Raw genomic sequence first — 72,089 nt, 5'->3', positions numbered from 1 at the left:
TGGTTAGAAAATAGAACATGATTTTTTGGTAAAATTGGACAGTGTATAGTCCATTATTTTCATGAAAAATTGATCAGAAAATAGAACATGATTTTTTGGTAAAATTGGACAGTGTATAAGTCCATTATTTTCATGAAAAATTGGTCAGAAAATAGAACATGATTTTTTGGTAAAATTGGACAGTGTATAAGTCCATTATTTTCATGAAAAATTGGTCAGAAAATAGAACATGATTTTTTGGTAAAATTGGACAGTGTATAAGTCCATTATTTTCATGAAAAATTGGTCAGAAAATAAAACGTGATTTTTTGGTAAAATTGTACAGTGTATAGTCCTTTATTTTTATAAAAATTTGGTCAGAAAGGAACATGATTTTTTGGTAAAATAGGACAGTGTATAGTCCATTGTTTTTATGAAAAATTGTTCAGAAAGTAGAACATGATTTTTTGGTAAAATTGGACAGTGTATATTCCATTGTTTTTATGAAAAATTGGTCAAAAAATAGAACATGATTTTTTGGTAAAATTGGACAGTGTATATATAGTCCATGGTTTTTATGAAAAATTGGTCAGAAAATAGATTATGATTTTTTGGTAAAATAGGAGAGTGTATAGTCCATTGTTGGGGGCCACCGTGGTGCAATGGTTAGCACGTCCGCCTTGCACTCAGAAGGTCTGCGGTTCGAATCCCAGGCCAAGCAACATCAAATTTTCAACGGTGGCAAAATTCCCCCTCAGTAATGCTGGCGACATTTCCTGAGTATTTAAGCCATGAAAAACTTCTCTACAAGTGGTGTCGTAAGACACGCCGTTCGGACTCGGCAATAAAAAGTAGGTCCCATATCATTGAGCCAATATGAATCGGCGTGCACTCATTGATATGAGAGAAGTCTCCCTTGTCCCATCTGGGATGTTTGTGGAACAATTATTATTATTATTATAGTCCATTGTTTTTATGAAAAATTGGTCAGAAAGTAGAACATGATTTTTTGGTAAAATTGGACAGTGTATAGTCCTTTATTTTTATAAAAAATTGGTCAGAAAATAGTACATGATTTTTTGGTAAAATTGGACAGTGTATAGACCATTATTTTCATGAAAAATTGGTCAGAAAATAGAACATGATTTTTTGGTAAAATTGGACGGTGTATAGTCCATTATTTTCATGAAAAATTGGTCAGAAAATAGAACATGATTTTTTGGTAAAATTGGACAGTGTATAGTCCTTTATTTTTATGAAAAATTGGTCAGAAAATAGAACTTGATTTTTTGGTAAAATTGGACAGTGTATAGTCCATTATTTTCATGAAAAATTGGTCAGAAAATAGAACATGATTTTTTGGTAAAATTGGACAGTGTATAGTCCTTTATTTTTATGAAAAATTGGTCAGAAAATAGAACATGAGTTTTTGGTAAAATTGGACAGTGTATAGTCCATTATTTTCATGAAAAGTTGGTCAGAAAATAGAACATGATTTTTTGGTAAAATTGGACAGTGTATAGTCAATTATTTTCATGACAAAATTGGTCAGAAAATAGAACATGATTTTTTGGTAAAATTGGACAGTGTATAGTCCATTATTTTCATGAAAAATTGGTAAGAAAATAGAACATGATTTTTTGGTAAAATTGGACAGTGTATAGTCCATTATTTTCATGAAAAATTGGTCAGAAAATAGAACATGATTTTTTGGTAAAATTGGACAGTGTATAGTCAATTATTTTCATGAAAAATTGGTCAGAAAATAGAACATGATTTTTTGGTAAAATTGGTCAGTGTATAGTCCATTATTTTCATGAAAAATTGGTAAGAAAATAGAACATGATTTTTTGGTAAAATTGGACAGTGTATAGTCAATTATTTTCATGACAAAATTGGTCAGAAAATAGAACATGATTTTTTGGTAAAATTGGACAGTGTATAGTCAATTATTTTCATGAAAAATTGGTCAGAAAATAGAACATGAGTTTTTGGTAAAATTGGACAGTGTATAGTCCATTATTTTCATGAAAAGTTGGTCAGAAAATAGAACATGATTTTTTGGTAAAATTGGACAGTGTATAGTCAATTATTTTCATGACAAAATTGGTCAGAAAATAGAACATGATTTTTTGGTAAAATTGGACAGTGTATAGTCCATTATTTTCATGAAAAATTGGTAAGAAAATAGAACATGATTTTTTGGTAAAATTGGACAGTGTGGTAAAATTGGACAGTCTATAGTCCATTATTTTCATGAAAAATTGGTAAGAAAATAGAACATGATTTTTTTGTAAAATTGGACAGTGTATAGTCCATTATTTTCATGAAAAATTGGTAAGAAAATAGAACATGATTTTTTGGTAAAATTGGACAGTGTATAGTCAATTATTTTCATGAAAAATTGGTCAAAAAATAGAACATGATTTTTTGGTAAAATTGGTCAGTGTATAGTCCATTATTTTCATGAAAAATTGGTCAGAAAATAAAACATGAGTTTTTGGTAAAATTTTCATGAAAAATTGGTCAGAAAATAGAACATGAGTTTTTGGTAAAATTGGACAGCGTATAGTCCATTATTTTCAAGAAAAATTGGTCAGAAAGTAGAACATGATTTTTTTGTAAAATTGGACAGTGTATAGTTCATTGTGTTTATGCAAAATTGGTCAGAAAATAGAACATGATTTTTTGGTAGAATTGGATAGTGTATAGTCCATTATTTTTATGAAAAATTGGTCAGAAAATAGGACATGATTTTTTGGTAAAATTGGACAGTGTATAGTCCTTTATATATATGAAAAATTGAACAGTGTTATAGTCCAATACTTTCATGAAAAATTGGTCAGAAAGTAGAACGTGATTTTTTTTTTTGGTAAAATTGGATAGTGTATAGTCCATTATTTTCATGAAAAATTGGACAGTGTTATAGTCCAATACTTTCATGAAAAATTGGTCAGAAAATAGAACATGATTTTTTGGTAAAATTGGACAGTGTATATATAGTCCATTATTTTTAGGAAACAATTTTGAGAAAATAAAACATGATTTTTTGGTAAAATTAGACAGTGTATTTATTAATTGGTCAGAAAATATAACATGATTTGTGGTATAATATTATAAAAGTATATAGTCCATTATTTTTAAGAAAAATTGGTTACAAAATAGAACATCATTTTTTGGTGAAATTGGACAGTGTATAGTCCATTATTTTAGGAAAAAAAATTTGAGAAAATAAGACATGATTTTCTGGTAAAATTGGACAGTGTATTAATTGGTCAGAAAATAGAACATGATTTTTTGTATAGTCCTTTATTTTCTAAATATAACTTATGGGGATGGAACATATCTTCCAGGAATAAATATATAGTCATTATACTAAAAATTTCAACAATTTTTACACAAAAGTTTCGGTCCTATTAACCCGCTAATTATTATCTTATCATTATGTTAAATTGCAAGCTTCTTCTTTGTCGTAAACCCAAACCTTACTTAAAATTTCGAAATTCAAACCATCATTGCGACCTCCAGAGTCGATAAAAAAATTGTTTTTGGTCCGTTTCACATATCACGATCACCACCAACAAATAATGGGGCCTCTTCTGGGCGGAACTTGACCTTCCCACAAAATTTTGTGACGTTCGGTCCATAATTAGGGTCTGAAGTTTTTATTAACATTTTTAATGGACGGACTGACATACATAGTTAGTTCGCTTTATCTCGTCGAGATATGAAAAATGGCAAGGGGGGTCTTGACCAAACTTGACCAAACATCATAAAAATTTAAAATGTTGTGTAGCATTACGTAAAGCTATTTTAAAGGTTTTGTTCGTTGATTTTATATGAAATATTGACACAAAGCATATAAATTCAGCAGACAGAGCTCACAATATTCAGGATACAATTTTAAATGTTTACAGAGTATAAAAAATATAAATCCTAGGATATTTAGAATTGAGAGTAAATGATATCATGTACAGAGAGAATTGCAATTGTTTTTGCTATCGCAAGATGTTCAGTATTTATAGTTGGACCTAGAGCTGGCAAACAATCGATGGTACTATCGATAATATCGATACTTTATTTCGAATGTCACTATCGATTGATAGTTTTTTCAATCGATATTATCGGACAAAACTGAATTGGCTAAATTTCCAAGGTATTTTTGGGTATTTATCATTCCGCCAAGGTATTTAATTAGAATTCATGGAGTATCCATGATGTAAACCAAAATGTTAGTATACAATAATATAATATAAACATGCTATAAGACAACATCAGAATGCATATCAGTAGCTTTGTTCCAGAACTAAAAAGTTTTTAAAATTTTTACGACTTTTACACATTTTACCCGAAAACCCGTTCCCGTACACAAAAAAGTTGTAAAATGTTCTCTTTAAACAAAAATGGCGCTGAATGACGCTCTCTTTAAAAACGTTTTACTCGACAAATTTGAGCGTGTAAAAAATAGTAACATGGATGCCGGTGTCTGATTGGCTGGTACGCCGACTTTGACATTTGTTCCAGCTTTTTTGACGTTTTTTCCATTTTTGCGTTCCCGAACTTTTTGAAAAAACTTTTGTGTGACAAAAATTTTTCTCTCCTTCTCTCATTTACAAGTTTTACTATTAAAAAGTACGGGAACAAAGCTAGTGTTTTGAGATTCAGATTTTGTTTCAAAGTAGTAGAGCAGACGAGGAATGGGTAATTTTTGCTACGATAAAATTTTTGTTCTTTATAATTTGAAAAATAGTAAAAATTAATAGATTCTTGAATTTCTGGAACAGACATATTTTTAGAAAGTGCAAATGTGTCTAAACAGCTGAAAATACCCTATACGATGCGGAACCTTTATATTGGAACTATAACCAAAATCGGATCTTCAAAGTTGACTTTTGCGGTTTTAATGGGTTTTCTTCACCAGTAGTGGGATTCCCTAACGCATTTTTTGGTTACCGACAAAAATCGGTCAAATTAAAATGCTTGCAATTTCGATAATTAACGAAATTTGTCGGTAAGTTAGCAACCAAAACAAAATTGTCGCTAAGTCCTACCGATAACAACTGTGTTGCCAACTTTTATTCATACTTTTCATTCATTATTTTGCGTTTTAATTTTACCGATTTTTGTCGGTAATCAAAAAACGCGTTAGAGAATCCCACTACAGGAACCAATGCTGGAAATTTAAGATCTACAAATATTTGTGTCACTCTTTCCACTGTGTGTTGAAACGAAAGGGCGATAGTATCGATACTATCGATATTTTGAAATGGAAATATCGAAACTATCAAATGTTGCGAATATCGATAGTTTGCCAGCTCTAGTTGGACCCGAACATAACACATTTTTCGACTTCTATGAATAAAATACCTCCAAAAAAAGGAATAACTTGTATCCGCGAGTGCAGATTGAACTTCTATATCTAGATATTGTGTCAATATCCTAAGAATAAAATATTATTTTATGTCATAAAAATGCACAAATTTGATTCTTTACTAGAAGTGATAGAGTCTGTGCAAGACAATTAAAAACTTCAGAAATTTAAAATCGTCGATACAGACTACGACTCATACACTCCGAATCCTTCTCGCAGTACTATTTGAGACTACAAAAAGCATGTTTGAACAAATATCTCTGAAATCAATATCAGAAATAAATCGGCAACTATTAGCTTAATCGTGGCAAAATACTATAAGTCGAAAAAATTCCATGATTGTTGCTCCGGCTTTCGGTATAATGTTACAGAAAAAACATGTATTTTTTAATTGTAGGAGTGGAAGTTTTTAGACTCGATGATATTAAAAACATTGCTGGACGCAGTCTTGCAATTTATGGGATCTAGAATTTAAATATTCCTTAAATTAAATTTATTGCTTCAAATGTTACATAATTTTGACAAATAACAATTGATCCTTATAGAACCTCACATATTTTTTCGCTAACAATAAGCAAATTAATCAAGAAAGACTCTGTCCTTGTCGATTGACCACTTGTTTCCAAAAGAGTTTTATATTTGTTGGAAACGAACTAAAAATATTGTGAATTTTGATTTCTGAAAAATTAGTAAAAAGTATCAGTCGCCTTTGTCGAATGATATGTGCCTCAGCCTGCAGGAATTTGCGACAATGAACATCGAATGCGGGTAAACAATCCAAAATATTTTTCCCCAAAAATTATGTATTCAAGGAGTTTTTAAAAGGTTTTGGCCCCTTTGGACAAACAAAATTGCCAATAAAAATATCGACATTTTTGGAATATTGATCTTAACGACTGCGGACGTTCCTAATAAATGCATACGTTTTGCTAATAAATTTAATTTCAAAGCGCAGAAATGTTAAACTCTTGGTATAGAAATGGAGCGACATAGTCCATTTTGGAAACGAATCACCGTAGTATTTTGAGCTTTGTCAGGAAGCATGGACTTGCTTATTAAAAATAGGATATCGCTGTAAACAAGACTACAAGTGTCAACAAAAAAAATGTCCAAAGGATTCTCGAACAGACTTTAAACTGCACTTATGTTGAACTTTTGTGAGGGAATTAACTGAAGATATTCTCTTGGAACTTGATGTACATTTGGAAGTAATTTTACGATATTTGAGGAAGTGGACCGACATAACCCACATTAGGTTCGATCTATGTCAGGAAGAAATATTGCTGTGTAAAGTTTAGATTGTATTGATTACTCCCTTTGAGAGATATGGTATGCACCATTTTAGCAAACAATTTTGAAATTTTATGGCGGAGGTACCGATATGACTTAAATTTAATTTGGACAAAATATTACGACATCCAAAACTTGGACCAAATGGGTTGATCTGTTCGACAGTTATCATGCGCTCCAGCGTGCCAGAGAAACAGAGATACAGGCGAACGGGTTGCGCTAAGTAATTCCAACTTGTCTGAAACAAATTTTAGTCTATGTGGAGTCTAAAATCATTATTTGAAAAATTTTCTAGATACGCCGTGATAGAGACATTTGACAACAAAGGTATGCTCTAAAGAATTGTGTATCATATTCAAGAGAATATTTTACGACAAATTTGAACGTTTGGGAGATATGGTGCAAACTATATAAAAATTGTGGTATTTTTAGATATTTCATACATTTTATAGCGCTACTGCGGTTTTTGAGTTGATTATTTGTAAAAATATTTTCTACGTTTTCTTATCTCTTAAAAAGGTCACAACAAAATTCGAATGGGTTTCCCGATTTGTTCGAAAAATTCAATATTCAGCCATTTTTAGATGAGGACATAAAATCTTAGCTGGATCTAACAAAACAATACCCTATTAGTGTTTTTTGTCGTTTGGGTCTGTACTTTTATAAAATCCTCGGTAGAAGTTGTTTGCACACGACTACCTTAAAAATGTTGGACAGTGTTATACTTCGTTGATGATACGTAAAAAATTTCAGTGGGTTTCCAAACCCTGCGTTTATAAATGACAGGACAGTTAACTTCATGTATTGATTGTCAAAATCCTAAAACTTGCCTGTGTGACGTAGGCGTCCAGACAACTGCAAAAACAGTTGCAAAATTATAAATGAAAATCGTCGATTTCTTTTTGCTTTCCTTTCACATAAATTTGTTTTTGTACATATAATTTTGTTTTCAACACATTTGAGTTATCGTCTCACTTCTTTTTCACTAAAATGTCAAAAATTTGTTAACCCGACTGTCTGTGATAAAATGATGGACAGCTGGAAGACAGCCGACAAATGTATGTATGTGTTTGTAAATCAGAGTTGTATTTGAAGACAAACTGCCTGGTGTAAACCACTTGTAAATATAGCAGATTTTAACAGTTTTTGACGCACACAAATTAAATTTTCGTCAGTATTTTCTCCTACTGTTTAGCAACAAATTTGTCTAAAATATAAAACAAAATGTTGGTGAAGCCATTGAGACAAATTTGTTATTGGCTTTCAAGATATAGTCCACAAAAAACCCTTCATAAATTTTGTCCAACAGACATTTTTCTAGCACTTTCATTGAGTGTAATGCTTCGAGACCTCTATATAGCTCGAATATGACATAACAAACATGGAGTATATCCATTACGGAGCTTGTATTTAATAGTGGCATGATATGACATGAAGAAGTAATTAAAATTTCATTAGAAGTTTCTCTCAAAAAGAGTATAAGTACAATCAAAAAATTTTAAAGCATTTCTTACAAAACTTATAAATGATGCACATTTTCTGAACGGAATCTTCAGAAAAAGATAAGTTTTCATTTGAAATCTCCAATAATAGAAATGTTTATGAGAAAGAAAAAATGTATTAATTTGTTACAGTAGCTTAACAAATTTTGTTAAACCAACCCATATCGGGGGGGGCGCCGGACCCCGTGCCCCCCCCCCCCCCCCTGCGTACATCCCTGTCCTCAATTATGGAATGATACTTCTTTATTAATTCAATGAAGTGGTAAGAAGTTACAATTCTATTATTGCTATGTAACAATCACATTAATATTATGAACCAACTAGCGGACCCGGCGAACTTCGTCTCGCTATTAAGGAATAAAATTTCATACAAAAACTCAATTTTCGATTTTTCCCATTTTCCGGCTTTTCCAGAGAGATTTTCCAAAATTTTCTTCCGTAAAGACCTTCTCCTCGAAAATACGAATAACTGACAAAAAAATTTACAGAAATCGGCCGAGCCGTTCTCATTTTATGAATTACTATACATTTTTTACACCATTTTTATATATATGAACCAATAATGAAACTCAATGAAACTTCATCATTAATACAATGAAGTTATACGTTGGTTCAAAATCAACGACAAATTTCATTTATACAACGTAATTTTTTTTTTCAGTTGGTCAGAAAATACTACATGATCTTTTGGTGAAATTGCCCATAAAATATATTGTATAGTCCATGAAATGAACTGGGTATATTCCACGATATAGTGTAAAATTTCCAGTGAATAGTCCATGACATTTGTGTCATCTTTTACTATGATCGACGATTGATCCACTTACCCTATTTAACACTGTGTGATAGTTTGAACCCACAGCCCAATTCCATTTACTAATTTGTTTTCAATTACTCTTCGTTTGTTGATTAATATTATCGTTGATGAAATATTTTGAAAACATTTTGTTTCAAATTCTCACATAATAATGGCATATGCCACCCAAATTATGAATCTTGGTATTCTAATCGTTTTTATACATCACACATAAGTTCCCCTCCACTTCTCTGTATTTGCAGCGTTAACCACAATTATAAATGTGTGCATTGGTAAGCTGTAGCTCACAAACGATCGATCTTTAAAATATCAGCAATAACCACAGCAACAACAACAGCTATGACTGTTTGTTTGGTGGTCTTGTTATCTAAATTTACTCATCAATTATTTGTAGAATTGTGAACAACAACAATTAAAACAACACAAAAAATAACAATTTATTACCACTGCCGTCTCTTCGAAAATCACCCCATATTTCCCATATAGCACGCACTATTATCAGTAGTGGCAATATGATAGCATTCTGATGTCATGTTCACCCTGATCATCATCATCGATTCACAAGCAATAGCTAATGTGAATTCAGATAAAAAACACAACAAAAACTACTGCAATGCTACTTAATCTACAGTGTAGATTCTACACTACACCGAATAGAACATCTCTATTATGAAGGCAACCAGTAGCTGGCGAAACAAATGTCTGCCGTATGTTCACATCAAAGTCAAGTTCAAGATTTATTTCATTGATTTAAAAATGCATAAAAAATTCTAATGCCACCTCTCATTTTTACCAACATATTTTAAACATTTAAATTTGAATTTGAAATAAAAGGCTCTGTGAACATACCTGGTCGTGGTGGTATTTTTAGATAATTTTCCTTCATTTCTGTTTCAATTTCCGGGCAACAAAAACACGCAGAAGAAGCGTTGATGATGTTATTTTTAATATCATCCATCTATTGCTGTTCCTTATCCTCCTCCATCTTGTCATGTTCCGAATGTAAATATGCTGGAGATATAATTTCGGTGTATGTTGTGAAGTTTGAAAAAGAAACACCAGCAGCAGCAACAACAACAACACCGTGTTTTTGTTTATAAATGCGGGGCACAGTGGTGTGAAAAAGTAACATGTGTGAGACAAAAAAAAAACAAATATTTTATTTTATAATAAAGTTCGATAATTTTCTGAAAGTTTGTGCGCACGATAACTTGAAGGGAATAACCGATATGGTCCGTACTTTGCACATCGTGAAATTTATACCAGACTTAGATGAGGTTCTAATATGGACTCAATCCGTCCACTCCTTCGAGTACCTCCCACACAAAATTTCGGATAAGTTCAGTTTAGGGCCTGCTCTTGAATAGAATTGATTTTTGTTGTAACATAACACTCGAACGGATCTGCCGATCCGGTCCAAAATTTGTCCTTAGTTATATTTTGTCCAAACATAGTTTAAGTTCGAAGATAAGCCATATCGGTCTACTCCTTCAGGTATCTCCCTCACAAAAGTTCAAAAATGTTCGGAAAAGTTGTTCGCACGATAACACTTGAAGGGAGTGATCGATTTGGTCCATATTTTACACATCCTAATATATCGACGCCTCCAAACAATAGTATGCTAAGTCGACTTAGCATGTTTTCAAGTTCTTTACATTTTTATATTTAACGTCCTTTAACTTAAATTCTGTCAAATTTTGGTAATAATCGGACAATCCGAACAGAAGTTATAAACAAATATTTACTTAGCATAGTACCGAAGGTCAAAGAAATTTCCAAACTTTTAGAGTTTTTCCTGCAAAACTCACTGTTCAAAATTAGCAAACTATTACTTGGAGGTGTCGAACGTCCTTTAACTTAAATTCTGTCAAATTTTGGTAATGATTGGTCAATCCGAACAGAAGTTATAAACAAATGTTGACTTAGCATAGTACTGAAGTTCAAAAACATTTCCACACTTTGAGAGCTTCTCCTGCAAAACTCACTTTTTAGACTTAGCATACTATTATTTGGAGGTGTCGATATCTACCAGATATAGATCAGGTTCGAATATGGACTATATTTCGGATAAGTTCACTATAAGATCTGCTCTCGAATCACTTTTATTTTTGTTGAAGCAACTTGCATTCGCTCCCTCAATTACAACGCACAGTGGTTAAGAATCGTTTTTTCCTGGTCAAAATTCTGTAACTTTTGAACGGATAGAGATATTTTCACAATTCTTTTTTTGTTAGACAGATAACACAATCTGCTTTCCGGTGAATTATAAGCGGTCAAATTAGGTCTGGTAGTTGCAGAGGAATTCAATGTCAAAGTTGAACTTTTGATTTTGTTTACTATTTTTCATCAAAATATCAGTGTTTTTGTGTTTTTATATCTTCTTATATATTAAAAATGGTCAAACGCCAATAAATAAACTTTAAAAATACAAAAAAAAAAAAAACTAAAAAAATTTTTCGAAAAAAATATTAAAATTTTTTTTTCATAAATTTTTCACATAAAAAAATACAAAAAAATTAAATTTTTACAAAAATTAAAATAAAATGCTCCTTGGGTTTTCATAAAACTTATATAACTCATATGAAAACTCATATACTCCAAAAAATTTTAATTTGTGTAAAAAAGCTGTAATTCATATGGGAATTGGTATGGAAAAACACACATTTTTACCCATGTAATTTCAATAAATTTAAAAAAGTGTTAAACGGACGGAATGGGTCGGGAACAAAAGTATATATGGGCTGAAAGAGGAGACTCTCGGGCATATTTCTGTGGAAACAGAACATTGTTCCATGTTGTTCCACAAAAGTTCTAGTCCACTAAATTTGGAATTTCATAAAATTTAGTACCTGAGGAAAAATAAAATAGCTCATGTTGTGTAAACGCCACGGTAATTTGCTTAATTTATTTTTAAAGGCCACAATCCTACCTACCTAACAAAAAAACAGCGAACGCAATGTATGTTATAGTTTCCGAGAAATAGCTATTTCTTTTTCCAGAAGTTTTCAAAATTTATGTATTTCTAAAACATGGGAAAAATGTTCGTCTTCAGGGGCACCCCACGCCCCCGCACCTTCCAATATTTTGACCTAATTTTTTGGTTTCCTTAGTTTCAATATGTTTACTATCGAATCCCATATAGAAATTAAATATCTGTTACAAAACAAAATTTTGATTTTTGGCCAGTAAAATTGTTTCTTGAACCATTGTGCGACGGTAAAAGTTTTTTCAAGGGCAAGTCCATACAGCCCGAAAGTTGTAAAAACCCACGATAACTCTCGAACTGATCAACCAATTGGGTCTAAAATTTGGCCTTCGTCAGTATTTTTTCTTAGTTTCAGTTCGCAATACCGTTTGCAGTTTGCAATACCGGTCCACAACTTCCGGTACTTCCTCCGAATATTTAAAAAATTTCACTTAAATGGTAGGCATGCTATATCTTGAACCAATTTGTTCCAAAATTTATTTTTTAAAATGGTGCTACCTTAGGGTACCTCCCCCACAAAAATTCAACAATTGTGAGTAAGTGCAGTTTAAGGTCTGATATTATGTTTTCCGTGGACAAGTCCACGCTTCCTGGTCCAATGACTAGTGGGAGCGATATTTATCGAAAAGATATGACTTCCAAAATAGTACCAACTCGGTCCATTCTATAAGTACACCCTCTGCAACACTTCTGAACTTTAATCCTACTCCACATTTACGTCTGCCAGTTCAAATGTCCAAAAAAGGCCACAAAATACTGAAAAGACCCTAAATACATTCGATCTGACCGTAGATGAAAGTTTCAATTCACACCAGCTGAGAGTATATCTCTGTCGGCAAAGTCTGTCGACGGACAACACCTTCGGGTACCTCCTCCACAAAACCTGAAAATTGTCGCTTAAATGCAGCTTGAGGGCTGTTCGAAGATTCCTTTTAAATGTTTATAGAAGGTTGTCTATAATTACCTATTAGGCTACAAAATAATTGCTGATTCCCAAAATAACATTCAGTTCCAAGGTGGACTATGTTGGTGCATTTCTACAGGTGCATTTCTACATCTAAATTTTTGCGCTTTAATCCTCTGGTAGCTGAGAAAACTTTTCGGGACATCATCACTGCAGTAGCCGCTTGCTACATACCTGCTGGTCGAATATCGGAAATTAGACCAACATCGCAATTAGGACAACAAGTGAGTGTGATGAGCTTCGTCCTACGAACCGTGAATACGCACAAATTAGACAATTTATTCATGAAGTCAACAGGCTAGTAGGCGAGCATAAGCAGCATTATTACACGGTCAAGGGGGTATAACCATTTATTGAACACAAAACACATTTTTCATGATTTTTTTTTCACAAAATCTACCAAATTTTTTTAGAAGATTTTGTTTTCATCTGAAAGGCCACAACTATGTTCGGATTTTTTTTTTTTTTTTTTGAAAAATATTGCACAGTGTTCTGACAAATGACCGCCTGTGAAACACTGTGTTTACTACGGTTAAGGGGTTATGACCATTTATTGAGCACAAAAAAACATTTTTCATTATTTTTTTACACGAAATCTACCAAACTTTTTTAGAAGATTTTGTTTTCATCTGAAAGGTCACACCTTAAGCCACTTTCGATTTTTTTTTTTTGTTGAAAACTGAAAAATTGTTAATTTTTTGCTATATCCGTCAAAATTTTATTATTTTAAAGTCCCTCGCTTAAGGACGTTCGGATCATCCGTTTTCGAGCTACAATGGCACTAAGGTTATGACTTTTTTACAAATCACAATGATTTTCTCTATTCTAACGCTCATATTTTAGACAATTTTTGTCCAATCGACTCAAAATGTTTGCAAAAATGTTCTGTTCTACCTGTTCTGTTCTACCCCCATCCTAGTAGGTCGCACCGAAATTAACGGTGGGCGATGTCATCCGAAAGGCGAAATCATCCATAAATTGTACTGCTTGAGTAGCTGTATGAACCTGGATTTGAGTATTTAATAATATCCTCAATTTGTTGTTAGCCACCCATATTGTACCGGGTGCCACCGTGGTGCAATGGTATGCACTCCCGCCTTGCACGCTGAAGGTCGTGGGTTCGATTCCCCGGCCAAGCAACATCAAACAATTTTCAACGGTGGCAAAATACCCCTCACTAGTGTTGGCGACATTTGCTGAGTATTTAAGTCATGTACAACTTATCTACATGTGGTGTCTTAAGACACGCCGTTCGGACTCGGCGATAAACTGTAGGTCCCATATCATTGAGCCAATATGAATCGGGGTGCACTCATTGATATGAGAGAAGTCTCCCTTGTCTCATCTGGAATGTTTGTGGAACAATAATTACCCATATTGTACCAGAAGCCAGAAAAGTTGGCAGGGTGGTTCCGCTACTAAAGCCTGGCAAAGATGGCAGTATAAGCTGTTTTACAATTGCCCAACATCAACATAGACTCCGGAAAAATGCATAGTACTACAAAGCACTATACGCCGTATCCACACATATCAGTAAAGGATTGAACCAGAACAGGTCGTGTGAGAGAAGAGGCATGGTGGTCGAAGGGCTTCGATACAGCTAACCATGCCAAGCTGTTCGAGGATATGTAACGTGTTTGAAAATTCGTATAATCAACTACATATCGTCGGTGTCATGCTTAAGTGTTCCATACGCCATTTGCCTGTTTTGAGATAATCGCATTTTAATGTTTTGCGTTACAACTGTCTGGAGCTGGCTTAAGCAAATGTTTATATTTTTGACTTGAAATATTAATAATAGTATATAGAACATATTTGCAAAAATTTAGAGGAATATGTATTAGAATATAAAAGTTATAGCGATTTTTTTAAAAAAAGAATTTTTGTCGATTTGTTCCATATCCGCACTTATGACACAAATGTGAAATATTGTAAATCACATGGAACAAAGTGACAAAAAAATTTTCCATCTTTGCCTCAATAAATTAAAAACTTCTAAATCGAAAATTAAAATTCTGATTTTTGAAATGTGTTTTTAAACTTGTATGTTTTTAAAATATTAATTTTATAACTGAAAAAAGTTTATGTTTTCCCATCGAGGCGTGGAGAAAGCCGAATTCAGAAAGGGCATACCGGAAAACCCTAGAAACCACCTGTATCTCAAAAAGTCAAAAATGGCGTATGGAACACTTAAGCATGACACCGACGATATGTGGACACCAGTCATTTATGGAATTCAGAAACTAGAAGTTCAAAAAGCGTAGTGTGAAACAGGGAGTTCCTCAATGCGAGATTATATCTCCGGAACTGTTTAAATTCTACCTTTCTGAAATTCCACACATAACGATCGTAATGTATGCGGATGATTGTTCGATCTTAACGTCAGGTCCTATCGTCGATGACATAGTGTCGTTCTTCTATCTGAGGAATATGGAAATATACGTTGCCAAATCCACTGCCACACTATGCACCACTTGGATAGCTGAAATGAGGCTCCCACTGAACATATTGGTCGATGGTGTCTTGATTCCAATCACTAATTACCCTTAAATATTGGGTGTAACGTACGATAGCATGTTTAAGTTGTTCGCGCAAGCCACAGCTATTTGCGATAATATCAAGGAACAAGTTCCTGAAGTCGCTGGCCTGCAGCACTTGGGGTGCTAACAAATAAACCCTGTTGACCTCTTACAAAGCAACAGACCGGTCTGTGGTAGGCTATGCGGCGACAGCGGGGTATGCAAATGTTAGCACTACTCAGTAGAAGAATAGTCAAACCAGCCAGAATGCCGCCCTGAGGAATGCAACAGTGTGGTTCCTCATGACACCAGAGGAAAGGTGAGGAGATGAAGGTTTTACCGGTGCATCGTCACAGCAGGATGTTGTCGATGCAGTAGCTGTTTGAGTGTTATTGCAGTGAGCATCCCTGTCACGATTTAGCGGTCAGGTTTCTCCCACCCAGGCACGCCAGAACCTTGGGGTGCTGACAAAGAAACCCTGTTGACCTCTTACAAAGCAACAGGCCGGTCTGTGGTAAGCTATGCGGCGCCAGTGGGGTATGCAAATGTTAGCGCTACCCAGTGGAAGAATAGTCAAACCAGCCAGAATGCCGACCTGAGGAATACAACAGTGTGGCTCCTCATGACACCAGTGGAAAGATGAGGAGACGAAGGTTTTACCGGTACATCAGCACAACAGAAAGTTGTCGATGCAGTACCTGCATGACCGTTATCACAGTGAGCATCCCTGTCACGATTTAGCGGACAGGCTTCTCCCACCCAGGCACGCCACGACAGATCGTCATGATGTAGATAGAGAGAGGTCCAAAGGTACAAACGGGAACCTCTAGACCAACGAGTCTATCAGACAGGCTTGGATAGCATTCACACTGATGCAGTCTCGCAGGCAGTACGAAGATACAGTGTGAATGCCGTACTTTGAGACCATCCCCATTCATAGCAGCAGAAGATCGCCAACTGAAAAGGCAAGCATGAGTCGTTTTAGCCCAGTTAAGATCGGGACGATGTAGCCATCTCAGTTCATATTGGTTTCGAATTGAAGTCACTATGACCAACACATGCCCTGCATGTGGATTGGGACCACACGACACGCTGCATTTATTTAGCTGCTCAGCTAACCCCATTCAACTGTCTCATGATTCTGTATGGACGCAATCAGTCTATGTTGCAGAATCAGAATCTGGATATTGGATTGCTTTTGGTGAAAATTTGGAAGTTCGGTCTAGAAATAAATGCCCCAAATTATGTCGGAATCGGTTCAGATACAGCCGCATATATATTTTCGCCCGATTTCAAATATTTTCTGCACCAAACACGCTATGTATATCCGATTTCGTTGCAATTTGGAATATAAGACTGAGTTCATTCTAGAAATAAATGTGCCAAATTATATCGAAAGCGATCCAGATTTAGATATATGTAGCTTCCGTATATATTTTCGGCCGATTTCGCGTTTTTGCTGCACCAAACAAGCTATATGTGTCCGATTTCGAATAAAATTTGGAATGTGTGACGGAAATTGGTCTAGAAATAAATAACCTAAGTAGAAATCGGTTTATATTTGAATATAACTCTTATAAATATTTTCGGCCGATTTACGATGTTTAATACAAAAAACACTATATATATCTGTCCAATGTTGATGAAATTTGGAACTTGTATCGGAATTTGGTCTAGAAATAAATGTGCTATATTATATTAAAATCAGTAAAGATTTGGATATACCTAGCTCCATTGTATATTTATGGCCGACTTGCACCAAACACGATATATCTGTCCATTTTGATGAAATTTGGATGAAATCGGTCGAGATTCGGAGACAGCTCCTAAATATATTTGAGTTATTCACATTGGTCCCCACCCGACTTTGGTTCTTTCCATAGTCAAAGTCACACTAGAGTGGTTTCATTGAAACTTTTAGGGATTCTTAAATCGAGTTCCCCACTACAGCAACTACATGATTTTACTCTAGTATGGAAATCGACCTAGTAACCCTGGATTTCATGAAATTGTTTCAATGAAACCATCTAGTGTGAGCAAGGACGTACTGGTTTAACAAGGGAAATTCGCACCAAATAAGTAGATTCTAAGGTGATTCATCACTTATTGTCGGAGCGTATAAACGTTCAATCACACAAATTTTGACGTCTGTTCCCTAGATGAACAAGATGAGCACTCGCCCTTACGTTTTCCTACGATTTACCATACAACTTTTCTCCTCGTGTTCATCATTGGTTTGGTCCCACTTTATATGCAGACGGTTGGAACCTATAATTTCTTTGTACCCAATTAATAACCTCAGGCAGACAAACGAGTACTTTAAACAACTCTCCGAAAACACATTTTCCAAAAGTGGAATAGTGTGCCCGATTAGCACCATTTTAGTTGTTTTACAGTTAATTCTCCAAAAAATTCACAATTAAAATCTCTCTGGTGCCTGCCTACTCGCCGATCGACAACAACAACAGACAGCATCTTCGAAATACAATATCTACAAGAGTTTTTTTCTTTTTATCCACCTTTCTTTCAATCATTAACGCCTTCAACCTAAATTCACATAATAATAACAATAAAAACAACAACACGCTACTACAAAATAAACAATGGAATAATACTACACAATTGTAGTTCGGAGGGATTAAAATCTCCAAAAAACACCGATGTGTTTTTGTTTTATTTCATGTCACTGTGTTGTTGGTTGGTTAGTTGGCTGGTGGGTTTGCTGGTGACTTATCTATGACTGACTCCCTGCAAAAGAGAACAGCTGTCGAGGCAATGAATAACTAAAACTGATCCACAAGAGCAGCGGCAGCAGCAGTAAAACAATTAGTGTCAGTTAGACCGTCATTCAGACCAGCAACAGCTACAAGAAAAAGTCTGTCCGGCTGCCTGCCTGTTCATTCATTCATCTTTTCTTCTTCCCCCAACTGAATTCAAAATGTGCTCTGGTGTTTGGTATTCATTTTACAATTGAATTGGATTGGATTTTTGAATTTTTAAAGTAGTGGAGACTTTCTCATCATCCAACATCAATGGCGGAGTTCTTTTCAGTGTTGACAATGCGTTCAGCACCAGTACAATCAGTACGTTTCCGTCTATCGTTGCAGTGAGAACACGATTCAAGAGATTCGAAGAGAATCAAAGTGAACTACAAAAAAAAATGCAGTTGTATACAATTCTCATTAAAGGCGGGATGATTTGTTTATAGAAAAAATTAAAACGAAAATTTAAAATTCACAAACGGTTGTCGCTTGAGTGAAAAAACAACAATTGTTTTGAAATTTGTAAAAAAATGTGAAAAACATGCTAATGGATTATTTAAACAAATTTGCAATTTTCGCCATATAAGTGAAAAAACTGAAATAAACAATGACATATCTGTAGCTGAACAAAATTGAAAATTAAATTATAAAAAAAACAAATTCTTGGAAAAAAATATTAAGAAAGTTAAACAATGAAATTCTTTCATGTTTTGAAAAAATACATCCATACATTGTATATGCAAATTGCGTTTCAAAACTTCTAAATTGAATCGTTAATGAAATGAGTGATGCCCGTCAGTGAGATTATGAAAAAGATACATACAAAAGATATTAATTAAGTTAACAACTTTTTTTGTTGCTGCGCCGTCAATGTAATTATTATTACATATCACAAAATGAATTTTTAATCTATTTATAATAACAGATGTGACTTTTCAAAGTGTGTTTGTGTGAGTTTGCGGTCGTATTGTAAATTGCGGGAAAGTATTATTACTTTGTGAATCGTAATTAATATAAAACTTCTTCTAAGCAATATTAATCAGATACAGTATTGTTTTAAACTTGGGACCTTTAAGCAATATTGAATTACTGATATTAAAGGATTACACACTTTTCTAACACATAATGGATACCTTAGCACAACCCGAGGTGAGTAGTAATAACTTGAATGAAACTTGACAACAATGTTAGTTTCTTAAACATTTGTAATTTTTCGAATATTTCTGAATATTGAACATCAGTACATCAGTCAGATTTGCCAACAAAGATATAACGTCTTATAAATTAAATTTTTAGGCGTTTCATAAGCAGTGGGCCTAATTATTCTACTGACAGACCTAATCAACGTAGTCTACACAGCATAAAAGTATAGCCTTATAACAAATAAAGATATTGGCGCGAGAGATAAATGTTCGGATATTTCGGGGCCCAAATCTCAGGAAATATTGTTTATCCCTAGCAAAAAGTTATAGTGTTGTAGAGATATTTCTTTAAATTGGATTAAAGCACAAACGTGTTAAGTATCTGAAGGATTTCACTGTCATAGCCATACTCGGAACTGAACTTATGTCAAACAGCCGTTTATGTTAGTCACCGTAGGATTTTTTGAACTTTTGGACCAAGAAGCATGAACTTGCCCATATACAAGTAAGAAAGTATAAGTCGGCTTTGCCGACAGAGATCTGAAGGTATATCTCTGTGGATTGAAATACATTTTTTCCCAAAAAAAAAGACAAAAATATTGATAGGATTAAAGCGCAAAAATTTACAGGAATATCAATAGATTGGGCTTTTTTACCATACTATCCTACGAAAAAATAATATCTCTATAAACAGGAAGGATCTTCGAAAATAATCTTAACCACCCAAAAATGTTGAACATTTGTGTGGGTGGTACCCCAAAGATCGGACAGATAGGGCCCACATTTGACATAAACTAAGTTTCACTACATTCGGACTGTTTTCTCAAGAAGTATGGACTTGCCCCGGAAAAAACTATTACTGTCGTAATTGAGGCAGCGAATGCAAGTTGCTTCAACGAAAATCAAAGAGATACGAGAGCAAGTCTTAAACTGAATTTATCCAGAAATTTGTGTGGGAGGTACCCGCACAATTTGTCCGAACATTTTTGAACTTTTGTGGGTGAAGGAGTGGACCGATATGGTTTATCTTTGGACTTATACTATGTTTGAACAAAATATTACTTACTTACTTAGCTGGCCCATTACAGAACATTTGTTCTATAGGCCGAAATAAGAAAAGATCTCCAATTCTCTCTATTTGTTGCTTCGCTTTCTTTAATACCGCGCCTTTTCATCTCATCATCCACTTGTTTGCGCCATCTATTCCTTGGCCTGCCAATTCTGCGTGCACCGCCAAGCGGTCCGTGTTTATACACCTTTTTAGCGGGGTCATCATCGCTCATTCTTATGATATGGCCTAGCCAACGCAATCGCTGCATCTCGATACGTTTAACAATATTGATGTCGTTGTACAGCAGATACAGCTCGTGGTTGATGCGACGTCGATATTCACCGTCAACGCAGATTGGTCCGTAGATCTTTCGAAGAATTTTTCTCTCAAACACACCAAGCACTGCCATGTCTGCTTACGCAAGTACCCAGGCTTCGGAGCCATACATCAGCACTGGTAGTATCAGTGTTTTGTAGAGCGTTATCTTTGTTTGACGAGATGTGGCTTTGTTTTTAAACTGCTTACTTAAACCAAAGTAGCATCTGTTGGCCAATACAATTCTTCTTTTTATTTCACAACTGATGTCGTTTGTTGTGTTTACGGAGGTGCCGAGGTAGACGAAGTCTTTTACTACCTCAATATTATAGGAACCAACTTCCACAGTTGGTCGAGCTCAATGGACGCATTGCGCGTCGACATCATCAACTTGGTCTTCTCACCGTTTACCGCCAGACCCACTTTAGCAGATTCTCCTTCGACCTTCGGAAAGGTATCGGTTACTTCTTTTACTGCTCGTCCCATGATGTGTATATCATCAGCATAAGCAAGTAACATGTGGCCATTCGTGTAGATTGTGCCACTTCTTTTGGCGTTTGCCTCTCGTATAACCTTTTCCAGCAGTATGTTGAAGAGATCACACGAAAGGTTGTCTCCTTGTCTGAAACCTCTTTTGGTACAAAACTCTTCGGAGAGGTTCTTTCCTATTTTAACTGAGGACCTCGTGTCAGTTAAAGTCATTTTACAAAGGAGGATGGGCTTTGCGGGGATACCAAATTCAGACATGGCTTGGAATACCTTTGAACGCAGCGGGCTCTCAAAGGCTGCTTTATAATCGCCGAAAAGGTGGTAGTTGTCGATCTGCATCTCTTGGGTCTTTTCCAGGATTTGCCGCAGGGTAAATATCTGGTCAATGGTGGACTTGCCAGGTCTAAGGCCGCATTGGTATGGTCCAATTATCTCGTTGAAGATAGGCTATAGTCGTTCGCACAATATCCCTGATACGATATTGTAGGCAATAGGGAGTAGACTTATGCCCCTACAGTTAGAGCATACAGGCTTATCTCCCTTCTTGTGGACGGGCCACAGGATACTCAGGTTCCAACCGTCGGGTACTCGTTCTTCCTGCCAGGGTGGTGTTTCACTCTTTGGTAGAATTTTCGGACTTCATTCTGTCTCCTGTACATCTCGATTTGTTCACATTCCCCCTTTTCAATCTCTCTCTTTTTTGCGGAAAAGACGTTACTCCTCTCTCCTTTTCTCCCGATACCTCTCTCGTGCGTTACGCGTTGCTACTGATTGTAAAGTAGCCCTCCTGGTCATACCATGGATTCCTTGGTGGATGTCTCTGGAATCCAATTACTGATTTTGCGGCTGTTTGCATGGAGTGGGCAATGTTTTGCCATTGTCCTGACATGTTATCGGGACGAGGAGTGCTTTGATTAAGCAGTTGGGCTAGTTGAGTGGAATATGCTGTGGCTATCTGTTGTGTTTGCAGCCTATCGATGTCCAACTTCCGCGTTGTGTCTGTTCGTGCTTTATTTGCTACGTTTAGACGGGTACGTACCTTTGCTGCAACAAGGTATCAATCAATGTTTGCGCCTCGGAACGATCGTACATCCAACACGCTCGATGAATGTCTTCCATCTATAATAACATGATCAATTTGATTACTTGTTCTTTGATCTGGAGACAACCAGGTGCCCTTATGAATATCGAGATAAATAAATCTGGTACTGCTAACTACCATGTTTTTTGCAGCTGCAAAGTCTATCAGCCTCATACCATTGTCAGATGTTTCACTGTGGAGACTGAATTTCCCGACTCTTGGGCCAAAGATATTCTCCTTTCCAATTTTGGCATTAAAATCGCCTAGAATGATTTTAAGGTCATGTGCAATAAAGCTGATGTTGAAGAATTTAGCTTTTATTCGAATTGCAGCAAGTCTTTCATTCACTGGGGTGAAACTGAATACCAGATGTTTTAGCCTCCGACTAACCACGAATCCGCAACCAAACTCATGCTTTACGTCATGGCAGCTATAATACAGTGCGTCACCTTTAGGTGTTGTTGTGACGCCTTTCCCAATCCATCGTATTTCCTGTATGGCAGTAATATCGGCCTTGTACTTTTCAAGTACGTCTGCCAATGCGTAAACTGCACCTTCTCTATAAAGTGTGCGAACATTCCAGGTGCAGATTCGCAGATCATGGTCCTTAAAACGTTTGCGGGGGTCGTCAACTTTAGAGGGGTTTGTTTTTCTTTTCTTTCGTTTTTTCATAGTAGGCTGTTTTTTCTAGGGGAGGGTTACTAACCTGGCGCCCAAACCCAAGTTTTTAACGTTCTTATGAGTGAACGCGCGGCACATGTTAGCTCACTACCTTTAACGGGTGTTAAAGACAGTTCCCCAGGTGACACCATGTTAAAACCGGTCAGGGCCGTTCCTTGGTATCTTCCATCCCCTACGTCACCCATATACATATACTAATTAATAAATGTTTTTATATAGAACACATTTAACCACAAGATTGTAAATAAGTCACAAAGAACAATTTCTAGTGGTTTAAAAAAATCAATTGTTCAAAATATAAATCATTTGTCATAACAAATAGCAAAAAACAAGTTTCCCAAAAATATGATAGGCAGTGATACCGATAACAAAGATTTGTAGCAAGACCAGGAAACCAGTTTATTGGTGGTGCGAAGAAATCGCTGAACCATATAAAAAATGCACTAGAATAATGGATGATCCTGAGGCACTAGAAGTGTATAGGCTACCAAGAAAGAATCTACGCAGAGAAAAAAAGAGCAAAGAAAAAATCCTAGTATGAACGATGTGAAGAAGGTCGAAATTAACCATGCGGTTTCCCATACAAAAGTATACTGAAAAAGGTCGGAAACAATGCTACCCATAAACTAAAAAACGTAAAGAACCAGGTCGAGAGGGAATCCCTAATGAAATCATATCAGTTATGGGTAGAGAATGGCCTGAACTACATATTTGAACACACTTTTAACCAGTGTCTCATACAAGGTATGTTTCCCAAAATCTGGAAACAACAAAACCTCGTACTTCGACGAAAGTATAATAAATCGTTAGAGAATGCATACTTGGATGCCACCGTGGTGCAGTGGCATGCACACACACTTTGCACTCGGAAGGTCTGCGGTTTGAATCACAGCAACATCAAAATTTTCAACTGTGGCAAAATACCCCTCAGTAATGCTGGCGATATTTCCTAAGAATTTCAGCCATGAAAAACTTCTCAATAAGTAGTGGCGTCGTAAGACACGCCGTTCGGATTCGGTGATAAACAGTACGTCCCATATCATTGAGCTAATATGAATCAAATTCTCCCACATCCTTTCTGGGAGTTTGTGGAACAATTATACATAGAGAGTTCAGCCTCATACTGAACACCCCGTATTTTGGACTCTTGCGGAAAATTTTTAGAAACCCTATTATTAAATAGATTAGAAGAGGAACTAAACAAAAACGGAGTGCTTCTCAAAAATCAAGAGAATGTCGACGGTAGATGCCATAAAAGATATAGTAGAGACTGCAATGCTATCGATGCACCAAAATCATATTTGTGCATTTATAACCCTTGATAAAAACGGAACGGATGGAACGGGTTGGAATCTTTTTGCAAATATATCGCATATTGTACACCTACCTAACACAAAACAAGTAAAAAGTAATAAAGTTCGGTTGGGCCGAACTTTTAATACCTATGGGACTATACCAAAGCATGGACCTATGCGACGAGTTGGACAAGTTTCGTGACCACAGAGAAACTCAAATAACAGAAAATTAGGCTAAAAATTGTAGCTGAAATCCTCGAAATCGGGTGGTACAGTTATATGGAGTCAACATCAAAGTGTGGACCTATCTTGACAATTTTCGATGGAAAAGTTTTGTAACTGCAGGGAACCTCAAATGTCAAATTACGGGTAGTTCTGTCAAGTAATGTAGCTAAAACCATCAAAATACCAAAAATCGGAAGGTACCGTTATATGTGAGCCATATATACACAGAAAGCCTCACATGTCAAATTACAACTAAACATTTTAGCTATAATACTCAAAATACCGAAAATCGGGACGTACCGTTATATGATGGCTATACCAAAACGTGGACCGATATACTCGTAGTCCATCTTCGATCTTGACCTGCCAATGCAAAAATATACTCTGGTGCAAAAATATAGCGTTCCAGCTCAATTATTGTGGACGCTAGAACCATTACAACAGACGGACGTGGCTATAACGACTCGGAATTTTATCCTGATATATATATATATATATATATATATATATATATATATATATCAGGATAAAATTCCGAGTCGTTATAGCCACGTCCGTCTGTTGTAATGGTTCTAGCGTATATATATATATATATATATATATCAGGATAAAATTCCGAGTCGTTATAGCCACGTCCGTCTGTTGTAATGGTTCTAGCGTCCACAATAATTGAGCTGGAACGCTATATTTTTGCACCAGAGTATATTTTTGCATTGGCAGGTCAAGATCGAAGATGGACTACGAGTATATCGGTCCACGTTTTGGTATAGCCATCATATAACGGTACGTCCCGATTTTCGGTATTTTGAGTATTATAGCTAAAATGTTTAGTTGTAATTTGACATGTGAGGCTTTCTGTGTATATATGGCTCACATATAACGGTACCTTCCGATTTTTGGTATTTTGATGGTTTTAGCTACATTACTTGACAGAACTACCCGTAATTTGACATTTGAGGTTCCCTGCAGTTACAAAACTTTTCCATCGAAAATTGTCAAGATAGGTCCACACTTTGATGTTGACTCCATATAACTGTACCACCCGATTTCGAGGATTTCAGCTACAATTTTTAGCCTAATTTTCTGTTATTTGAGTTTCTCTGTGGTCACGAAACTTGTCCAACTCGTCGCATAGGTCCATGCTTTGGTATAGTCCCATAGGTATTAAAAGTTCGGCCCAACCGAACTTTATTACTTTTTACTTGTTTTGTGTTAGGTAGGTGTACAATATGCGATATATTTGCAAAAAGATTCCAACCCGTTCCATCCGTTCCGTTTTTATCAAGGGTTATAAATGCACAAATATGATTTTGGTGCATCGATAGCATTGCAGTCTCTACTATATCTTTTATGGCATCTACCGTCGACATTCTCTTGATTTTTGAGAAGCACTCCGTTTTTGTTTAGTTCCTCTTCTAATCTATTTAATAATAGGGTTTCTAAAAATTTTCCGCAAGAGTCCAAAATACGGGGTGTTCAGTATGAGGCTGAACTCTCTATGTATAATTGTTCCACAAACTCCCAGAAAGGATGTGGGAGAATTTGATTCATATTAGCTCAATGATATGGGACGTACTGTTTATCACCGAATCCGAACGGCGTGTCTTACGACGCCACTACTTATTGAGAAGTTTTTCATGGCTGAAATTCTTAGGAAATATCGCCAGCATTACTGAGGGGTATTTTGCCACAGTTGAAAATTTTGATGTTGCTGTGATTCAAACCGCAGACCTTCCGAGTGCAAAGTGTGTGTGCATGCCACTGCACCACGGTGGCATCCAAGTATGCATTCTCTAACGATTTATTATACTTTCGTCGAAGTACGAGGTTTTGTTGTTTCCAGATTTTGGGAAACATACCTTGTATGAGACACTGGTTAAAAGTGTGTTCAAATATGTAGTTCAGGCCATTCTCTACCCATAACTGATATGATTTCATTAGGGATTCCCTCTCGACCTGGTTCTTTACGTTTTTTAGTTTATGGGTAGCATTGTTTCCGACCTTTTTCAGTATACTTTTGTATGGGAAACCGCATGGTTAATTTCGACCTTCTTCACATCGTTCATACTAGGATTTTTTCTTTGCTCTTTTTTTCTCTGCGTAGATTCTTTCTTGGTAGCCTATACACTTCTAGTGCCTCAGGATCATCCATTATTCTAGTGCATTTTTTATATGGTTCAGCGATTTCTTCGCACCACCAATAAACTGGTTTCCTGGTCTTGCTACAAATCTTTGTTATCGGTATCACTGCCTATCATATTTTTGGGAAACTTGTTTTTTGCTATTTGTTATGACAAATGATTTATATTTTGAACAATTGATTTTTTTAAACCACTAGAAATTGTTCTTTGTGACTTATTTACAATCTTGTGGTTAAATGTGTTCTATATAAAAACATTTATTAATTAGTATATGTATATGGGTGACGTAGGGGATGGAAGATACCAAGGAACGGCCCTGACCGGTTTTAACATGGTGTCACCTGGGGAACTGTCTTTAACACCCGTTAAAGGTAGTGAGCTAACATGTGCCGCGCGTTCACTCATAAGAACGTTAAAAACTTGGGTTTGGGCGCCAGGTTAGTAACCCTCCCCTAGAAAAAACAGCCTACTATGAAAAAACGAAAGAAAAGAAAAACAAACCCCTCTAAAGTTGACGACCCCCGCAAACGTTTTAAGGACCATGATCTGCGAATCTGCACCTGGAATGTTCGCACACTTTATAGAGAAGGTGCAGTTTACGCATTGGCAGACGTACTTGAAAAGTACAAGGCCGATATTACTGCCATACAGGAAATACGATGGATTGGGAAAGGCGTCACAACAACACCTAAAGGTGACGCACTGTATTATAGCTGCCATGACGTAAAGCATGAGTTTGGTTGCGGATTCGTGGTTAGTCGGAGGCTAAAACATCTGGTATTCAGTTTCACCCCAGTGAATGAAAGACTTGCTGCAATTCGAATAAAAGCTAAATTCTTCAACATCAGCTTTATTGCACATGACCTTAAAATCATTCTAGGCGATTTTAATGCCAAAATTGGAAAGGAGAATATCTTTGGCCCAAGAGTCGGGAAATTCAGTCTCCACAGTGAAACATCTGACAATGGTATGAGGCTGATAGACTTTGCAGCTGCAAAAAACATGGTAGTTAGCAGTACCAGATTTATTTATCTCGATATTCATAAGGGCACCTGGTTGTCTCCAGATCAAAGAACAAGTAATCAAATTGATCATGTTATTATAGATGGAAGACATTCATCGAGCGTGTTGGATGTACGATCGTTCCGAGGCGCAAACATTGATTGATACCTTGTTGCAGCAAAGGTACGTACCCGTCTAAACGTAGCAAATAAAGCACGAACAGACACAACGCGGAAGTTGGACATCGATAGGCTGCAAACACAACAGATAGCCACAGCATATTCCACTCAACTAGCCCAACTGCTTAATCAAAGCACTCCTCGTCCCGATAACATGTCAGGACAATGGCAAAACATTGCCCACTCCATGCAAACAGCCGCAAAATCAGTAATTGGATTCCAGAGACATCCACCAAGGAATCCATGGTATGACCAGGAGGGCTACTTTACAATCAGTAGCAACGCGTAACGCACGAGAGAGGTATCGGGAGAAAAGGAGAGAGGAGTAACGTCTTTTCCGCAAAAAAGAGAGAGATTGAAAAGGGGGAATGTGAACAAATCGAGATGTACAGGAGACAGAATGAAGTCCGAAAATTCTACCAAAGAGTGAAACACCACCCTGGCAGGAAGAACGAGTACCCGACGGTTGGAACCTGAGTATCCTGTGGCCCGTCCACAAGAAGGGAGATAAGCCTGTATGCTCTAACTGTAGGGGCATAAGTCTACTCCCTATTGCCTACAATATCGTATCAGGGATATTGTGCGAACGACTATAGCCTATCTTCAACGAGATAATTGGACCATACCAATGCGGCCTTAGACCTGGCAAGTCCACCATTGACCAGATATTTACCCTGCGGCAAATCCTGGAAAAGACCCAAGAGATGCAGATCGACAACTACCACCTTTTCGGCGATTATAAAGCAGCCTTTGAGAGCCCGCTGCGTTCAAAGGTATTCCAAGCCATGTCTGAATTTGGTATCCCCGCAAAGCCCATCCTCCTTTGTAAAATGACTTTAACTGACACGAGGTCCTCAGTTAAAATAGGAAAGAACCTCTCCGAAGAGTTTTGTACCAAAAGAGGTTTCAGACAAGGAGACAACCTTTCGTGTGATCTCTTCAACATACTGCTGGAAAAGGTTATACGAGAGGCAAACGCCAAAAGAAGTGGCACAATCTACACGAATGGCCACATGTTACTTGCTTATGCTGATGATATACACATCATGGGACGAGCAGTAAAAGAAGTAACCGATACCTTTCCGAAGGTCGAAGGAGAATCTGCTAAAGTGGGTCTGGCGGTAAACGGTGAGAAGACCAAGTTGATGATGTCGACGCGCAATGCGTCCATTGAGCTCGACCAACTGTGGAAGTTGGTTCCTATAATATTGAGGTAGTAAAAGACTTCGTCTACCTCGGCACCTCCCAATGCAAAAATATACTCTGGTGCAAAAATATAGCGTTCCAGCTCAATTATTGTGGACGCTAGAACCATTACAACAGACGGACGTGGCTATAACGACTCGGAATTTTATCCTGATATATATATATATATATATATATATATATATATATATATATATATATATATATATATATATATATACTTTATTAGGTCGCAAGTTATTACTTCAATCCGTTACAAACGGAAAAACAAAGGTAATATACCCTCCATTTTATAGTGGAGGGTATAAAAAAGCAATGAAGACGATATCTGTTATACTATACAAAAATTGGCTTTTTCTTTCTGCATTTACCAAAATGGGAGACCATTGCTGCCTTAAGGAGCACGACACACCCATAACTTCCAATATTTGACTTAATTTCCAATATTTGACTTAATTTTCAGGTAAAACACAATGTGATGTAGGGTATAAAAATATGTTAACAACGGCGCTGCAAAATAACCTGTATGTTGCTGAGTACGTTTGTAGTGTTTTTATGATTAAAATCTGGTTCCATTTATTGTTCAATTGTATGCAAATTTATTTATGAATAAGAAAAAACAAATTACCAGTTGCTCCAGTCGATTTTGTTTATCAATTGAAAACCCGAAATTGAAATCGACTTTTTAACAAATTTAATTACAATCAAAGCTTGAGAGCATCTTTCAATTAAGCTATAATTGAATTGGACAATATTCTGTCTACTTAAGGCTAACTGGGTTCATATTAATTTAATTGATTTATTAGCCATGGGAATTTTTTTTAAATAACTCTATTGTCGACACGGTGGACTATGGGACACCTTACACATTGTTATTTAGGCGAAAATCACGGAAGAAGCGGTAAAGGTAAACATAACTCATTTTTGTTACCGATAAAATCGCTAAAAAAATTAAAAAAAAAACGAAATTTTTAGCTAGAACTTAATTTTGATCGTTATGGACACATGCAAAAAAATCGTTATAGAATCACTCAACAGCTGCGTAAATTTGTGTCAGAAATTTAAATAATAATAATACAAGTCAATTATGATGAAATGATACTCCATATGTTGATAACTACATCTCAGTGACTAAAAACATGTGAGATCTCTTTTTTAAAATAAAACTTTTTTGGCAAAATATTCATTAAGTAAATTTAAATGAAATATATAGATAGGATTCTATTACCTAATTATATGAGGAGTAGACTCAATATTTCCATAAATCTTCTCAAAGATAAGACTTCTTTATAGCCGGATTCAGGTAGCCATGACTATTACAATAACATTGCCCTGACATTCTAGTGGAAATTGTTTAATAAAAATTAACGTCTATTTAATGTGCACTTATACCGCTACAACAACAACAAAATCAAGAACAAAAATTGACACACTTGAACTGTTGTCTGTAAGAAAGCAGACATACTGACAATCGCTAATAACAACATCAAATAACAAAAATATTACTGCGTTTTGTTACTGTCTTTAGCATTGTCTGTTTGTTAAATGTCTGCCCGACATGCGTACGACAAAGCAAATGCAAAGATTTCTGGCTTGAGAAATGGTGGGACCCATAATAAACAGACTGGCGGCGGAATGTGACGTTTGTATTTAACGCGCATTCACCCATAACTAAAAGGTTCAAGTTCAATGTCATTGCATGTATGAACGTAGTCTCAGAGTACTTGGTGAGGAGGTAAGTAAATATAGAAATGAACAATTACGTACAATAAAAAAAGTGTTCAAACGAGTAATATTTTAAGAGACTTACAAGTGTAATTAAGAAACATTTTCGATGGTACCATAAAACGACTACGTAAATTAGTATATAGGTTTTGTTTAATTAATAATGAAATACTTTCACTAATACATAATTTAATTTTATTAGGGGGATTGAAAAGAGTAAGGGGTAAAATATGGGTTAAAGGAATTTTAACTTATATATGTATATCAAAAATGATACAACCTACAAAAAAACAACAAAACAAAAGTCAATCTTGTAGAGAATTTTCTCTAGTCCTATTTCGATAGGACCTGCAGTTGTCAAGCAAAATCCTGAAGACATAAAAAACCTAAAAATTTGACCTGAACCTATATACATATCTCAAAAATGATGAAACCTACGAAAATATTGTAGAGAATGTTTACTGCTACAATATTTTCTATAGTCTCATTTTGATAGGATTTGCCGTTTTCTAGCAAAAACTTGAAAATCTAATAATATGAAGTTTGATCGCGATTTATTTAAAAATCCCTCTGGCGATTGTTTCTTTTTTGATTTTTCTCATTTATGAACATTTTAGTTTCAGAATCCGCAATTTTCACTGCTACAACACTTTCTTTAGTCCAATTTCGATAGGACTTGCTGTTTCCAAGAAAAATCGTGAAAACCTAAAAACCCCTAAAAATGTGACCATTTCTTTAAAAATCTCTCCGAAGATTGTTTTGATTTTTCTCATCTATGAACATTGTGGTTTCAGTGTTAGCAATTTCTATTTTTTCTACGACTTCTACTTTATCTCGTGTCAAATATTCAAGTTGATATCTCTGGCATAAATCATCAAAAAGTTTTTTTAGCTTATGAATCGCTAAAGCACTTCAAATCATGCTTGAAATTTAGCACTGATATCTGGCTAGCTCTCTACAAAAGATGGCCCAAGAGTTATTGTTGTTTTTTTTTGTGTGTAATAACCTTTTTAGGTTGGGAAGTCGAATTTCAATCGCCAACTTAAAACACGTTTTTCTCGAAACTGCATTTTTTGAGATGTGTCACTCTTTGAGTAAATGAGCGATATGTAGAATATATAGCGTTATATTATAGCGTTATAATATAATAACCTGGACTTTGGTGCACTTTTGTGCGGGAGGTGTATGAAGAATTATACACAAATATTGGGACTTTTCAAAACCATATTTCGGGAAATACTGGTTTATGCTCTTGTGATCACAAAAGCTAATGGCGATTAAAATTTCAACGCAGTCTGAGAAGTGAATTTATGCGCAAAAGTGTTGAGCTTTACTTGAAGAAATTAAGAGATCGGCCTAGGCCATTTGTCTACCAAACAGACTGACATCTCGTTTGGAACCATTGGTCGTTTGGTGCTTTTATTTACGGCTTTGCTACCTGCTGGATGAGATCAGGAGGATATCGGTCCACTCCTTCAGTACGTCTCCCACAAACGTTGGAAAGTTCCCCTAAATGGTGGCGCACAATAATTCTCGAATAGAGTAACCAATTTTGTTCTCACTTTGATCATCGTAATATATACACCTGACCAATGAACGCAAACAAACAAAACGATTCCCGTACCAATCACACAGAGTCACAAACTTGAGTTTCCCTGAATCGTTTCGCTCTCAAAACAAAACAAAACAAAACCACAAACTTTACAATGCAAAAATACGAAAACCGTACGATTACTGAAATGTACTTCGGCTGTGCTTTGTCGAGTTGTTTCATTCACCACCGAAACAAAAAGAATTTTTGGCAAACATTTGCTGTGCGAAATGATCAATGCCACACTCAGTCACATACACCCACATTTGATTGCTTAAAAACATCAACATACTTGGAACATACTACGACGGTTGATGTTTTCAATCACCAAACGAATCATTCATTCATTGAATCGTTCAAGTGTTTTGAACTTTTTCGTTTTCTATCTGTTGTTGTGGAATTGAGAAATTTTCGCTATAGCGTGGTTATGTTTCGTTTTGTATTGTTCCTATGGAAAATACGAAACGAAATTATTGGAAATGTTTCATAAAGTATTTTTACTTACGCTGCACCTGACATACATACATAGATCAGGTTCGAATATGGACTATAACGGTCCACTCCTTCGGGTACTTCTCACACAAAATTTCAAAATCAGGTTCGAATATGGACTATAACGGTCCACTCCTTCGGGTACTTCTCACACAAAATTTCAAAATCAGGTTCGAATATGGACTATAACGGTCCACTCCTTCGGGTACCTCTCACACAAAATTTCAAAATTATTCGCCAGGATCAGTTATATATGTCGATGACGGCTATTCAAAACTCATCTGGAACCATTGGTCGTTTTATGCTTATCTTTGCAGCTTTGCTTCGCGGGAATGAGATCTGAACGATACATTGTAGCTTTAGTTAGTTTGTGAAGCTATCTTCGTAGCGATATCTTTCCGGATCTACGTCTTTTGATAGCTTGGATATGAGGTAGAAGTTTTGTGACTTACTCTCTTCACCGTGTTTTTTGGTACAGTACGTTTGGTTTGACAGAATTCTCATGCCCATGCGTCGTTGATGTATCATATGGCGGATTCTTCCCCTTAGAAGTCCCGTCATTCAATTTCGAGGGGGATCCTGCCGGAGTGATGGCAGAATCTCCCGGATGTTGATCATCAATACTCCCGATGTGGCCTTCAGGGGCCTTTGGAGTTGATGTTGAACTCAATTTGTCGTCTGTGTCACTTTTTGCACTCTCGCCGTGATGGATGACGACGAACGTTCTAAGATATTGCCCCATTATCAGTAGTAGTTCTATTTACTACAGTACTTAGAACTGTGAGAACACTCTCGATTAATTTTCGAGGTTCTTTTCTCAACTGCAATCTGCTTCGAAAGTATATTTACATCGGTTTCAGCCGATGGACAGTCCTCCTGGATTCGTGACGTTCTGGCTTCATGTTTTCTACTGGGTCCGAGGTCAGTTCATGGATGTCTGCAATTGTTGGGACAAGTTTGTCTTCGGCCTCAAAAGAACTACTACACTGAGATTCACAACCATAGCGACAATCCGAATAAAAACAATTTTCATAAAGTACTAATACTCCGACAAAACACAATGCACAGGTCACATTTATTGTGCAATTCGAATGAACATTGGGGAAGATATTTTCTTTACCATCAGGAAAAAACTCTATTGCTTTTCAAAATGTGCCTCATCGAAATAATGGTTATAGACCCCAAGTATGTTTGGACGAAATCCGCTTCAGACAATTTGGAGTTGATTTAGCCATGTCCGTCCGTCTGGCTGGCTGGAGCGCACGATAACTCACAAATGGATCAACCCATTCGGTCCAAAATTTGGCTTTCGTAATATTTTGTCCACACTTAGTTTAAGTTCGAAGATGGGTCAAATTTACTCTTGAACGGATCTGCCCATTCGGTCCAAAATTTGGCCTTAGTAATATTTTGTACCACCTTAATTTAGGTTCGAAGATAAGCCATATTGGTCCACTCCTTCAGGTACCTCCCCACAAAAGTTCAAAAATGTTCTGAAAAATTGTGCGCACGATAACACATGAAGGGTTTGACCGATTTGGTCCAAACTTTGCACATCCTAATATATCTACCAGATATAGATCAGGTTCGAATATGGAATATATTTGCGCACTCCTTCGGGTAGCTCCCACTTAAAATTTCAGATAAGTTCACTTTAGGACCTGCTCTCGAATCACTTTGATTTTCGTTGATGCAACTTGCATTCGCTACCCCCATTACAACGGTAGAAGTTTTTTCAGGGCCAAGTACTTACTTCATGAGAAAACAGGTAGGTGTAAAAAATCCACATGGTACAATGTGTAACGGCCGAAGAGCACGACGAACTGTTCAACCAATTTGGTCCAAAATTTGGCATTCGTCATATTTTGTCCGAACTTAGTTTTAGTTAGAAGATGTGCAATACCGGTCAACAACTTTCGGTACTTCCCCCAATATTTAAAAAATGTCACTAAAATAGTATGCACGATATATCCTGATCGAGGCAACCAATTTGGTTCAAACTTCGGATCTAATATTTGTCCAAATTTAGTTTAGGGTATCTCCCCAACAAACGTTCAACATTAGTGTCTAAGTGCAGTTTAGGGTCTGTTCGAAGATCCTTTGGAAATGTATACCGATTATGTTCGTTGTGATCCTGTTTACAGCGATATTGTGTTTTCCGTGGACAAATCCATGCTTCCTGGTCCAAAAGTTATACATTGACCCACTGAAATGACTTGTGGGTGCGATATCTATAGAATAGATATGTCTCCCAAAATAAGATCCACTTCCATAATGGGCTATGTCGGTCCATTCCGTCAAGTACCTCCTCCGCAATACTTTTGAACTTTAATCCTAATCCACATTTTTGTCGGCAAGTTCAGATGTCCAAACAAAACCACACAATTCTGAAAAGATTCAATTCACATTGGCTGAGGGTATATCTCCATCGACAAGGCCGACTGACGCTTTTTACTTGTTGGGAGAATCGGTTCAGATTTGGATATATTTAGTTTCCATATAAATTTTTGGCCGATTTGCGGTATTTTATGCACCAAATACGGTATATACAGTGGGTGTCACAGAAAATTATGCAACCTAAATTAAAAAATTTAAACGCTTATAACTTCGAAGTCAGTTAAGATTTTTTTTAACAATTCAAAACACATCTTGTAGGTTGAAAAGTGGTCATTAAAATGGCATACAAAAATATTCTATTTACGATACCGTTATGCTGAAATTTTACCAAACGATAGGGAACCAATTATTCCACCATTATGGCATAAAAAGCCAACAATTTATCGAATATTTTGGTGCATCATTTTAAATGCTCGATCAGCTAAGTCGATCTGTATATGTGCGTCCATCCGCTGGTTGGGATTTTGTCTACCGTCCGTCCATCTTGAAAGCTTGAAATCATCAATTTTGATCGGATCGTCACGAAATTTTTGTTGCGGGTGAAGGAGGCCGCAGAGAGAAAGAAGTCTATTGATTTTGGCGATGATCACATTACATGTAGGGGTTGGATTGGTCAAAAAGCTTCTGTGGGGAAATGGTCAAATTTATGCGAATATCTCCGCTCCTGTTGTATTACATTAAAAAAGCCTGACAATGAAAAAAGAGAAATCTCACCTTTATTATAAGGCAAAGAAGGTTTGCATATGTGGTCAAACAAGCGATACATCGAATTTTTTGTAATTAAGCTGTTATAGCGAATATCCCAGCGTTTATTGGGGTATTTCAATTAAAGTAGCCTTAATACTGATCAGAGGAGTTTCTGAGCTATAAATTAGTCAAAATTGGTCAAATACTAATGATATAGAAAATGACGCTCAGCTATCCTAATTTCTAATTTGTGGAATTTAATTCCCATGGCGAATATATCTGCTTCTTTTGGACGAATTTCAAGGAAAAAAACTAGATTAAAATTCTCTCATTAACTAATTTTGACCTCCTGAATCAATAAAAGAGTTTTATTGATAAAATAAAAAATAATATAGTTTATGTACAAATGTTTGTGTTCAAAGATTTCTCAAATTAAACAAAAAAAACGAATTTTCCGTTTTTTAATCAATATTGTTGGCTGAAAATGCGATATTTTTCAAAACATGGATCAATTCATACGGCCACATCGCATTTTTGGCACTTTGTACATGAATGACGTATGCAATTTTAGTTTTGACATATTTTTGTTCAAATCGTTTTTGTTTAAATAAGAAATGACCTTCCTTGCTGCAATCTCTAAAGCTTGCGTCTAGAAAATAGGCTTCGAGGCATGAAATGCATACTTGGACCATTTGAATTGGTCCTTCAAGTTTGCACATTTGACGGAATATTTATTTATTTCTTTATTTCGATGGAATCTGCGATATATTGGAATTTTCGAATTTGGGCATTTCTTCGTCGATTCTCTATTCCAACATCGATTGAACTATAAATACGGTCTTTAGAAAATTTTTGTGACAATTTTTGAAACAAAGATCGCGCTAGTGGCACGGGTTAGCTATACTCGATCGCCATATAATTTCATATACAAGGTTTTCGGATCAAATAGAAAAAATTTTGTTATTTTTTTGGGCAGGCCTACTGTACATGAACATAAACTATTTCTTCTTCTTTACAATCCTGGTCATTCAAAGAGTCTAAAAAGTCTTGTATATCATAAAGTGTCATACTTAAAATAAAACATAATAAATAAAAATTAAACAAGTAAAAAAGTGTCAGTCGGCTTTGCCGACAGATATATACCCTCAGCCAAAGTGAAGCGAAACTTTTACCTCCGGACAGATAGAATGTATTTCAGGTCTCTTCAGAATTTGGCCCTTTTTGGACATTTGAACTTGCCGACAATAATGTGGAATAGGTATTAACTGCGCTAAGACACAAATGTTAAACTTTTGTAGGGCAGTACTCTTAGGGAGGACCTATATTGGCCATTTTAGAAGTTTAACTAAATTTTGATAAAATATTAGGAGATCCAAAGTGATATATTTTAAATATTGGGGAGAAGTACCGAAAGTTGTGGACCGGTATTGCCCATGTGACTAAGTTTGGATATAATATGACGAAGACCAAATGTTGGACCAAATCGGTTGAACAGTTCGAGAGTTATCGTGTTCTTCGACCGCCACATATGGTGACATAGGGGTTTTTTACACCTTTCGGGCTGTTTACGCAAGAAATATGGACTTACCCCTGAAAAAACTTTTACCGTCGTAATGGTGGTAGCGTATGCAAATAGCTTCAACAAAAATCCAAGTGATTCGATAGCAGGTCTTAAAGTGAACTTATCCGAAATTTTGTGTGAGAGGTACCAGAAGGAGTAGACAAATTTAGTCCATATTCGAACCTGATCTATATCTGGTAGATATATTAGGATGTGCAAAGTATGGATTACATCGGTCACTCCCTTCAAGAGTTATCGTGCGCAAAATTTTTCCGAACATTTCTGACGTTCTGTGGGGGAGGTACCTGAAGGAGTGGACCGATATAGCCCATCTTCGAATTTAAACTATGTTTTGGTAAAATATTACGAAGGCCAAATTTTGGACCGAATCGACAGATCCGTTCGAGAGTTATCTTGCGCTCCTACCACTACACAAGGTGTCGTAGGGGCTTTTTGCAACTTTCCGGCCATTTTCTCGGGAAGTATGGACTTGCCCCTGATGAAACTTGTACCTTCGTATAGGGAACAGTTAATACAAGATGTTACAACAAAAACCAAGGCGATTCGAGAGCAGGTCCTAAACTGAACTTTTTCGAAATTTTGTGTGGGAGGTACTCGAAGGAGTTTAGCGATTGAGTCCATATTGGAACCTCATCTAAGTCTGGTAGAAATTTCAAAATGTGCAAAGGATGGACCAAATCGGTTACTCCCTTTAAGAGTTATCGTACGCACAAATCTTCCGAACATTTTCGAACTTTTGTGGGGGAGGTACCGGAAGGATTGGACCGATATAATCCATCTTTGAACTTGTACTAAGTTTGGACAAAATATTACGAAAGCCAAATTTTGGACCGAATCGGCAGATCCGTTCGAAAGTTATCTTGCGCTCCAACCATTATACACGGTGTCATAGGGTTTTTTGTAACTTTCAGGCTATTTTCTCAGGAAGTATGGACTTGCCCCTAATAAAACTTACAGCGTCGTATAGAGGACAGCGAATACAACTTGCGTAAACAAAAATCAAAGCGATTCGAGACCAGGTCCTAAACTGAACTTTTCCGAAATTTTGTGTGGGTGGTACCCGAAGGAGTGGACCGATTGAGTCCATATTGGAACCTCATCTAAGTTTGGTAGAAATTACACGATGTGCAAAGTATGGACCAAATCGGTTATTCCCTACAAGAGTTATCGCGCGCACAAGTTTTGCGACAATTTTTGAACATTTGTGGGGAAGGTACCTGAAGGAGTGGACCCATATGGCCCATCTTTGAACTTAAATCGAATCTGGACAAAATATTTCGATACCCAAAATTTGAACCGAATCGATTGATCCGTTCGAGAGTTATCGTGCGCACCAGCCAGCCAGACAGACAGACAGACAGACGGACAGACAGACAGACGGACGGACATTGCTAGATCGACTCAAAATTGTCTGAAACGGATATCGTACAAACATACTTGGGGTCTAAAACCATTATTTCGATGAGGCACATTTTTCGTCGTATCAAAGTGTAAATACCCTCTTTAGCCTAAAGGCTGAGGGTATAAAAATCCTTATAAGTATCCAAAAAAATATATATAAAGAATCCTTTTTATACACTTAAAACCCAAAAAAATAGGAATATTATTGTTTTGACAGTTTTATAGTGCGTCCCTGCGGTGGTTCCATATGGAACCAAATTTTTTGAACACATTTATTTAAAAACTAAAATTATTTTTTTGAAATGGCTATATTTCACATATTATAGACTTTTTTGTCTACTTTCATTATGTATTAATGTTTTGTTTGAAAAATATATAGAAATATGTTTAATTTTCACTTGCCACTTGCGAGAACTTATTCAGGTATGTGATGAATTTCGAATCGATTTGCAATGAAAACGATTTGTCCAAAACGAGTGAATTGTTTTTAGATGTGATGGTATCCGCATCGAATTTCAATTCCACGTTGTTTCAATTTCATTAAATTCCCACAAACAAAAAACGGACTGGTGATGCCTAATCTGCAGTTTTAAGAAGAAAAATAGAAACAAAAAACACTTTTTTAGTCTTGGCGATGGCAAAAGCTGAAAAAATGTAATAACAAATAAAATAAATTTGTGTTCTAGTTTAAATTGGCTTATATGGAAGTTTAATGTGGAAATTCTTGTCCAATTACATGAGAACTTTACAAACAGTGCAAACAACATATTAAGCAGATGCCTTCACTAATCTAGAGGAAAGAAACGTGTTCAAAGTAGATTTTTTGGTCCGTGTTTTTTTTTATCGAAATATCAAATATTTTCTTAACAAAATATACTAAATATAAGGCAAATAAATGTAAATTTATCTATTCTATATCCGTGTATAATTTCAAGCTTTTTTCCTAAAAAAATATCAAAATTCATTACATCGTTTATAAATCGACCACAAAAATATGACCGTTTTCAAAACGAGAAAAATAAACGATTATCGAATTGCATCACACGTCTTTTTGAACAATTTTTCCATAGAACAAAATGGAATATGAAACCGATATCGAAAACAATTCGATGTCGGAAAATGTACATGCATCACACCTACAGTCGTTTTTGACCCGTTTTGAGCTCGAAATCGATTTCCATCACATACCTGATTGTTTCACTTTTTTTGTTCAATTCTTTTTTATACACTTTTAACTTGCTTCTAGAACTGCACCTGTAACTCGAATGCCCGAAACGTAAGAGAATTACAACAATATCAAAATATGTATTATGTTTGTAGTGTTTTTTTCGCTGAATCGCGAAACTCTAAAAGTGGTTCCATATGGAACCACCGCAGTGATTGGGTTAAGCCAATACCAAATAAGCTGCACAAATTATAATATTTTGAGGTCTTTATTTTATTGAAAAATATGTCTGCTTCAAATCAAGAAGACCTGCAGAGCTTTACACCAGTATCAAATAGGTTGTCAAATATAAAACATGTAGCAGAAGGCGCCAAAAGGTATCATATAGTCGCACCGTACCGACTATAGCCATTGCTTACTTCTTTTTCATCACCTATCTTTTTCCCTAAAAACCGAATTTCCCTTTTACAGTTTCCTCAATCCCAGAATAACGGTGCCCTTCAATTTCCTATTCAAAATTAACTCAAAGTTGTTTCGACTAGTCTCCCTTACTACAGTACCTGTTCTGAAATAGTATTGGTAAATATTTTTTTTTTTCGCAAATAGCATCTCCTCAATGGCCAAAGTCATTAGCGAATATTTGAACTTAATATGCTAAAATAAAACAACGTTTTCACCCAATTTTTAGCATGTCATAGAAATCTTGTTCTGTCATTAACGTCAGCAAATAATTGATTTCCTTCATTTCCTGTAGAAAAAAAATAACAACAAGATACATATATCAAAAATAATTAAAATATTTTTATATTAACCTTAAATTATACCTGGCATTACCAAAAAATTTACTTTGTTAAAAAAAATCCGAAATTCACCTGTAAATTAACTCTTAATTATGGCATAAACATGCGAAGGTGTTTAACACCATTACACCAACACTGACTGCACACACAAAACTAAGTCAGTATTTCCATACCAAAAAGTAATACAAGAAAAAAACTTTCTATTGTTAACTTCAAAAAAGGTAAATACAAAAAAAACAACAAAAAACATCATCATTATTATTGTTATTATTAAACAATGAAAACAAAACATGTTTTAAGAAATTAAAGACCATAAAAAATCATTAAACATGCGATTGTTTTAAAGCCAACAAGCCAACAAGCAGCAGCAACGCCAAAAGTGGAGTTATTTTATAAGAAGACCGAATGACGACCATTCATTCCAACCATTCATTCATTACGCATCCAAATAACCCACCAACAATTGATATGAAATAAAATGTAGTTGTCAGTCAGTCAGCCGATCAGTCAGTTTGTTAGGCCGCCGCGTGATGTTAAAAAGTGTTAATAATCCATATTTGGTTGAAAAATTTTACCCCGTGCACAACGTACCATCATCATCATCATCGTCACGACAAGAGTCATATGAAAAAAATTATGACGTGAAAATTTTAGAAAAAAAATAAATAACTTTCGATTTCAATTGCGGGCGAACAAAACGAGACTGACTGCCTGTTGTTGGTGTTTTGTTGAGCGTAAAATAGTTATGAATAATTTAGATTTAGCTCTGTGCGATTTTGTTTATTCGCCATTCACGAAATCTAAAGCAAAACAAAAAAAAAATCTAAAGATAGTGTTTTTAATTAATTATTCATGGAGCAACGCCAGCACAGCACTGAGACTGAATAGGAATTACTAGACTTTGTAGTTGGCAAGGTCAGTTATGTCAATTGAATACATTTTGAACACTTTAAAAAACACTTCTTTTTATGTGTTTATTTTTCTTGTAAAACAAATTGTTAAGAACGGTTTGATGGTATCTAGAGGTAGTGGGAGTGTTCGTAAACTAAGATTTCAGGGTCAGATTTTTTGTGCTGGTATGGATGACATGAGTACCGGTGATCAATACTTTCAGGAGGAAATAGAGAACATGTGCTAAAAAGTTCCGGACGAAATTTAGGGGAGGATTATTATCAATAGTTTCGAGAAGAGTATAGTTTCGGATACCGCCACATTTCCGTAACAAAAAAACTCTTCCCCAATTGTATACCGAACCGAGCTCAATCTAACAGCCTGTTTATGTATGTCGATTAGAAAATGAATGCGTAAGAAATACTACCAAATACGTATGTGTTTTTCAAATGTGTTTGTTCTTAATAGAAAGTGCCCAACATACCAAAAATGCTTGAGAATTATATTATAATAAGCTTACCAAAATAAGTTTATAAAAGTCTTGAGAAATTTGTTGTTAAAAGCTTATGTCATAATTATAGAATAAGCTTACCCTTGTAATTGAAGAACAAGCTTATTCAATTAATATTGTCTTATGCTTATCCGTGTAATTGTAAAACAAGCTTACATATACTTTTTATACCCTCAGCATTTATGCTAACGAGGGTATATACACTTTCATACGGGCAAAATGTGCCTCATCGAAATAATGGTTCTAGATCCCAAGTATGTTTGGACGAAATCCGTTTCAGACAATTTGGAGTTGGTTTAGCCATGTCCGTTCGTCTGTCTGTCTGGCTGGAGCGCACGATAACTCTCGAACGAATAACCCGTTTCGGTCCAAAATTTGGCTTTCGTCCAAATTTAGTTTAAGTTAGAAGATGGGTTATATCCGGTACCTCCCCCACAAAAGTTTGAAAATGTTCGGAAAATTTGTGAGCACGATAACTTCTGAAGGAGGTAACCGATTTGGCCCATACTTTGCACATCGTGAAACTTCTAGTAGACTCAGATGAGTTTCCAATATGGACCCAATCGGTTCACTCCTTCGGGTACCTCCAACACAAAATTTGGGAGAAGTTCAGTTTAGGACCTGTTCTTGAATCGCTTCGTTTTTATACCCTCAGCCTTTAGGCTAGAAAGGGTATATACACTTTCATACGGGCAAAATGTGCCTCATTGAAATAATGGTTTTAGACCCCAAGTATGTTTGGACGAAATGTGTTTCAGACAATTTGGAGTTGATTTAACAATTTACGTCCGTCTGTCTGGCTGGAGCGCACGATAACTCTCGAACGGAACCGATTCGATCCAAAATTTGGCTTTGGTAATATTTTGTCCAAGCTTAGTTTAAGTTCGAAGATGGGCTATATCGGTCCACTCCTTCCAGTACCTCCCCCACAAAAGTTCGAAAATTTTCGGAAAATTTGAGCGCGCGATAACTCTTGGAGGAAGTAACCGATTTGATCCATACTTTGCACATCGTGAAATTTCTACCAAATTTAGAGGAGGTTCCAAAACAAAATCCTACACAAAATTTCGGATAAGTTCAGATTAGGACCTGCTCTCGAATCGCTTTGATTTTTGTTGCAACAACTTGTATTCATTATCCCCCATACGACGGTACCAGTTTCAACAGGGGTAAGTCCATACTTTCTGAGAAAATAGCCTGAAAGATGCAAAAATCCCCTATAACACCGTGTGTAGTGGATGGAGCGCAAGATAACTCTCGAACGGATCTGCCGATTCGGTCCAAAATTTGACCTTCGTAATATTTTGTCCAAACATAGTTTAAATTCGAAGATAAGCCATATCGGTCCACTCCTTCAGGTACCTCCCCCCAAAAGTTCAAAAATGTTCGGAAAAATTGTGCGCACGATAACTCTTAAAGGGAGTGACCGATGTAATCCATACTTTGCACATCCTAATATATCTACCAGATATAGATCAGATTCGAATATGGACTATATTTCACTTTGATTTTTGTTGAAGCGATTTGAATTCGCTACCTCCATTACGACGGTAAAAGTTTTTTCAGGGGCAAGTCCATATTTCTTAGGAAAACAGCCCTAAAGGTGTAAAAAATCCCTATGTCACCATATGTGGCTTTCGGAGAGCACGATAACTCTCGCACTTTTCAACCGATTTGGTCCAACATTTAGTCTTCGTCATATTATATCCAAACTTAGTTTCATGGGGCAATACTGGTCCACAACTTCCGGTACTTCTCCCCAATATTTAAAAAATGTCACTAAAATGCTAGGACGATATCACTTGAATGGGGCAACCAATTTGGTCCAAACTTTGGATCTCCAAATATTTTGTCAAAATTTAGTTGTAATTCTAAAATGGCCCATATCCGTCCTCCCTAATGGTTCAACATTTGTGTCTTAGTGCAGTTAATTACTAATCCACATTATTGTCAGCAAGTTCAAATGTCCAAAAAGGGTCACAAAATTCTGAAGAGACCTTAAATACATTCGATCTGTCCGTAGGTGAAAGTTTCACTTCACATTGGCTGAGGGTATATGGGCAATATTATTGAAAATTTAACATCGTTGAAGCCAAGGTTTACCCCTTTATAACTCGCGAATAGTGGTTGTATATTGTACAATTTAAATGCTTTTGGATAAAATGAAATGTTTTTAGACTTGGCAAAAAATATTGGGTTTCAAAGTTGATTTGCGTGGAAGCTGTGGCTATATTTATGTTAAAAAATGGGTAAAAATGGGTTGAAGCCAACGTGTCTTTTTTTGTTTTCTCTCGATTTGTGATTAAACCACACTTTTTACGATTTTCCCGTTAAAGTAAAAGTAGAAGGCAACTAAATAAGGATCATCTCACTAGTGTATAACTTCTCAAAATTTGATCTGCGTCTACCATTAAATGATGCTGACATTTTGAAGCCAGATTTTAAGTGTTTTTTGAAATTTTCTTATAATTTCGTTCCGCAAACAGGTTTTTCAAAAAATCATATATAGGAATGAAGAAATCACGATTCTGATTTATTTGATATATGTATCGTGAATGTAGCCTACACAGCTTCAGAGAAATCTGTATCCAAATACGAAAATTTTGTGTGAACAAATTTCTAAAAATCATATTTTTCGGGCCTAATTTTTACAATTGGCATTCGATTTACTCGTACTTGATTGCAAATTTTTGATTTTTACGTTGCGGATCTAATAAATAATTATTCGTTAAAATCCATTTACTAAAACGCGAGATAGGAGAAATTCCAAGGTAGGAAAATCACTTAATATTGTTTTTGAAAATATCGCGCATTTTATCGCGTATTCTGTCGGCCGCTTGCACTGCTATGAAAAAACTAGTGCAGCATCTTCCTTTTTGCGGAAACAGAGATTTAAAAACTTCACTGATAAGGGAACTACATTCATTTTATCCCAAAAATAGTGTGTGATGCTACATCCACGGTTCTTGACTGATTGCCTTGAAATAGGTATATATCGATGCAGATTTTCATGGTGACACTAAAACCGGATGCGGAACGAAATTGTATGAACTTTGGGAAAATTAGCGATGTTTTATAGGTTTTTTAATGCTAAGATGCAGCCGATGCTACATCTTAGCGTCCAAATTATATTTCGAAAAATATATACAAATTAAAAGATATGGTCTTGCTGTACATGAAAATCACATGCGGACAAAACGATTTTGATAATTACGCGATTTACACATATTTTAATAATGCATATAAGTTAAAGCGGTTTATTTGAACTCTGTTTCCGTTTAAGAAGTCTAATGATTTATTTCAACAACCCGATAACTTTCCTCAATGGGAAACCTTCTATGTGAATGTAGATAAAGCAAAATCCACCCATTTTCTTGGGAGTTTCAAGAAAAATAAAAAAAGTACTCTTATAGAATTTTTCCAATATTTTCGACTCTAGAATGCGTGTGAAAACTATTATTCCAAACCAAAATTAGTTTTTTGTAACACAAATATGTGCTTATTTTGGCTATAATATCCTAACTACTATCCCGATGATTATAAGGTTGGTCTCATTTGATTCCCCGTGAAGTCTTTATTTAAAACTGTTACTTTTTTGTAATTTTTGACGGGTATATGGAGCTATATTTTCAAAAAATTCCGATTACATTTAAAATTTTGTCAATTTTTTGTAAACTCCGCGAATGCTGAGAAACATTTTACAAGTATTATGCAATCTACTTAATGACGTCACTTCGTGATAACTTTTTAGTGACAATTGTGCTCAATAAAATAATTAGCGTGTTTATAATAATTTTTTCTTAAAAGCAGAAGTAAAACCGCGATAACATTTGTCCGCAACAACCAAAAATTTGCTCGCGAGCGGATTTCTACTGGGGAATTTTTTATTAACCTATGTACCAAAAATCGTTAATGTAGCGCGAAAAGAAAAAAATCAATTTTTTGGAAATGGAATATGAAATAATTGGCAGTTTTGCCCATATATCTGTCGGCAAAGCCGACTGACTCTTTTTTACTTGTTCGTTGTAGCAACTTGTATTCAGTTCCCCCATACGACGGTATAAGTTTCAACAGGAGCAATTCCATACTTTCTGAGAATATAGCCTAAAAGGTACAAAACAAAAAACCCTATGACACCGTGTGTAGTGGTTGGAGCTCAAGATAACTCTCGAACGGATCTGCGGATTCAGTCCGATTTGGTTCATACTTTACACATCCTAATATATCTACAAGATATAGATCAGATTCGAATATGGACTATATTTGTCCACTCCTTCGGGTACCTCCCACACAAAATTTTGGATTAATTCACTTTAAGACCTGCTCTCGAATCACTTTGATTTTTGTTGAAGCAACTTGCATTCGCTGCCTCAATTACGACAGTAAAAGTTTTTTCAGGGGCAAGTCCATGCTTCTTGAGGAAACAGCCCGAAAGTTGTAAAAAACCCCTATGGTTGGAGAGCTCGAATCGAATACTGCGCTCGTCCACACTTTGGATATTGTAATATTTCTTCGAATATTAGATGAAATTTGAAGTTCGTGCTTATAGTTCCACTCCTTCCGGTACCTCCTCCGCCGTCCTAATGTACATTTAGGAAAATATCTTGATTTCGAGAGTGCTGCAATTTTTTGTTTTGTTTCAGTTTAGTTGGCTGATAACTTTAGTATCCCCCTAAAAAATGTTTACCGTGAGGAGCTTATGCAAAAGGGGTAGTGGTGTAGGGCGACCTGATTTCGAAACAAAGATTTATTACCTGACCTATAATTTAGCTTCAAAGGGACATTCGATTCTGTCTTCTTATCGATCCACTACTACGGGTACCTCCGACACAAAAGTTAAAAAATGGTCTCTTAAATGGTGCGCACGATAACTCTCCAAATATCCAAATTTGCGCATTGTAATATTTTTTTGTGAGCCACGTCGGTGCAGTATTAAGCACTTCCGCCTTGCACTCTGAAGGTCTGCGGTTCAATCCCTGATTAGAAAACCAAAATTTTCGACGGTGGCAAATCCCCTCAGTGTAATGCTGGCTTAAATTTTTCTGAGTATTTCCGCCATCAAAAACTTTATTACAAGTGGTGTCGTTCGGACCCGTCTAAAAAAGTAGGTCCCATATGATTGAGCCAATATGTATCGGCGTATCATTGAGCTAATATGTATTGGATGTTGTGGGAACATATACATGAAATATTTCTTACAAACACATTTCACAAGAGGGATTATCAGTATAGGTCTATGTTTTGATATAGCCCCCATGGAGAGATATCTCCCGATTTTCGTTATTTTGAAGATTGTGGCCACCGAAATGGCTGAAATTTGGTATTTAGGCTTTATTGAGGGTATAACACTTCCCACCTTAAATATGTCGGTATAGGTCCAGGTTTTGATATAAACCCCATAGTTAAATCTTCGACGTTTTCATATTGCCCCCATAGAAGGGTACTTCCATATTTTCGGTATTTTGAGGTTGTCGGTCCAAATAGCCTCCGTAGAAGGGTACCTTATGATTTTCGATAATTTGAAGGTTTCAGCGTCATTATCAAACCGAAACGGATGGAAATTGGCATATGGTCTTCGATGCGGGTAAAAAACATTCCGGAGAGAATTATCACTATAGGTTCTCGTTTCCGTATAGCCCTAACCGATATCGCTGAAATTTGGTATTTAGTCTTCGTTTGGGGTATACAACTTTAATTAAATAAATTTTGTCGGTTTAAGTGCAAATCTTCATATGTCCCTCATAGAACGGCCCCTCCCGATTTTTGGTATTTTAAAAGTCTCAGCGGGGTAACGTATGGGATGGAAGATACCAAGGAACGGTCCTGACCGGCTTTAAGATGGCAAAGCCCAGGATTTATCTTAGTCCCTCTTTCATCTCAAGTGGACACTGACCTCCCTGTGGTGTCACATGGGGAACTGCCTTTAACACCCGTTAAAGGTAGTGAGCTAACATGTGCCGCGTTCACCCATAAGAGCGTTGGGCGTCGGGTTAGTAACTCTCCCTTAGAAAAAACAGCCTTTAAGACCATGATCTGCGAATCTGCACCTGGAATGTTCGCACTCTTTATAGAGAAGGTGCAGTTTACGCATTGGCAGATGTACTTAAAAGTACAAGACTGACATTATTGCCATACAGGAAATACGATGGAACGGGAAAGGCGTCTCAACAACACCTAAAGGTGACGCACTATTATAGCTGCCATGACACAAAGCATGAGTCTGGTTGCGGATTTGTAGTTGGACGGAGGTTAAATCATCTGGTCTCCAGCTTCACCCCAGTGAATGAAAGACTCGCTGCAATTCGATTAAAAGCAAAATCCTTCAACATCAGCTTTATTTGCGCTCATGTTCCCACTGAAGAAAAGGACGAACAGACCAAAGATATATTTTACGAGCGCTTAGAAGAAACCGTTGCCCTGCCCATGACATTAATATCATTCTAGGCGATTTTAATGCCAAAATTGGAAAGCAGAATATCTTTGGCCCAACAGTCGGGAAATTCAGTCTCCACAGTGAAACATCTGACTTTGCAGCTGCAAAAAACATGGTAGTTAGCAGTACCAGATTTAATCATCTCAATATTCATAAGGGCACCTGGGTGTCTCTAGATCAAAGAACAAGTAATCAAATTGATCATGTTGTGATAGATGGAAGACATTCATCGAGCGTGTTGGATGTACGATCGTTCCTAGGCGCAAACATTGATTCGGACCAATACCTTGTTGCAGCAAATAAAGCGCAAACAGACACAACGCGGAAGTTGGACATCGATAGGCTGCAAACACAACAGATAGCCACAGCATATTCCACTCAACTAGCCCAATTGCTTAATGAGAGCACTCCTTGTCCCGATAACATAACAACACAATGACAAAATATTGCCCACTACATGCAAACAGTCGCAAAATCCATACTTGGATTCCAGAGACCTCCACAAAGGAATTCATGATATGACCAGGAGTGTCGTGATGCTACCGAAGAGAAAAATGCGGCATATAGAGCTACTTTACAATCAGTAGCAACGCGTAGCGCACGAGGGAGATATCAGCAGGAAAGGAGAGAAGAGAAACGTCTTTTCCGCAAGAAAAAGAGAAAAATGGAAAAGCGGGAGTGTGAAAAAATCGAGATGTACAGGAGTCAGAATGAGGTCGGAAAATTCTACCAAACAGTGAAACAAATAAACAGATGGCTTTGGTACAGGCACATCCTATTGTAGAGACCAGCAAGGTAATCTGGTAACAGATACAGATAGCGTACTCAGGATATGGAAACAGCATTTTTTCCAAACTGTTGGTATCCAATAGTAGCGAAGTCGACGAAGATACCACCAATCCAATCCCAGAAGATGGTATTGAATGTATACCACCTGGCCAAGATGAGATAAAGGCAGCAATAAACCGACTGAAGAATAATAAGGCAGCAGGAGCTGATGGCCTATCAGCCGAGCTGTTTAAAACCGGAGGCGACACGCTGATAAGGTGTATGCATCAGCTAGATAGCTCCATCTGGCAGGAAGAACGCGTACCCATAAGAAAAGAGATAAGACTTTATGCTCCAACTATAGGGGCATAAGTCGTCTCCCTATCGCCTACAAGATAGTGTCAGGGATATTGTGCGAACGACTAAAGCCCACGGTCAACGAAATAATTGGACCATACCAATGCGGCTTTAGACCTAGCAAGTCCACCATTGACCAGATATTTACCCTGCGGCAAATCCTGGAGAAGACCCAAGAGATGCAGATCGACACCTACCACCTTTTTGTCGATTATAAAGCAGCCTTCGACAGCCCCCTACGTTCAAAGGTATTGCAAGCAATGTCTGAATTTTGTATACCCGCAAAGCTCATTCGGCTTTGTAAAATGACTCTAACTGACACAAGATCTTCATTGTGATCTTTTCAACATCCTGCTAGAAAGGTTATACGAGAGGCAAACGTCAAAAGAAGTGGTACAATTTACACCAATAGCCACATGTTACTTGCTTATGCTGATGATATAGACATCATGGGACGATCAGTAAAATAAGTAACCGATATCTTTATGAAGGTCGAAGGAGAATCTGCTAAAGTGGGTCTGGCGGTAAACGGCGAGAAGACCAAGCTGATGGTGTCGACGCGCAATGCGTCCATTGAGATCGGACCAACTGTTGAAGTTGGTTCCTATAATTTTGAGGCAGTAAAAGACTTCGTATACCTCGTCACCACCGTAAACACAACCAACGACATCAGTTGTGAAATAAAAAGAAGAACAGATGCTACTTTGGCCTAAGTAAGCACTTTAAAAACAAAGCCACATCTCGTCAAACAAAAATAACGCTTTACAAAACACTGATACTTCCCGTGCTGATGTATGGTTCCGAAGCCTGGATACCTGCGCCAGCAGATAAGGCAGTGCTTGGCGTGTTTGAGAGAAAAATTCTTCGAAAGATCTACGGACCAATCTGCGTTGACGGTGAATATCGACGTCGCATGAACCACGAGCTGTATCTGCTATACAACGACATCAATATAGTTAAACGTATCGAGATGCAGCGATTGCATTGGCCAGGCCATATAATAAGAATGAGCGATGATGAACCCGCTAAAACGGCGTATAAATTCGAGCCACATGGCGGTGCACGCAGAATTGGCAGGCCAAAGAATAGATGGCGCAAACAAGTGGATGAAGAGATGACAAGGCGCGTTATTACAAAAAGCGAAGCACTAAACAGAGAGTATTGGAGATCTTTTCTTAGTTCGGTCTGTGGAACAAATGTTCTGTCATGGGCCAGATAAGTAAGTAAGTAAGTCTCAGCGTCATTATCAAACCAGAATGGATGAAATTTGGTATTTAGCCTTCGAAGGGGGTACACAAAATTCCAGATGATAATTATCAGTATATGTCCAGGTTTTCACATAGACCCCATTAAAGGGTACATCACGATTTTCGGCATTTTTAAGGTTGTGACCCCAATATTGCACCGGAATGGCTGAAATTTGACACTTAGTCTTCGTTGGTGGTATAAAACTTTCCACCATAAATTTGTGGGTAAAGCCCCGCGTCTTCATTATAGTAGGTTTACTTCACTTTACTAATAAAGACTATCCAACCTAAAGTTAATCATTATCTTACGGCATTATGTGCCAGCTTATCGAAATGAAAAGATAAACGTACACGAAATTATTTTTGCTTAAATGTGCACTTGCTGTCTTTTTGGCCTAATTAACACCAATTTCTGGTCTAATGAAAAAACGCTTTAGGACAACAAATTCTTACTTTTTGGGTTTTTATTGCCTAAATGCCTGAGGCTTATTAGATGAAGTACGTCGTCGTCCTTTTTATGGCAACATAAAAGTCAAGCTAAAGTCTTAATGTGTCAGGGGCGGGGCATAACAATAGTAGATACAAAGATATGAATTAAAATATGAGGTTACACCACAATGTATAGGATAGGAGGGATAATACACTCTTTAACATTGAAGACATACACTTTCTAAACAGAAAAAAAACATATTTATGTATATGCCAGCCAGTGCGTGTGTGTGTTGCGTTTAGTTACCACTAACTTACATTATTACACTTCAACTACTCCCGAAAATAGGCCAAAGGCATAAACAATTTCCATTCGTTTCCATTCATTTTACCATGTCTATGGCAAAGAATAGAAGAACTTTATCAAGCCACCAACAAGGAATATCAGTTATCTGTTCATATCCACACCGAGTCATCCTAGATGCTGTTAGTGGTTGTCATTAACATTCACTTCATCTTGTTTGCAACAATACAATCTAACCTAGATTTCCTTTTTCCTGTCGGTTTGGTGTATCCTTATCATGAATTCTTGGTTGTTGCTGCTCTCCTTTTTTTTGCTATGTGTGAGGTTTACTAAGTACCGATTCAAAGCATCAGCAATTGCTGGATAAAAACGGAATCTTCGCATTCATGTTTAAGGATTTGCAGCAACAGACTAGAGGAATCAGAGGAAGATTTCATTGAGTTGTAGTTGGTCGGTCGATTCAATTTTTGTGTTGCGACTTATTGCCATCCATGTACATACATATGTACGTCCGAAAAAAAAAGAAACTTTTCATCAGGAATTTTTATTTCATTCACTCTGTGTTCAAAATGTCTTTTGCTTCAAACTTGCAAGAAAGTGTTCGTTTTGCCTGTGGCAAAGGCAGTCAATATCAGTCTATGCCATTTTCCATGTTTGGTGGTGAACTGTTTACGACAGTGACGACGACTGTTTGGGAATTTTCATCGAGATTTCCGGTTCTCTTTCCCTCTTGTTGGTTCATGTTGTTTATTGCCGGTTTTGTTCTGTCGGCAACCGACCATCTATCCGTGGCTTTGCTGAATTGTTAATGTTGTGCAAAGACATTTAAATAGACTTTAACTTTATCCTGAAATGTGCCATAGAATATGGCTGTGGGCTTATTAGTATCGATGAATATTTATTTTTATTTATCGACAACAAAGTCATTATGGTTTCCTTCTAATGGCTAATGATAAGAAATCCATCCCCTTCCCACCACCAAACAAAAACTACCATTAGTTGGTTTAAAGAAAATACACACAGACAAAGAAAATATTATTAGGGAAATATTTTTTGTAGAAGCAGATAGATAAGCTATTGTTGATTTGTAGTTATTTTTATAACCTTCAACATCGTAATGATAATTAACAATATTTAATATATCCATGGAAACTGAATTTACACAAAAATAAGTTACTTACGAGGACTGCACTATAACTTTCTGGCCTAACAATGAAAACGCGAATATTTACCATGAAAAATAGTTTTATTGTTTTTTAAATAGTCTCTAGAATGATTTATACACTTTTTCATGCACTCAAACCAATTGTTAAATCACTTTTTTGAATCACTGATTGAGACACTTTCAAAACATGCCTTTTGAATGCTTCAACAGCACCAATTGTTAAATACATATATGGGATTCTATAGTAAACATATTGAAACTAAGGAAACCGAAAAATTAGGTCAAAATATTGAAAGGTGTCGGCGTTTTTTTTTTTTTTTAATTTTGGAAAATATCTCATTTTTGCAAATTTCTGGAGAAACAGCATGGAACAAAGTACCGTTTTCACAGAATGATGCTCGAGAGTCTCCTCTTTCAGCGCCGTTCCTTCCGTTTAACACATTTTTAATTTTTCTGAAATTACATGTACAAAAATGTGTGTTTTTTTCCATATCGTTTCCCATATAAAATATAGCTTTTTACACAAAAGGGAATTTTTATACCCTCAGCATTTATGCTAACGAGGGTATGTACACTAGGGTTATGACTTTTTTACAACCTCATATTCCTGTATAATATTTTGATGAGTTTTTACCTAAGATTGCATAAAATCTTAATTAGAAAGTGATTCGATGAAAAAAGCTTCCGCACCAAAAGCTTTTAAAGTTTTTATTTTTCAGAACTTTTGAAAATTTGTTGAAGTCACTGTAAGCTGATATTTTACAGAAAAAAAGGTATAGGGGCACACGACGTAACCAAAATGACAACCGTTTGTATACATACATATAATTTTATATACTTTTTTCATATATCATTAAAATTAAAAGCGATTTTTGTGGGACCTGTTTTAAAATTTAAATGGAATAAAAGTTATTTTAGTCATTAATAGGCAAAAGGCCATTCAGTCGTGCAACAGGAAATAATATTTTGAGAAATTTTTTTCCCTTCATAGAATTTTTTCAAAAAAACAAAGTTGTTTGTGCGGAACCTTTTTTACAATAAAATGAAATGAATGTTTTTTTTTGCATTAATAGGCAAAATTTTATTCATTCTCACTACAGGAAACCATTTTTTGAGAGAAAATTTAAAAAAAATTGAATGGTGCCTGACCTGTGCCAAAAAGTTATCGTGCATCCCTCGTAGAAACGTAGAACATCTGGAAGTTATAGGGACCATTATTTGCGAATGTGATTTCGACACGTCCGGATTCTTTACAGGGAAATTTCAGAGAATGCATTTTGTAAGTAAGTGACCAATGTTAATGCCTTATGCGATTATGGCATCACTGTGCATCCTGATTTATAGCCTCGATCAGGGACGTACGCAGGGGGAATTACTGAATTACTTCTTCATGTCATATCATTCCACTATAAAATGTGAATTCCATAATGAATATACTCCAACTTTATGTCATATTCGAACTATATATAGCTCTCGAAGCTTAAAACTCATTCTGTAACAACAAAAATAACGAGTTGAGTATTGTGGGAATGGAAGTATATGAAAAAATTTCTATTGGATAAAATGTATGAAGAGTCGGTCCTTCGTGGACTACATCATGAAAGCCATTTAGAAATTTGTTTTACTGGCATCGCCAAAATTTTGTTATCCTATTTTAGGCAAATTAGCTGCTAAACAGTATGAGAAAATAATGACGACAAATTGAATTAAAATGAATTATTTTGAAATAAAATATAATTAACTGAAAAAATATGCTAGCACATAATGCAGCACAAATATATATCTATGTAGTAGTCTCTATAAACTTGTAAAAGTAAGAGAATGTTTATTTACTGTTTATGTAATGCTTTAGCTATTAAGCACTATTTGTAAAACTGATTTTGAAAATAAAAATAGCAATTTAAAATGCAATGCAAATGCAATGACGACAAATGATTTTTTGTGTGTCACTTTATTTTGTTTCTTTATCATCACCGAAGTATAATTGTATCCTCAGACTTTAAGGTTACGAGATTATATACACTAGAATACGAAGCAAATAGGTCTCATCAAAATAATGATTTTAGACTCCACATATGTTTGGACGATATTCGTTTCAGACAAGATGGAAATACTTACCACCGTCCGTCCGTCTGTATCTCTGTTTGTCTGGCAGGTTGAAACTCATGATAACTCTCGAACGGATCAAACGATTTGGTCCAAGATATGGATCTCGTAATGTTTTGTCCAAATTAAATTTAAGTTATATCGGTACCTCTGCCATAAAAGTTAAAAAATGTTAACTAAAATGGTCGAAGGGACTAACCTATTCACTCTAAAATCGAACCTAGTTCCACTCGCAAATTTACTTACAAAAGTACATCAAGTTCCAAGAGAATTTTTTTGGACAACATCTTCAGGTCCCTCATACAAGTCTAACATAACTGCAGTTTAAAGACTGTTCGAGGATCCTTTGGACATTTTGTAGTCTTGTTTACAGCGATATCCTATTTTTCGTGGACAAGTTCATGCTTCCTGACAAAAATGTATATACTACGGTGACCAACAAAAATAGCTTATGGGCGCGGTAACTATCGAGAGGAGTGTCGCTCAAAATAAGATCCGTTTCCAAAATTAATTATCTTATTATTAGCTAATAATTATGTGGGGTTCAATAAGGATCGATTGTTATTTGTCAAAACTAAAAGAACAAAAATTATAACGCTTCTTTTGTAACATTTTATTAAAAGTAAAAATAATCCTGGAATCAGACTCTATCTACTCCGGTAAATAAAATTGTGCAACATTTTTAAGGTAATCTTGTGCAAACAATTTGAAGTGAGGATTTTGTGAAAGTACAGACCCAAAATACAAACGCCCTAGTTGCGTTTTGTTGAGTCAGATCCAGCTCGGATTATTCAAACATTGTTAAATATTGACTTTTTAAACCAACTCGGGGCTATATCTCTGAAACCAATGAAAATCTTCTTCTGACCTCTGAAGCAAATTTGTAGATAAGGGTCAGACCAAGGCAAATTTATATAAGGTATATGCATGAATTACAACAACTAACAAATTTACAAAAACAACATGGTAGTTATTGAAAATTAATTGTCAAAAATAAATATTGAATAATAGGGTCGTTCCAAAATTTTTTTTCAGGAAAGACATAAATACATTTTGAAAATCCTCTAAAATAGAACAAATTTGAATCAAAATGTAAATATAAGGCATACAGAACTATCGTAATTCATTGTTATTACACGTTTACGGTGAAAACAATAATTTTATGGTAGCAAATTTCGAAGTTTCAAATTTCATGAGTAGACCCTATTAAACCCTTTTTAAACCAACTCGGGGCTATATCTCTGAAACCAATGAAAATCTTCTTCTGACCTCTGAAGCAAATTTGTAGATAAGGGTCAGACCAAGGCAAATTTATATAAGGTATATGCATGAATTACAACAACTAACAAATTTACAAAAACAACATGGTAGTTATTGAAAATTAATTGTCAAAAATAAATATTGAATAATAGGGTCGTTCCAAAATTTTTTTTCAGGAAAGACATAAATACATTTTGAAAATCCTCTAAAATAGAACAAATTTGAATCAAAATGTAAATATAAGGCATACAGAACTATCGTAATTCATTGTTATTACACGTTTACGGTGAAAACAATAATTTTATGGTAGCAAATTTCGAAGTTTCAAATTTCATGAGTAGACCCTATTACATTTTGAAAACTAAATTTACAAAAAAAGTAAGAATACAGCAGGTTGTCACTTTTACCTTGTATAAATATGCCTTGGGCCAGACTAAAACATTTGGAGAAATAATGAACTGGAAAAATTACATTTATTGCCTCAAATGTTATAATATATCTAAAAATTTCATAATTTGTATACATTCCGCACCATATCTCCAAAACTGTTAAATTTTTCTTAATGTTTTCATTTGGAAACATAACGACAGACGATATTCTTAAAAATTAAGCTAAGATCATCGAAATAGTGAAAATCTTGCTATAGCAGAGATAACGGCAATTATTTGTGTTTGTAAAATACTGCGATAAACCATAACGTGGACCTATATGATTATATTCTATTTTCAATTCTAAATATTCTACTCTGTAAATATTTAAAATTGTATCCTAAATATTATGAATTCTTTCTATTGAATTTATATGCTATGCATCAATATCTATATATATATAAAATTCTCCTGTCACGGTGTTCGGCTTTGAACTCCTCCGAAACGGCTGGACCGAATTTGATGAAATTTTGTATGTGGAGTTTGTAGGTCTGAGAATAGGTTTTTAACTACTTTTTATAGTGGTCAGAGGAGTGACCAGGGTACCTCCCCCACAAAATTTTTTAAGAAATCGTGAAATTATAGTTATTTTTGAACGTTTTGTTTAAAAAACGTTTGCAATAATATGATTTTTACTGTCTTGATCTCGAATGGTCATCTCGGAAATGGAATATCGCGGTCAACCCAAAATGTATAATTATAGATAATATCCTTAATTTTAGTAAGCGTGACTACAAAAACGCTTTTAACCCGGGCTCCAATAGGTGGGAAAGCGCGATCAATCCCACATTTTAGAATACAGTACAACACCGATAATGTGCATTGGTCACTAAAACGACGGGCCAACAATGCGGTTCGAAAATCTAGAGGGATCAATATTTAACTGATAAATTGTAAATAGATTACAAAGGCTTACACGGAAATCCAAAACGACGGGCCAGCAACGCGGAACCGGGTCAGCTAGTTTCATATAAAATTTCATATTAAATTGAATGCGGTGCCCACTGTAGCTCGAAAACGGATGCTCCGGTCTTTATATGTTTTTGTGGGACTATTATACACATAAAGCATGTGATTAACTGAGACTGGACTGCTGACGGAGTCCAACAAAAATGTCAAATTTTTACAGTTTTTTATTTTTTGTTAAAATCGAAATTTCGATTTTAAGTTTTCAAAATTTTTAAAAATTGTTTTTTTTTTTTTAAATTCCGTTCCGATAATGGACAAGATTATTAGGTTCATAATGATCCCACAAAATTATATGCTGATCGGTTTATTCTTTTTCAAACTACAGTGGGTACCGTAAACTGCTTTAGTAAAAACAGTGCTTTATAGGCGGGCATTTGTCAGAAAGATTAAAAAAAAGGTAACTCAAGGTTTAATAGATTTCTTAAACAAATGCATGAAAATGGATTCTTATAAGTGGCCATAACCAATTAAAATAGCTTTACGTAACGCTACACAACATTTTTTAATTTCATGATTTTTGGTCAAGTTGCCCCCCCCGAAATGAAATCCTGCGTACGTCCCTGCCCTCGATGATCTAGAGGTTTCCGATTGTTCTTTTGGTAATGAAGATCTCTCCTGATGTGCTTGGGTAGGGGAATCCTGTCCAATAAATTGTGGCAGCGATGCACACGGCGATAATAACCAAGTAGGTGCAGCATCGACAACATCTTTTTGTGTTGATATACGGGTACAATCTTCGCCTCCTCATGAAGATGATCCACTGGCCGAGTTGTAGTCCTCAGATCGACATAGTGGCACGTTTGAATATTCTTCCTGACAGTCAGAATGTCAGGCAAACAAAACGTTACAACCACACCCCAAATTGATTCAATCATCAACAGACTAGTAGTGTATGGAATCTCCAGTGGACTGGCGCCGCACAGCTTACCACTGACCGGCTTATTGCTTCGAAAGGTTTCTTTTGGTACAGCGATTTGAGTACCTTGTTCCTACTTCTGATCTTGTCACATCCAGCAGTGGCTTGCGCGTACAACTTAAACATGTAATCAAAAGTTACACCCCATATCTGGGGATAGTTAGTGGCCACCATCGACCAATAGGCTCAGCGGGAGCCCAATTTCAGACGTACAGATGCTGAACAGTGAGAATATTTTCATAATCCTTATATGGAGAGGTGCACTGAGTCAGCTTTTCAGATATTTAATGTATCACATATCTGAGTGACGATAGTAGCCGACGTCAAGATCGCACAGTCATCCCGGAGCGTGTGGAATTTCATAAAAATTGGGGAACTTCCTGTTTAACTACACGGGTCTTTAAATCTTTATTTCTAAATTCTACAAACGATTGGGGTCCACAGATATAGTTTATTATCCAACGTTTCAAACACACCTGGAGGGAAGTCTTGTCTATGTCCTCCAACAGCTTGGCATGGTTGACGGTATCGAAGGCCTTCGATAGGTCCAGAGCCATCATGCCTGTTCGGTTTCACGGCATATTCTGGTTCAGTCCTCAACTGATATGTGTATATATGGCTAGTACTACTGTTGTTGTACTGTGTGGAGAATTAGTGCCTCTGGAATCTTTGATACCTGCGACAGGTTTTTAACGATTGATTTAGGACACTGGTGAAACTTCTCGGCAAAGAGGGTTGAATGTAACAGCCGTTCTATCGTCATTCGTTCCCGGATTCGAATGATTTAAACCATTGCCATTTAACGCCGTGACAGTGACTGATGCGCACGTGTCATTTTAACCAGCAATTTATGAAGCATCCCAAGAGAGATAGGGTGAATTTACTTAATCCTGTTCCAATGTTGCATTGTTTCAGGTGGTCTTGCCACTTTTTCCGCTTATGCTTGAATACTAGCCTGTTGACTTTTAGAGGAAAATCCCTAATTCTTGGGTCTTTGGAGTTTGTACATCTCTGTTGGGAAATTTGGTTTTATTTTAGGTACTCGACCAGCAGGTATACAGAAAGGAGCGGCTGCTGCTGTGATGATGTCCCGGAAAATTCTCTAAGGTATCCGAGGATCTGAGGAAATGGATAGGTCTCGAAAACGGTGATTGGTAAATTCTCTTAAACCTTGACAATCAGCTTTTCCATTGTTCAGATAAGTACCGCAGTCAGAGGTTATGAAGTCGTGTGATATGCTAACTAAGACGATGATAGGAAGGTGGCCTGAGCCAAGGGAAACGAAGGTCTGCCAGAACACGTAATTTATCAGACCGGGTTCCACAATGGTAATGTCTGTTGAGCTGTGGTAAACTGCTCGTGGGTGTGTGTTCGTTCACCGTGCAAAAGGCGGAGCTATCAATTTGCTCGGCCTGCACTCTAGCCCTCTGGTTATTGCATGGGATGGTATACACTCATTAAGCAATTCTACCTCGGCAGTCCCACACTTTACTGTTACCCCGATATAATCAAGTATAGGTCACTAGATTCAAGCGAGACTGGTGTATAAGGAAGGCAAGTCCTCCTTCTCCGCTTCTAATACGAACCTTCTGCAAAACATTGAAACCATTGCAACGTTGTAAGCTACAGGTGACTGTGAGTTTTGTTTAGTGGATTACGTCGACCGATTCATAAGGTCTAAAATTTCGCTGATTTTGTTGCAGAGACCGCTGCAATTGAATTGCACCAATCATGTCTATCCGGGGCGCTGAACAACAACGTGGGGTTTTAGATGCTGCATTTTTGTTGTTGGTGAGATTGCGGGGGTGTCTCGTATTCGGACGACGACGATGATACCGATGGCACAGCAACAGATGTCTTTTTTTCATTTTCTTTTTATGCCGCCCACAGTAATATGGAGGGAATATAAAATTTGTCATTTCCTTTGTAACACATCGAAACATTGGTCGGAGACCCTACTTTATATATATCGCTCATATACTCAAAGAGTTACATATCTCAAAATAATTCAGTTTCCAGAAAAAAGTGTTTTATGTTGGCGATTGAAATTTGACTTCCAACTTAAAAAGATTATTTTTTGGACCATATTCTGCAAACAACTAGCCAGATATTAGTGCTAAGTTCCTGTGCAAGACCAAGCATGATTTGAAGTGTTTTAGTGCTTCATAAACTCAAACAACTTTGGTGTTGTATTATACGAAACTCGTTGTAAATAAGCTGTAACTCGTCGAGTTTTAGAGATATCAGCATGAAAAATTGACCCAAGATAAAATAGATGTCGCAGAAAAAATTAAAATTGCTAACTCCGAAAACGTATTTTTTGAGTTATACCACTCTTTGAGTAAATGAGCGATATATTCTTGATCAGTATAAAAATTCTAAGTCGATACAAAGATGTTCATCTGTCCATCTGCCCGCCAGTTTGCTTGAATAAAGATGCAGCTCGAAATTTTTAAAATAGAGCTTTGTAAGTTGCTATAGAAGTTTCTATTACTCCTAGGATCTTTGGTATTGGGGATATATTGGTTCACGTTTTGATATAGGCTCCTTAGAATTTTACCTCCCGTAGTTAGTCTTCGTTGGGGGCATACAACTTTCCACTTGAAATTTGTTGGTATAGGTCCACGCCTTCAAATAGCCCCCTAGAACGGTACCTCCCGATTCTCGGTATTTTGAAGGCTTTAGTCTAATTAGCACACTGAAATAGCTAAAATTTGATATTTAGCCTTCGTTGGGGGTGTAAAACTTTTTATTGGAAATTTGTCGGTATAGGTCGTCGTTTTCATATTGCCCCCATAGAACAGTACCAACCGATTTTCGGTAGTTTGAAGGTTGTGGCTGAAATGGCTAAAATTTAGTATTTAGTCTTCGTTGGAGGTATACAGCTTTCCACCTGAAATTTGTCGGTATAGGTTCTCATCTTCATATAGCCCCCATAGAACAGTACTTCCCCATTTTCGGTATTTTGAAGGCCTTAGCCTAATTAACACACCGAAATAGCTGAAATTTGGTATTTAGTCTTCATTGAGGGTATAAAACTCTCCGCCTGAAATTTGTCGGTATAGGTCCCCGCCTTCATATAGCCCCCATTAAACGGTACCTACCGATTTTCGGTATTTTGAAGGTTTTAGGCTCATTAACACACCGAGATAGCTGAAATGTGGCTTTTAGTCTATGTTGGGGGTCTTTCCACCTGAAAATTTTCGGTATAGGTCCATGCATTCATATAGCCCTTGTAGCACGGTACCTCCCGATTTTCGATATTTTGAAGGTTGTGGCCTAAATATCCCACCGAAATGGCTGAAGTTTGGCATTTTGTGTTGGTGGTATACAACTTTCCTCATGAATTTTTTCGGTACAGGATTACGGTATAGGATTAGACCCCATAGAACTGCCCCTCCAAATTTTCGGTATTTTAAAAATTTGGCTCCAATATCCCACCGAAATGGTTTAAATTTGATATTTAATCTTCATTGGGGGAATACAACTTTCTACCAGAAAGTTGTCGGTATAGGCCCACATCTTCATATAGCCCTAATAGAACAGTACTCCTGATTTACGGTATTTTGAAGATTGTGGCTTCAAGTTTCCAAATGAAATTATTTGGTATTGTTCCAAGTCTTCATATAGCCCCCATAGAACGGTACCCTCCGATGTTCGGCATTTTGGAAGTTTTAGCCACATTATTCAAACGGAGTAACTGAAATTTGGTATTTAGTATTCGCTAAAGGTACAATACATTTATACAGGTACAAAACATCCCTTGCAAAAAACAGACAGTATAGGCTCACGTTTACTTTGGGATATACTACTCCTGCAATAAGAAGAGAGCTGAGTACTTTCATAAACGGAAGGAAACTAACTGTTCTTATTCACTTCAATACAGTTCGTGGTGTAGGTTATAAAATTTACATTTTTGGCTCCTACCGCAGTAGTCCTGGATCCAACTAAGGCCTGAGCAGCCGAAGTTGGTCGAAGATTTCTCCAAGACAATACGATACATAGAACCAGTCGCCGTTGGTTTGCTTACATATCGACACCTCCAAATAATAGTATGCTAAGTCTAAAAAGTGAGTTTTGCAGGAGAAGCTCTCAAAGTGTGGAATTTTTTTTGAACTTCAGTACTATGCTATGTCAATATTTGTTTATAATTTCTGTTCGGATTGACCGATCATTACCAAAATTTCACAGAATTTAAGTTAAAGGACGTTCGACACTTCCAAATAATAGTTTGCTAATTCTGAACAGTGAGTTTTGCAGGACAAGCTCTAAAAGTTTGGAAATTTCTTTGACCTTCAGTACTATGCTAAGTCAATATTTGTTTATAACTTCTGTTCGGATTGTCCGATTATTACCAAATTTTGACAGAATTTAAGTTAAAGTACGTTAAATATAAAAATGTAAAGAACTTGAAAATATGTTAAGTCGACTTAGCATACTATTGTTTGGAGGCGTCGATATATAAAGATAAAAGTGAATGATTAGAACTGAATAAAAAACTTCTAAAAATCGTTTCTTCTAATTTCTCTTAATTATATCTTCTCTCTTTGAGTAGGGGGAGCTATACAAAAAATTTTATGCGTCTCAAACTTCACTTTACACCCTTTCTTTTTACTTCTTTATAAAATATCTGCCTTATTCTTCATAATTAATATGTTGCTTTCTTTTTTATATTTTCAGATGTCTTACACAAATACAGCCCCTCCATCCGAATCCTCAGAGGGTACAAACTCCACGGATAACAATGACATTGTTTTGGCGAATGCAGAATGGTCTTCGTCGCATGGTTCACAAAATGGTGATATTAACACAGCAATGAGTGCTACAATTTATGCTGAAGGTGCTGCATATTCCTCCTCCGATACAAACAGCTTAGATATGTTGAACACAAACATACTTTCCGATTATGAAATCGAACAAGTTGAGTGTTTCTTTGCCGGTTTGGGTACAGAGATATTTGTTGCCTCAGCCTTGGCAAATCTCTATGAGGGTAGGGGTCAAGATAATGATTGGCAATTAAAATTCACCGGAATTCCTGTGATCTTATATGACAAAGGAAGCGCACGTACCCGGAAAATAAAACGCATTACATTAGTGTTGGCCGAGAGGGGTTCCTGTTTCGCCTTGTGGTCTGATCGTATTAGTAATTTGTCAAATTATCAAGTGGCGGGTCCATCATTTCATACAATGAATTTGTCAAGTAATCGTGAACAGATGATTGGTTTCAGTTATGATACAACAACAGCGGCAAGAGAAATATGGCTGCATTTGGAACCGCTGCTAAGTGATCCGGAAAATAATATGCTAACATTACCCAGGGAGAAGGATAAATCGAAACGTATGCGTCATGTACCATTGCCACCTAAGGCCCAAATTTCACAACCATGTCAGTTTCATCATGTCACAAGTGTTACCAAGGATGATGGTGATCGGTATTATAGCCTGCAGGCATTTGTTGCTTCAATGACTCAGCGATGAAGGGGTGGTAGAGAAGGACGAGGAACGAGTTTACTATTCGAATGAACGGATGATTATGGATGGATATATAGTATATTTGGATATACAATTAGTATACACCAAGGATCTAATAAACATAACGTCAAATAGGTTTGGTGGCTAGTCTTGAATTTGACGAACATAACATATTAATTGTAAAGTAATAACTGCTGTGATAAGTATAAATTCGAATGTATTTTTCTGGCAGAATGTATAAATCTAAGTGACCTTACCAATACTTATCTTAAACTCACGAATATATCACAACGTAGAGATGTTTCGTAAGTTTTATTTGGATATTCTTACAAAATATAGACGATCAAACGCAAACAAAAAACTAAGTTTTTACATTTGTTCAAGACATAGATTTTTTGTTATACATAGTTTAAACAATTTTGTTTAGATTTTTATTTGACACATTTACGTATTTCATAGATAAGTAACTCTTGGAGTGCCGATATTAATGTTTATTATTTTATATTTGAAACAAAATATTGTCCTGTAACATAAGTTTAAAATATATTTTTATCACAGTTATTAGGATACTACTTTTTCAAAATCTGTTTATATTCATATCCAGTCACGGAATATACCTCTGGAATATATTTCAATTAATTTTTATTATTTTAACTCACAATGAAAACAAGAAATATGCCTTGCAATCAACTGTAATTATCAATATGTATGTACATTTTTATTTTTGTTTATGTATATAATTAATTTATTTGTGAAATAAAAAACGATTTTTTAATAATTAATAATCAATTGTTTGTATTCATTTGCATTAGTTTAAATCTGGAACCTTTTTAAACCCTCCACCATAGTATGTATGTAGACTATATTAATGGCCCTTTTCACTAAGACGATTCGAAATCAAATTCCTTCGAATTTCTACCAAACTCCCGTTACTGAAAACAAAAATGAATCAAACATTTTTCAAACAAGCAAGAGAGGGTTATAGTCAGACAGGGACGACCATATTCCTCATTAACTCAAAGAATAGCATAACTCAAAAATGCGTTTTCTGAGTTAGCAATTTCTATTTTTGCTACGACTTCTACTTTATCTTGTGTCAAATTTTCATGCTGATATGTCTAAATCTCAACGAGTTACAGCCCTTTTACTACGAGTTTGGCATAATTCAACAAAAAAGTGTTTTTTTGGTTTATAAAGCACTAAAACACTTCAAATCATGCTTGATCTTGCACAGAAATTTAGCACTGATATCTGGCTAGTTGTTTGCAAAATATGGTCCAAGTAGTTATTTTGTTTTTGTATGTATAATAACCTTTTTATGTTGGGAACTCAAATAACAATCGCCAACTTAAAACGCGTTTTTCTCGAAACTCGATTTTTTGTGATGTGTCACTCACTCTTTAAGTAAATGAGTGATAGATACCCTACTCCACTACACCAGGGCACTATTTTCCAAGGAATTTATTTTATATGATTTCGACATATTTTAGCCGTCCGGTCATACATAAGTTGATATACGTGGTAACATACCAGAGATATAGAACATATGTACATACGTATTGTTATGGAATTAGGTTTAACTCATCTCCGTGTAGACGTTGTTTTATTCCCCGATACGATTTGTATCAAATAAAACAAGGTTCGTTTCAGATTACGTTTCTACAATGCTTTATTTACTTTTCTACACTTATTCGCTACCGACTTTAATTGCTAAGCAAACAGCTTGTCTCTAGTTAGCACGCAGCTTGTTCTTTAACCAACTGTTCTGTTTAAAGTCTAGAACACAACTAATTCGCTGTTGCTGATCCCACCTGTATTTATCCCAAAATCTCCTTGTTCGGGAAATTCTCCAGAAAATATCTGGTAACATCCCGAATCTGTGCAACGAACACATTCGCACTAAGCGAACACCCAAACTCACATACATGGGCGAAGATCAATACAAGTGGACAAGCACAATAATGAGGTAATTACAAAACAAACATAAAGAAAATACAACAAATGGAAACAAATACAAAAGATAGCAAACTAAGCGATAATTGCATGATAATGGCAAAACAAATGAAAACAAAAGCACATCAATAACATGTAAAATAACATGTAAAAACTTTACGTTACAATTCAAATTTTTGAATTAACGGAAATTCAACTAAATTAACCTAACCTATCAGTTACATTCGTAACAATATATACGCCGTCATTACTGGAAACGTAAGGTATTATTTTCCATATTTTATAATGATCAAACAAGTTAGAAAGTATCAGTCAGCTGTGCCGACGGAGATATACCCTCGCCTCGGACACAAAGAAAATAAGTAAACTCAACCCTTATAACGTCTCTATGTTTTTTTTTTTTTTTTTTTTTTAATTTTGGGCCAATTTCACTGTGTGTAATTTTTTGAGTCATGTTTTATTAACCATATTCTGACACCGCAGTGTGATAGAACACCAAAAATGAGAAGACACGTGTCTCGCCATTTTTCCCTATCTCATGAACTTTCGCGGTTATAGGCCTCCAAAGGTTTGAGGCTTTGGTGTACAAAGGCTCATTTAGTCAGGACTATATCTTCCAAACCGTTAGGAAATTTGAATTTATCTCGGAGGCAAAGTTGTAGCTCTTGTCTTAAAGAACAAAAATTGTGAACACATATAATCCATCAAGCTTCATCTGCCAGGTCAAAATAGCCATGGTAAAATTTCTTTTAAAATTTTTTGTCATGTTTTGTTATACAGCTTTCAAACCGATCAAATTTAAAACAAACAACCAACCACAAAAACTTCAGATCTCAATAAACATCTTTCTAGAATATACGAACCCTGTAGAAACGGATCTTAATGGTCTAAATAGCAAAACAATTTCGATTTTTATCCTCTTTTTTCGGCTTCTGTTCCATAGATATTAAACCGCTCAAAATTCAAGAAAACAGTCAACCACAATAGTGTAGCAAAGGCTTCAGTAAACAACTATCTGGAATATGCGAAATTTCTATGAACGGTTCTTAATGGTAAAAATAGCAAAAATCTTTTGAAAATATCCAATTTTTATACTTTTTTCTCCGACTCTTGTCCAAAGGTACGCAACCGCCCAAAAATTAAGATTACAGTCAACTACAAAAATTTACCTTAGATTTCAACAAACAAGTTTCAAGAACAAATGAAGTTTATAGGAACGATTCTTCAAGCTCAAAATTCGATTATTTTAGATCATTCTTTCCTGTTCAGGTCCGTAAATAACAAACCTTTCAAATTTCCTTCAGTTTTTAACAGTTTGTTATTTCCAAACCTGAGCAAGGGGAATGTTAAAAAATGTAATTGTTCGCCAATTTCAGCCCTAAGAATCATTCCTAGAATCTTCATATGTTCTAAAAAGTTGTTTATTGAAATCTTAGGTACATGTTTGTGGTTGACGGTATCCTTAATTTTTGGGCGGTTGCGTATCTTTGGACCAGAGTCGGAGAAAAAAGTATAAAAATTGCATATTTTCAAAAGATTTTTGCTATTTTCACCATTAAGAACCGTTCCTAGACATTTCGCATATTCCAGAAAGTTGTTTATTGATGCCTTCGCTACGCTATTGTGGTTGATTGTTTTCTTGAATTTTGAGCGGTTTAATATCTATGGAACAGAAGCCGAAAAAAGAGGATAAAAATCGAAATTGTTTTGCTATTTAGACCATTAAGATCCGTTTCTACAGGGTTCGTATATTCTAGAAAGATGTTTATTGAGATCTGAAGTTTTTGTGGTTGGTTGTTTGTTTTAAATTTGATCGGTTTGAAAGCTGTATAACAAAACATGACAAAAAATTTTAAAAGAAATTTTACCATGGCTATTTTGACCTGGCAGATGAAGCTTGATGGATTATATGTGTTCACAATTTTTGTTCTTTAAGACAAGAGCTACAACTTTGCCTCCGAGATAAATTCAAATTTCCTAACGGTTTGGAAGATATAGTCCTGACTAAATGAGCCTTTGTACACCAAAGCCTCAAACCTTTGGAGGCCTATAACCGCGAAAGTTGATGAGATACGAAAAAACGGCGAGACACGTGTCCTCTCGTTTTTCGTCTTCTATCACGCTGCGGTGTCAGAATATGGTTAATAATTTTCGTGTTGCACAGTGTAAATGAATAAACTATAAAAATAAAAAATATATTAAAAAAAAATCTAATTTTTTCACATATAAACTCATTTATTTCAAAAAGTTTTAATTTGTGTAAAATGAAAAGTATGGACTTGCCCCCGAAAAGAATACACCGTCAAGGAAAATAATACAAAGGCAAAATTTCGATTTTTAACAAAAAATGTGCCGTTTATTGACCATTAATCGGTCAAAAAAAATTTAAGAAAATTCTCTTATTTGAAGACAAAATGTTGATGTATTCAATAAACTCACAAAAATATATGAAGACTGAACACCAAATTCCTGTAATTTTGGGTGGATAATGTGGCTAAAATCTTAAAAACCCGAAAATTTGGCGGTACCGTTCCACGGGGGTTATATCAAAACGTGAACCAATACCACCAATTCTCTGTAAAATATTTCGCAAGACCTGGCGAAGACTAAATACCAAATATCAGCTATGCACATTGGTTGTTTAATGTGGCTAAAACCTTGAAAATACCGAAAATCGGACGCTACCGTTCTATTGGAGCTATATCAAAACGTAGACCTATGTACATAATTTTTATCAGAAAAGTTTTTTGGTCCATTGGGAATCCTCCATGAAAAATTTCGGCTATTTGGGCGTGAAACATATGTAAAATCTTCAATATTCCGAAAATCGGGAGGTACCGTTATATGGGGTCTATATCAAAACGTAGACCTATGTCCATAATTTTTATCGGAAAAGTGAAAACCCCGCATCTCAAAATTCAACCAATTTGGTTGATAAGTTTAGCACTTATTTCAAATTTTGTGTGGGAGGTACCTGAAGGAGTGGACCGATATAATCCATATTCGAACCAGATGTATGCCTAGAGGTAGTATTACCATATGCAAAGTTTGGTTCAATTCGGTTACTCCCTTCGAGAGTTATAGTGCGCACAAGTTTTGGGACAATTTTTGAACATTTGTGGGGGAGGTACCTGAAGGAGTGGACGTATATGGCCCATCTTCGAATTTAAATCAAATCTGGACAAAATATTTCGATACCCAAAATGTGAACCGAATCTATTGATCCGTTCGAGAGTTATCGTGCGCACCAGCCAGCCAGACAGACGGACGGACATTGCTAGATCTACTCAAAATTGTCTAAAACGGATATCGTACAAACATACTTGGGGTCTAAAACAATTATTTCGATGAGGCACGTTATTTGTCGTATCGAAGTGTATATACCCTCTTTAGCCTAAAGGCTGAGGGTATAATTACTAAAATGTAAACAATTTGGTACCATTTGGTATCATCTGAACGGATTGAGCTAGAAGCTTGACATTTGGAATGAGAATCAAGGTTTAGAAGTGTACTCATTTGTACGAAAAGTACTGAATTGTACTAAATTTGGATAGAGTTGGAATCCTTAAAAATTAGGATCACTGTAGGAACGTATGATTGAGATATGGAGGTAGTTTTGCAAATTCGTACCTATGTGTACGAAAAGTGCTAAATGGTAATAAATTTGGTACAGTAGGATAACGCTGAAGTAGTAGTGGGATTGCTGTTGGAGTGTAGGATTGAGAAAGTTTTGTAAATTCATACTTATCGGTACGAAAAGTACTAAGCGGTACTAAGTTGGTATTGGAATTACGATTGCTGTTATTATTTGGTATTAATGTCAGTGTAGGGTTGAGATATGTGGTTAAAGGTCGCTGAGGGCTGATATCGTATTGGGTGTATTTTTTACAAGAATTTAAATTATTAATGCAATAAAAATGCCCCGAAAGTGTGGCTCGCTGATGATGTGTAGGGTTAAGTTTCGGCTGATTTTTTGAAAATCGAACTGAAGTGGTACTAATAGTACGTGTATATATAATCGGATTTAACAAACTCACTGGGTTTCAAATGTCAATTCTGTGTTATGTTGATTATTTTGAGCAACGATTACCGAAACAATAGAAAAATTGAATTTTCAATAAAACGTAACTTTCCTTTCGCGCACGCAAAATTTCTTTAAACAGAATATTTTCAAAATTCCTGCTTCCACAGTGTTTTGTAATCATATGTTTCTGTTTTGTTTCTTTTGATTCCTCTAATGTTGCCATATTTATACTAAATAATACGATTTTCGAAATTCACCAAATCGATCGAAATCTGAAGAAGCTAAAACAAAAACGATCGAAATGAAATTAAGGAATTGAAACCATTCCTATCGGAATCTGTGACATGCCTGATTGTTTGTTTTGTATATACCTTTCCGCATGCGAAGTAGCGGGCACTTTGGTAGTTTCATATAAATGAGTGGAGTCCGAATCTGAGCTTTGGTCAATTATCTAATTTTAGATGTCTTAAATTCTTTAACTTTTAAAGGAATATTTATGGGATTATTTTTTCAAAATGCGGTGGTGATGCTGCTCATCAGCAAAATATTTAAATATACATACATATTTTCAGATTTTTTTGACTAACGCGCCTTAAAAAAGTCGAATTCTGTAAAAACTCTGTGGAAAGAAATACTCATAAATTCTTTAATATTGGTCCAAATAGAACAACTATTTGTTGTAATTTGTATCAGCTTTATCAGCTATCTAATAAAAAATAGAAAAAAAATGTTGCACAGTAGGCTTGGAAGTAGTTTTCGCGATTTAATATTTAACATCAAGTTTTATCAATGATTGTACTCCTCGATTTTCTGGAAATTTTTTGTATTAAACTACGATTGATTACAAAAATTTTAAGTCCTATTTGGTAGTGGGATTCGAATAACTACTATTTTTCTATTTTTTTTTTAAATTTGTCAAGAAGTTGTTTTGTATGCCTCTGTGAAAAATTTGTTTTTTTTTTAACTAAAAACAAAAAAATAAATAAAAAATTGAGTTTACTAATATTTGTTTTGTTGTTTTATTTGGGTATTCATCTTTAGCACCATAGCAACTTCTTCATTTTTCAATTTGAAAAAGGGTTTAGTAAATGTTTTAACAGCATTAGTAGGTATTACTGAATGAAGTTTTCTTGTACCCGCAATGAGTTTGGCCGTTTAATGTCTCAAATTCAAATCTTCCTTCGTATTTAATAACCATCTCCTGGTGAAAATAACACTTTAATATTTGGTAAATTATTCGGCTCGGATGTCCATTCCTATAATTCCCAAACAGTTGTTTTTTGATCATCAATTTAGTTAATTTATTGTCCGGCTGGTACAATAATTGCTAAATCATTTTCAAAATCGAAAAATGAAGCAGTTCTTAAGATGTTTAAGATAAATTCCCAAATAGAACTACAAAAAAATGTTAAAAAATGATTTTTTTTTTGTAAAATAAGAAACGTTTCACACTGGTATAAAGGAAAAAAAAATATTGGCAAATTTTTAAATATTTAAAAAAAATAGTAATTACTGGAATCCCACTACCAAATAGAACATAACATTTTTGTAATTAATCGTAGTTTAATGTTAAAAAATTTCAAGAAAATCGAAGAGTACAATCATTGATAAAAATTGATTTTAAATATTAAACCGCGTTAAGTTCGGCCGGGCCGAACTTGTTATACCCTCCACCACAAGTTGTATTAAAGTAAAATGGAATAATTAGTTTCCTTTCGTGTATGAAGAGGACTTAATACTAAATTTCAGCAATTTCGGTAAAACAATGTGAGGCAAGTTTTTAGGCTCAAAGAAGACTAAATACCAAATTTCCTATATTTCGGTAAGAGAATGTGGCTAAAAAAAATATCGAAAATCAAGAAGTACGCTTCTATGGGGATATAGGAAGACGTGGACCTATACTGATAATACTCTTCTGGAATATTTTATAACACTTGAAAGACGAAATAACGAATTTCAGCCATTTCGGTTGGATATTGACGTCACAATCTTCAGTATTACGAAAATTGGGAGGTACAG

At 35.9% G+C, this 72,089-nt stretch overlaps 1 protein-coding gene across 1 annotated transcript; it reads left to right on the top strand.

Moving 5' to 3' along the window:
• Positions 1-18,110: 18,110 nt before the first annotated feature.
• Positions 18,111-64,875, top strand: LOC141395098 (uncharacterized). The gene is made up of 2 exons (XM_073970523.1): positions 18,111-19,339; positions 63,302-64,875. Exons 1-2 carry the CDS (start codon positions 19,316-19,318, stop codon positions 64,097-64,099), a joined length of 822 nt encoding a protein of 273 aa, XP_073826624.1. The 5' UTR covers positions 18,111-19,315; the 3' UTR covers positions 64,100-64,875.
• Positions 64,876-72,089: the final 7,214 nt, after the last annotated feature.

Source organism: Musca autumnalis, unplaced genomic scaffold (assembly GCF_047663935.1).
Source record: "Musca autumnalis isolate F117 unplaced genomic scaffold, ASM4766393v1 scaffold_2, whole genome shotgun sequence".
Classification (NCBI taxonomy): domain Eukaryota; kingdom Metazoa; phylum Arthropoda; class Insecta; order Diptera; family Muscidae; genus Musca; species Musca autumnalis.
The sequence above is the reverse complement of the archived record's forward strand: the minus strand, read 5'-3'. Positions and strand labels throughout refer to the sequence as shown.

Excerpts from the sequence above, each read along its gene's own strand:
- LOC141395098 (XM_073970523.1), top strand. The coding sequence starts at position 19,316 with ATGGATACCTTAGCACAACCCGAG. Across the intron at positions 19,340-63,301 it reads ATACCTTAGCACAACCCGAG|ATGTCTTACACAAATACAGC; the intron begins GTGAGTAGTAAT and ends TTATATTTTCAG.